Consider the following 70,333-nt stretch of genomic DNA (forward strand, 5'->3'; position numbering starts at 1 on the left):
CCTTCCACCCTTCCTCTCAGGAATCATCTGACCATTATAATAAAAATCCAGCGTTATGTAAATACCCTATCCTCCAAGTAATAAATGCCATTAGCTGAGCCTGTCTGAGCAACTGCAGGCTTTTAAACATCCATTTGAAGATCTTTGAAAGCTCTCTCGAGGCTCTTGCTCATAATTCACTAAGTGGGAGTTGGTAATAACTGTGTTAAATGGCCAGGCCCAGCAATTCGCAGGAGATGTGTCTGTTTGTGTCTTGTTATTGGTGGTGGTGGGGTGTGCACTGAGAGGAGGATGCCCTTCCTTCCATGCTGATCAGTTACTTAGTTTTAAGAGTTTCCCTGGGAGCTCACAGTCCTTTGATGAGCTACTAATGAAACAGCCAGATCTGACAATTAATTTCCACAGAGTTATTATTTATTGTTTTGGCAACAATTCTCTGAAAAAGCATTAATACTCACCTTGGCTTCCCAATGGTTGAAGGGAGCCATGAGTTGAGGGAAGAAATGGATTCTACTTGTTTATTCATTAGTTATGTATTGGGCACCTACTGTGTGCCAGGCACTGCATTAGATCAAGATACGTCCCCTACCTTCAAAGATTCCTCACTCTGGCGCCTGAGGAGGGGAGTGTGTGGAAGACAGGCAAGTATATAATAAGTCAGTACAGTACAGTGTGATGCATACTATGAAGGGGACAATGTAGGAGGCTATGGAAGTATGGGAGGCACATGACCCAGGAGTCAGGGAATGCTTCCAGGAGGAAGAATACTTAATGATCACCTATTAGCAAGATATAAGAAAACAGAGAAATAAATGCTCTAGGGGAAAAAAAAACCCTCAACATGTCCAAAGACTCCCAGAAGAGACTGTGTATCCAGAAGATTTTGGCAAGATGATGGAATACTAAGAATTCTCAGTCACTGCTGCTGGGAGTGTAAATTGGTACATTTTAAGAAACAGCTGGGCATTATCAAGCAAAGTGGGAGAGATGCAAGCCCTGTGGCCCAGCAATTCCATTTCTTCCTAGAGATACTGTGTATATAACACAAGGAGACATACAAAACAATGGCCAAAAAGTAGAAACAACTGAAATACCCATCAATTGTAGAAGGATTAATTGTGGTGTAATCATGCAACAGAATACTATACAGCAGTGAAAATGAATGAACTACAGCTACACATAGCAACATGGACAAATCTTTCTTATATTGACACCAATGCATACAACATGAGTCCATTTATCCTAAATTATGAGCAGGCAAAAGTACAACATTGTTTGGATATGCATACAAAGGTGCTAAAGCAATAAAAGAAAGCAAGGGAATGATTGACCACAGCATGTGGAATCATGATTTATTCTTGGGGGGGAGAAGGGCGTGATTCAAACGTCACATAGGGACTTTCAGGCAGTGTTCTATTTTTTAAGTTGAGTGGTAGTTACACAGGTGTTTACTTTAGAATTATTAAATAACTCTACATTTACATCATAATCTTTTTCTAGATGTATGGTATATTTCGTGATTTTTGTTAAAAAGGCAATTGCCCTGGTTATATCCATGGGAAGCCTGACATGCTGATGGGAGGGCTGGGGATGGCTCTTGGGGACTGGAGCCAGCATCCTGCTTTGTTGTGTGTGTGGCCCATAGACAGCTCTCACAATGGTGGTAGCAGGACATCATCAGACCTGAAGTCCCCAGGAGTCCCCTCAAACCATTTCCATGGACTATGGTGTGGCTCAGCCTCCAAAAAATCCCAGGTGGGCTTGGGTGTAAATTTCACAAGTTTGAAAGGAGCTGGGTGACATTCTGGAAAAGCCTGAAAAGTTAAAGGACATTTTTCTTTGTCTTTTCACCTGCTAAGTTCCCAGGTTGGGATAGGACCTGGAGGTACAGTGTGATCATGAAATCCAACTTCAGGGGCTTGCTTCCCTCCCACGTTGGATCTCAGGTGGGTGCGCTAGAAAGGACATTGCATGAGGATCTGGTATGGGTCTGGGGGGCTCTGAATCCTTGATATAAACTGATCTTAATGCCAGGCAGAGGAAGAAGGGTGTCCCAAGGTGGTCAGAGCTGGAAGGGATCTAAGCAATCCCAGGAGTCTGGCCCTTAATACTTTGTGGCCCTTGATGAAGTCTAAAGTCAACTTTATCATTATTAACTTATATAAATAAATATATTCTTTTGGAACAAATCATACACCGTGGTGGTAAATAGAGAAAATATTATAGTTTCCTCACCCCTTTATAATCTTATCTTGCAAGATCAACATTAATAATCTTATATCATGTCTTCTACATGTCATGGCAAGCTCACACACACATATAGGCTCAATCTAGGGCATTATTTTTTTTCTTTTCCAAAAATGGGATCATATTATATCATTACCCTGTAACTTGACATTTCACATTATAATATGTTATGAACATCATTCAAGATCAGCCCTTCCAGATCTAATACAATTTTTTATAACTGTGGAATATTCTTCAATTTGGATATAGTAGCATAATTTACTCAACCAGTCCCTTGTTGGTAGACTTTTAAGTAATTTTCTATTTTTGCAACTAACAGTAATATTCAATAAGTGTCCATGGCTTATATCCATATATCTTGATACATTTTCTTTGTAGAATAGATTCTCAAAGTCAAATTGCTGAGTGAAAAATGTACTTTTAGTTTTAATAAATTCTGACAGATTACTTTATCTAAATGTTGTAGTCGCTCACACTTTTACCAACAATATAGAGATTTAAAAAAAGATTTTTAGAGAGGGTGGAAAGGATGTAGAAAAAGAGGGAGAAAAACATCAATGTGTGAGAGAAGCAACCATCCAGGTTGCCTCTCGCAGGCACCCTGACCAGGAACCAAACACACAACCCAGGCATGTGCTCTGACCAGAAATCAAACTGGTAAACATTCACTTTGCAGGAGGACACCCAACAAACTGAGTCACACTGGTTGGTGTGGCAGACTCTGGCCAGCAGAGTCCGCCTGTTGTGACTGAAGACGAGAATAAATGCACAGGCTACAGCAATCCTGTGGAGAAAAAGGACGGCATGGCCACGCTCTCAAGAGGAGAGCGCCCCAACTTTTGCCTAGACAGACTTCTATCATTTTCCTCAGGTCTTACATCAAAGAAGGATTTATTATCTATTATACAGAATATTATTGTCTAAATTTTAGGTGCAATCAAGGGAATGAAAATAACATGCAGAAGGGAAAGGTGGTGAGCTGATTAGCTCCGGTTTTGGGAAAATTTACACAGGCTTTGGAAATGATCTTGAAGATAGACAATACACAGCTACTGTTTCAGACCAGGGTGAGGGAGTTTTAGCAAGAGCAAGCCATAACAGTCTGTATGCATTTTCTAGGCCTGATTCCCACGGGAACACTCGGTTTGAAGGTCTGGCTCCTGCCCACCACCTTGCTTCTGTAGGTTTTCCATACAGAGCTGAGTCACATTTGCCAGACCAAAACAAACCAGTCCCCTACAGGTCAGGGCAATATGGGGGAGTTTTTATTTGTCCACTCCTTTTGCAGTGATGGCTGTTATCAATTCACAGGGTTTCCTCCTCCCAATATGATAAGCAAATGAGCAAAAGAAGAAAAAATAGAAATCAAAACAAACAAACACTCCCAAAACACACATGATTACTTTTATTAGCATTTACCTGGCCGTTCTTAAAGTTGATTATCTTCTCAAATCTTTGTTCATCACTTGAATTTTTCCTCCAAGAAATATTTGTCCTTATCACTGATTCATCTTTGTATGAAGTGGTTGATCCTTTCATTATTGATTTGCAGAATCTCTTTGCATATTAAGAGTATTAATTCCATTGTCTATCACATGATTCTTCATTTAGAAAGATAGAGAAGTAACACGGGAGGAAGTGAGCTGCCCAAGGACAGTAGAATGCAAGTGTTCAAGCCGGACAGAACCACATGTCTAGATTCCCTGCACAAGGCTGCATTCCAGGCCCTCTCCATAGCTTAGACCCTTGTGGTAAAACTTCCTGACATTGCTAGAACAAATTTTCTCAGAGTATGATCTTCCTTCAAAATTATCTGGTGCTTCATTAAAATTCAAATATTGGGGCTATGCCAAACCCTATGGAATCAGAATCTCTAGAAGAATCAAGAAATCTTCTAAGAGTTTAAAAATTTTTTTCTTGTATTTACTAAAGTTAAAGAACCATCAACCCCAAAGCTCAAAGTTCTTACATGAGCACAAAGGGTGCCATCTGGAAAGGTGGGGTGGAGAAGTCAATGTGGAAATGGTATGTGGTAGCAACTCTCCCCCACCCGCCATCAGCAGCCAGAGAGAGAGAGCCCTTAGGGCTGAAGCATCAAAACAGAGCTACCACTGGGGAGCTGTTGGCCTCATGCTGCCCTTAAGCCAAAAGCAAGCTTCTGTGGCAATAGGGGTGAATCTAATATATCACTTTCTTGCTGGTATAAAGGTGTAACTGTCAATTTCTCTTCGTTTTTGAGAAGATTTGACAAAGCACTTAGAGCAGCACCCATTTTAATCAACAAAGCAGCCCAGAAAGATCACAGGCCAGCGAGTGTGCCACATTCTATCTGAGCTGTGGGTGGATTTGAAAATCGCACTTTTAATTAAAATTGGCATTTCTGAAGCTTGGGTTGGAGCTGGCCATTTTGCTGGGGAATTGCAGGCAGTGAGGCAAATCATCTGAGAGGGAGATTTAAATGAGCAAAGAGGAAGGCTTGTGTGTGAACAAGATGTGCTTGTTTAAATAATGAAGCGAAGAAAAGATAATGTAAAAATGCCTTTGTGTTTAGTTAGGTTTCCTCAGAGATGCTCACAGAATTATAGCTGAGCTGTCCGAGGTGCTGACAGCTGAGCGAGAGGCTTTCTTGCCAGAGGTAAACGCCCGGTTCGTACTTCTCAGTCCACCAAGTTTGGCCTCTTTCACCAGTTTCTTCCCAGTCAATGATAAACACACCGCCAGATGTTATACCACAATATCGTTCATTCAACCTGCTATGTATAGTGGGTGGTTCTCTGAAGAATGGGAAAAAATGTCAACCCAGAAGCATTGGATCTGGCTCTGTAAATAATTAAGTGAACCTCAAGTTGATATCATTTCAACATTTAAGATTTTTTTGTGATCCTGTAAAGTTTTAAAAAACCAAGAGCAATACCAAATAGTGAACACTAACTACCACTCACTCTGTCCATCTTTAAATATAACACACAAAATTTTATAACTCAAGAAATAAAAAGAACATAATATCAAAATAAAAACAGTTATTTAAAATGGCTTTATAAAAACTCACTTCATTGTTTTTATTTTTCACATTTGACTAAAAGCCTTGGGACATTTCATCATGCACTGGCATCGGTTTCAAAACTGGCGTTTGGGCATAGTTGAGCTGTCACCCAGGCCCTCAGGAAATAAACAGAACCTCTTTATAAATGTCCTGATGAGAGGCCATCTAACTTCCCAGGGCACACATGACCTCCATGGTCAGCCTGTTGGACAGTCTTGCTATAACGTTGTTCCTTTTTCATAGTTACGGCGTCTTGCATATGAATGGGGCAAGTGTCTATGGGAGTGGTGGGAGGAGATGGAACTTACACTTGTTGAGACCCCCCTATGTGTCAGAACTGTGACTGCGACAGGTGCCATACTTTATCTCACGTTATCTGGTTTTCGCACTCATTTCCTGTGGTGGGCACCGTTAGCATTCCAATTTGGAGATGTGAAATGAGTTACATATAAATATTTCATTTATAATAAAATAATGTTTAAAGACCAACTTAGAGGGGGACAACTCTTCAATAGATGCTACAAGGATAATTGGTTAGAAAAGAATTTATTTCGACCTTCACATCAGAGCAGCCATCATGCAAATTCTAAATGAATTAAATACTTAAATATAAATAACACAAACATATAAAGTATTTTTAAAATGGAAAACATGAAGTTGAAATATTATCAGCTCTCAGAAGAAAAATGTATTCTCGGCCCTGGCTGGCGTAGCTCAGTGGATTGAGCGCGGGCTGGGAACCAAAGTGTCCCAGGTTCGATTCCCAGCCAGGGTACACGCCTGGGTTACAGGCCATAACCCCCAGCAACCGCACATTGAAGTTTCTCTGCCTCTCTCTCTATCTCCCTCCCTTCCCTCTCTAAAAATAAATAAATAAAATCTTAAAAGAAAAAGAAAAAAAGAAAAATGTATTCTCAAAGCTTAGAAACAATTGAAAAAGAAAGGAAATGTGAACAATTTTAATATCCCAGATAGAAGAACTCTATCACACTTTTAAATCTCCTTTTGCAAAAGTTGGTAATTTGTAATAGTGTATCTTGAAGACTGGAAAGGGAAACTCATAATGACTAATTCAGCAGCAGAGGAGCTGACTAGGACTCTTAGAGGGAAAACATTCTCTATTTTGATCTGAGTAAAAATTGATCAAATTGAAAATATACCTGAGATTGTCATGCTTTAACTGTGTATTAGTTGTACCTTGATTTTTTTTAAAAAAGCAGAAGAAAGTGAAATCCAACCTAAATGCAATACCCCTGTTTTGGACTCGGGTTCCCAAGTTTCTATGGCAGTAAAGCCCCTTGAGACTTATGCTTTGTGTAAATTCAGGCCAGACAGCATTGACTTGATCCCAGCTCCTGTGAAAAACATTTGGAGGTTTTAGTTGACCACAAACTCAAGAATGCCAACCATGTAATTCAGCTAATATCAAGAGAATGCACAACCCTAATATCAAGAGAATGCACAATTTGGAGGTTTTAATGATAAAAACATAGCGCTCCCCCTTTCAAACAAGGGAAGTAAAAGGCACCTAGCTAAGGGACCATTACCCTGCCAGACTGGCTAATTCTTGAATAAATTAATGAAACTGACTTATTGTCTTACACGGCAAAATGTAAGAAGGAAGGAAATCCAGTCTGGGCTTTGGAGCTGCTGGAATCCATGTCCAAGGCAGTGAGCAAGGCAGGGGAGGGGGCTGTGCAGGACCGAGAAGAAGAAGAAATCGAGAAGCCAGCACAGCAGCGACAGCAGCTCATTGACTCCCTGTCCCCAAGGGCCAGCTGGGCCAGCTGGGGAGGCCTGCCATTAACTCTCTTTATTGTCTTCATTTTCTGCCTCACCGGCTCATATGAGAAGGCAGATGGAACTGGCTTTAAGTCACTCCTTGCATGGACATTGCTTCATTGGCTTTTGGAACTGGGTGAAGTGGGAATCACTGAAAACATTGACTGCCCAGGAGGCATTCAGATGTGTAAGCTGGGAAAGTGGGTATGCACATAACTTGGTGTTTGTACAGGGAACTTATCCTAAGTGGATCATGGTAGTTGCCACCCAACATACCTAATTCTGTGTCCAGAGTCTCCTACAACTGCTATTTGGAGGGTCAGCCTTATCCTTTCTGGCCAGACTCATACAGCTCACCCTTTGCATCAAAAGTATGTCTATATGGTATTCCTCCACAAGGGAAAGAGCACTGTGGAGTAGACTTTGTATGCAGACATTGATGTGCTGCTTACTAGCCATGAGACCTTAGACTCTCTGAGCCTCAGTCTCCCTGTCTGTAGAATGGGGATGATTACATCTGCCTTGAAGTTCTGGGTGGAGATAATAGCATCATTCTCCATATTTATCAGACCCTAGGTGCTTGAACACTAGTTATCTCAATCTAACCCTTTGAGAAATCCAACAAGTGATGTATTACTGTGATCCCCATTTTCAGGATAAGGAAGCTGAGACACAGAGAGGTTGAGCAACTTGTCCAAAGTAATGCCTCTCTGTCTCCCAGTCTCCCACAGGAAACTCATTCATTTCCGTGGCTTTCAATATCATCTAGAGACAATAGCTCTTATGTTTATATTTTAGCCCCATCCTTGCTTCTGAGGTCCAGCTTTGTACAGGCCATGGCCTCCTTGGGGATTAAAACAGTTCTCTTAAGCTTAACTGTCCTCAGACAGATGAAGACACTGAAGCGATTCGCCCAAGGTCAAACCACCAGGAAGTCATCAAGTCAGAATCTGAACCTGGGTATCTGCCTGCAAAGTGTGCACTCTTGGGCACACACTGTCTACCCATGAATTGATTCTCTTCAAAATATCCCCTTCCATTTTCTGGCTTATACCTTAAGTCAGTGTACCAGACCTTTCCCCTGGACCACTGCGACACCCACTAAGCCACCCTAGCTGCTCTCTCGCTTTCAAGCTGAAGAGGCCCTGGGCACCGGTCTCGTGGGGTACTAGGGACAGAGGGGAGCCCCAAAGAGGTCTTATCAGAGACAGTCATGGGGAGACAGAGCTGTAAAGGCATCTTGTCTCCTTTCATTAAAAGTTACACCCCCCTGCTCTGTGGCTTGAGAATTATGTCCCTGAGAATTCCAATGTATATAGGTTATTAGGGAAGATCTCTGGGTTTGCCCAAAGAGTTAGAGCATGTGGTAATGCTCACTTATCCAGACTACCCAAACCTCCTCCCACCGGTCATGCACCTACCCCCTTCTCACCCAGTGTTAAGCTCCCCCAAAGAAGATGCTCTGCCACCTCCTTCTCCAGTTTCATCCTCACAGTGTGGAACACAGGCTCAGGCTCAGATGGGGCCGTGCTACCATGCAGTGAAGCCCTTCTTGACTTCCCAAAGAAAACTGGGTGGAGAAAACTCACACTTGTTCAATAATGTATGCCATGTTTGAAACTGTGGGGCCTCTGTGATTTTCCTCTGGGCCACAGAGAGAAGAGGCATTTTTTGCAGGATCACCAAAGGTCGACAGCAAAGCCACAGATTTACCTTGTGTTTACATCGCTTTCTGACTACTCCTTCCACGTGGGGTCAGCCAAAGGCACACGGGGCTTTCCTGAGATAACTTTATACTTGAAAATATCAAAGACACATTGACATGCATTTGAGTCTCATCCCTCCTTGGGAATCGGCCACAGTGTGACCAGGGCCAGCAAGTCAGACCTGGGGGCCTTCCCTGAGAAGCTCCCTCTCCCCCTCAGAACATGTGGAAGCAGAGCATGCACCCATTGGCTGATTCCAGCCCAGGAAAATCTACAAGAGCTTTTTAAGCTAAAAGATGGAGCCCAGGATTCTCTTTTTGCAAACACAGGGATACACAAGCCAGTTAGTTAACGGGAGGCTGGTTCTGTATTAACAGTTCAGAGAGGTACTGGGAACTCAAAGTGGATGGAGGAGGGTCAGGATGGGCAGAATGGAGAGGAAGCTCAGCAGGACCAGTTCCTCCCCAGTCACAGGTGGTGCCATCTGCTGAGTGTGACTTCGGCTGGTTATTAAGTCTCCATTATGTTGTGTCTCCTCATGTGTAATACAGAGGATACAATAGCGTCTACATCACAAGGTTGGTGGGTGGATCATGCGATTGTTGCCTATAAAGAACTTAATACAGAGCATGTCACAGTAAACTAAGTTTGTCGTTGTCACTTCCTTCAAGTTCCTCCTTTGGCCGCTATTGGTGTGAAATATCTAATTGCCCCAAGTCCTGTCTGTCCAAGGTTTTAGCCCCAGTCACCCTGCCTTGGCCCAATAGTCAGTCTCTTCTTGACCACTGGGCAAGCGGGAAACTACAAACCCAGAAACAACACAATACGGTTTGGCCTGCGAAAGAATTCTCCTTTTCCTCCCTTGACCAATCTCTCCCCTCCCTCCCTCCCTCCCTCCCTCCCTCCCGGAAAGCCACACAATGCACTGTCCTAGGTGCTGACTCAGTTTTCTCCCTTGTTTAGCTGGGGGTGAAAACTACATGCAAATGAAGTCGTGTTCTGCCACACCACCAGCCAGTGTTGAAGCCTGGAACATTCCCCAAGCTACATTTTGTGCCTTTGAGGTGGCCAGGGCTGCCACAGTGTCCTCAGGAATATACCCTGAGATGCCGACCTGGACCAGAGCTGCCAGCCTGGATGCTGCCCCTTCCCACAACCATTGACTTCAGAGCTCAGGGCACAGGCAGCTAACACCTTACCCGGGTGCCCCGGGGACTGCTATTGGCACAGTGATGGCTCCACTGGGACCCTGAACGTGGAGCGGAGCAGGATGCCCAGGCCGGAGATAAGGCCAAGAACAGATTCCCTTTGGCGCTCAGGTGCTGTTCATCAGAAATCAACAGCCCCAAAGCCCCTGCCTGTGACAGGCACTGGGTGATAACAATGCCACAGGATCAGCAGCCTTGGACGACCGGCTGTCACTGGCTTCCAGAGATAAGGGAACAATGAGTAACTCCTCCGCTGAGGGAGGGGCCTGCCCAGAGCCTCCAGGGCAAAGCAGCAGGGGCTGAAGCTTGTCTCCGACCCCTATACCTCACCAGGACCCCTCCTCCCACCAGGCTCCTGACTTCCCCCGTTACCCAGGGAATCCTGGCCTCCATTATGCTCTTACTCTTCTGGCCCCTGTTCTCTGGAGTTAATCACGTTATCTCTAGAGCAGGTGTTAACGATTGATAACCTAGAAGAGGTTCCCTTTCCACCTGCCCGTCCCACAGAGGCTGCTGAGGGAGGGGCGTAGGGAGGGGGGAACAGAGCCTCCTCCAGAAGGTTAATCCAAGGCCATGGACAGGTGCTCTCCACCACCAGACCCCCCAAGTCAGCCTCAGAGGCCAACCCGAGGCCAACGGAGGACTCTTGAGCAAGCAGGAGAGTGGGTGTGAAGGGGCTGCAAGCAACATTTTTAATTATTCTCCCGTCACCATACTATGGAACAAGATTGCTACCCCCATACTCAGGCCTGAGTTTTTGGACAGGTTCTGCTGCCCCTGGCTCAGCTCCAACCTCCCCCCAGGCTGCACAGTGCTTTCCCAGCACCCTTCTCCCGTGGCTGCCAGGATATCCGGGTTCTAGTCCTTTCCATTGCCCAACTTTGATGAGTGATCATAGGGAGCAAAGGCGAGTCAGTCACTTCACCGCCTGGCCTCAATTTCCTCCCCTGTAAATTGGGTTGCTACTGGGTGGCTATTGGCTCTTCCAGGCGGTGTGAAGTTCTGGTTTGGTAAATACATGCATGTATGGAAATCTGAAATTTACCTCTCACAAAACAGGCTCCCAGAGCAGAGGATCCACTGCTGAGGGGACTCACTCACCTGGAGAGCAAACTGGTTCTGGCTGTTGGTGAAAGACCCCAATTCCTTCCCATGTGGGCCCCTCCCCAGGGCTGCCCCAGTGTCCCTGAAACATGGCAGCCGGCCTCCCCCAGAGCCGTGGCCCAGGAGAGAGCTAGGTGGAAACTGCAGGTCTTTTCTGACTTAGCCTTGGGAGTCACCGACCGCCACTTACACAATATCCCATCGGCGATACAGGTCAAGGGGGACCCCATGGTGCTTGATAGTAAGCTGGGAGTTTCTCGGTCATTCTGCCTATGTTTGGGGGGACACTTGTTAGTCCCGTTCATTTCCCTTTGCTTTCCAGCTCCATGAAGCTGACCAGCAAAGCCTCTTTCTCTTTTGCTCCAAGTGCAGGGTGTAAGTTATCACCACGTCAGGGTAATGATAACAGCCAGGCCTCATGTAGCAGGTATTATGTGCCAGGCCTGTCCTACCCATTCTACATATATGAACTTGTATATGAACTCATAACCATTACAAAACCCAAAAGTTATCATTGCCCCCCCATTTTATAGATGAGAAAAGTAAGGCACACAAAAACAAAATGACTTCCCCAAAGCCATGCAGCTGGTAAGTGCCGAAGCAAGAGTTTGAACCAAGGCAATCGAGGGAGTGGTGCTCTTAACCGCTGCACTTGACGGCTGACAGAAGGGCTCGGAAATGCATGGGTGTGGGAGTTCTCAAGTTCTTCTGGGAGCATTTAGAGAGAGTCAGCGACTGGGGGTGGGGCAGCACCAATGCCTGAGGGCAACAGCCCAGGAAGAGTTGGGAAGGAGCTGGGAAGAGGCAAGGTGAGGGGCCAGCAAAGATGTGGGAGGACAGAACTGGGCCGAGAGCTGCAAAGGCCACCAAGGGGTCAAGGAGCATTAGGATGACTTTAGAGGCTCTGGGTAAAGCCATGTGGGAGATGTTGAGTGGGTCCCCTGTTACAGCAGGTTGAGAGGCGACGGGAGACGAGGTGGCAGGTGTAGACCACTCTTAGGAGAGGCTGGTTGTCACCGGAGGGGGAGGCAGCATGGTGAGTGTGGGGAGAGAGGGAGAAGGGCCATCCCAGCACAGCGCAAGAGGTCCAGGACAGATCCCAGCCTGGCCCCTACCTCCTGCCCAGGCCAAGACAAGCAAAATCTGCCTGGCAAAGGCATATTCTCGATCCCAGAAGGAAACCTCTTCCCAGGGAATGCCAAGTGAGGCCCGAAGACACAAATATTTGCTCGGCTTCTGCCCTTCTTGTTCAAATAAGGCATCCGCAGTGGGGCCGGCTGCTGTGGCAAGGAAGTGGGAAGTCAGGGAGGGTGGGGTGTGAAGGGGAAGCGATTGCTCTGGGGCCACTAATGAATCCCGCAGGTCCCGAGCTACTGGAATCCAACAGCTCGTCAAAGCAGCTAAATAACACCCCAGCTCCTTTCGCAAACATCTGTTCAAACAAAGCCAACCTTTTCCCTCACATCAGTCTCTGTCGCGCCCCTATGCCTGCCCTGCTCCGTCGGACTGTGGCTGAATCGGTCCAGTTGGATTGCGTGCTAGGGGTACAAAGAGGCTGAAAGATGGTGTGTTATTTCAGCAGGGTGTGTGGTTATGTCGTGGCCGTGGGCTTCTCTGGGGCCATGCCCTGAGTGGGTTTCTTTTTGCCAGTAGATAAGACTCCATGTGTGCTGCTGTGGGCTGAGTGTGCGTGTGTGTGTGTGTGCCTGTCTGGGCAACCGTATTGTATGGTGTGTAGCTATGCCACCATGAGACTCTAAAGCGTCTTTTTTCCATGCTGTGGCCATTTGTGTGCCCCTGTGTTACTGTGAGATGGTGTGTTGCTGTGTGTGATTTGGAGGTCCACGGCAAGACATCTCCTCTGTGTGTGTATGTGTGCGCAGGCACTGTAACACTGTCGCAGAGTTTGCACATAGCTGGAGTATGCCATCTGCTCACATACAGAGGTCCCTGGATAATGCTATGACTGTGTGTAACTCTGTGCATTGGGTATTATGCTACATACAGGGAAGCAGCTGGACAAGAGATGGAGGCTGGGGAAGCGCGAGGTGGTCAGACAGCAGCAACCAAGCCCAAGGAGGCAGGTGGTCAGGTGGGGGCGAGGGCAGGGACCTGGAGATTCCAGAACAGACTGGCAAATCCCTGCTACCACCAGGGCGTAGTGGATTAGACTAGCGGCTTCCACATGCATCAGAATCATTTGGGATATGTGTTTAAATGCAGCTTCCTAGGCCCATAAGCAAAGGTTCTGCCTTAATAGGGTTAAGGCAGGCCCCTGGTGTCTACATTTTTAAGAAGAATCCTGGGGTAGTCAGGGGACTGCACTTTAAGAAACACCGGGTTCTACCCTGGCTGGCACACCTCAGTGGATTGAGCTCGGGCTGTGAACCAAAGCATCACAGGTTCGATTCCCAGTCAGGGCACATGCCTGGGTTGCAGGCCACGGCCCCCAGCAACCGCATATTGATATTTCTCTCTCTCTCTCTCTCTCCCTCCCTCCTTTCCCTCTCTAAAAATAAATAAATAAAATCTTTTTAAAAAAGTAAAAGCCCCAAATCCCTCTTGGGAAGAAAGAAAGAAAGAAAGGAAGGAAGGAAGGAAGGAAGGAAGGAAGGAAGGAAGGAAGGAAGGAACGAGGGAGGGAGGGAGGAAGGAAAGAAAGAAAGAAAGAAAGAAAGAAAGAAAGAAAGAAAGAAAGAAAGAAAGAAAGAAAGAAAGACCAGGTTCTAGGCAACCTAGGAGAAGATGCTGAGAAGGTGAGGCACAGTGAAAACCTAGAGGTGAGAGGCAGAAAGCAAAGGAGGAAGGAAAGAGAGAGGGAGGGAGGATGGGGAGGGTGATGTGGCAGGTGTGGTCAGTGCCCTGCCTGTACCTCCCGAGCTCCGATCCACCCACTCCCAGCCCCATACAGTCGAGGATCACTCCCCAGCCTCCCCAGCAATCCTCAGTACCCTCAGCTCCGCGCCAGCCTTTTCCCCAGGGCTGTACGGTGAGGGCTCTGGGGCTGACCCACGGTGCTCTGACACCCTCCATCCCAGGCTGCACCGAGTCCTATGGGCTCCTCCCCTGAACCTGTGCAGGGGCAGCCTGAACTGCTGGGCGTTAATCCCCTGCACAGAGCAGGGGGTGGAGAATAAGTGAACCACCCACCCCCTCATCCCTCAGGTGGTAGAATCAGGGGTGAGTACTGCACTGCCTCTCAGGGGCCCCCAGTGGGACTGAACCCCAGTTGCCCTCAGCAGAACCGCTTATTAACCCCCCTTCTATTTGTTGTTGCCTCCCTTCCCTTCCCGGCTCACTTGCCCTCCTGCTAGGGCTTCCTGGAACCACCTGTCGTCTGAACTACCAGTCCCCACGCCCTTGTCTCACTCAGGACTGGCTTCTCAGGGGTCCCTGCTTAAGACGGGTGAGAAGAAGGAAGCCCAAAGCTCTTCAGGGTGAAGAATCGGGGGTGCTGGACAGAGTTGGGAAAACAACTCGGGGAGGGGAGTCAGCCCCAGGCTCCCCTTCCCATTGGCTGCTGGCTTTGGGTGGGGCGGGGCTCCAGCTGCCAGCTCCAGCCCTTCGAGGAACAGGTGGTGAAGGCTCGCTCAGCGAACCCGCTGCCTCTCTGGACTTCGAGGCGACTCATCAATCTGATTGATCCTTAATAGTCTCCACTTCCAAAATGCTGTTTTTGAGACCACAGTTTGTGGTCCCCAGGTCTGGCAGCCAGCAGTGCCCCTAAAAGGCACCTTCCAGAGCCCGCCGGCAGCCCCCAGCCTGGGGAGGCAGCACCAGGCCTGGCGGGGTCTGCTGAAACCCCCAGCTCCATCTGGATGGGATTCCTGCGCTCAGGCTGTTCCTAAGCGGAGTCGGCGCTGTCAGATGCTGCTGCCGCTCTTCGGTGAGTCCAGCCTATCTCCCCGGAAAGCCCTGCCATCTGCCTCGGCAAGCGCCTGCAGGAATGCGCTCTGTGAAGAAGACTCCTCTGCGATGGGACCCAGCTGCCCAAAGGTCAGCGTCTGGGAGTAGACAGTGTGGGCTTTGTGCTGGGGTCATTTCCATGACAGTTTGAGGAGTGTCCAGCCGTTCTCGGGGTGCACAGCGCCATTCTAGCTTCTGGCCAAATGCTAAAAAGGGGGCATTTCTGAGTCGATCTATGGGTCCGTGGGTCTTCACTGGAATAGCAAACATGCCGCCCTGACGAGCTGGTGGCTGCCCAGGGCACCACGGCGAGACAAATTTTGAAGCCGTGTACGCACTCAGAGCGGGGCTGCAGAGCGGCGCGGTGAGGGCTGGGAGTCTGGAGTGGGGAATGGGCACAGGCTGTTGCTGTCCCACCCCCGACTCCCTCGGCCGCCTGCATGCTCATCTCCAGACTCAGCGACCACAGCTTTCCTCTCAAGTGCCTGCTTCACTCTCCTCACTCTGAAAGCTTTTTCTGGTACCATGTGCCCTGGAAGTGCCAGGGGCAGAGGTCCAGGGAGCAACCCTCAACCTACGTAAGACCAGGAGTCTGTGGGTCAGTACTCCAGGCTCCTCTTCCCTTAGCTGGACAATTCTGAGGCCCATTCTACACAATTTCTCAGGGGGAAAGAGCCCCAGGTGCCCACAGCTGGCAACCTGCTCATTAGCACACTCTCCCCCTCTGGCTTTCCCCCTGCCCTCTTCCTGACCTACTTCCTGGGATCATCCCACAAATCAACCACTTACACCTAAGTCCTTGGTTTGTGGGGAACCTTAACCAAGACACAAACAATGATCAATGTGTCCACCCTCAATCTGTAATGGGGCTACGACCCCAGCCCTGGCCCACCCCTATGGGGGGTCATGGCATTGCCCCTCCTTACAGACTCCTGCTGTCATCCTCTCCCCAGGGTGGATTCCTAGGGTACCCAAGTCATTCCTTCAGGCTCCTCTGAGCTGAGGTGTCTGGATGTACCCCAGGCCAGCTCCCCAACCCCTGCCCCTCCTCTTCAGAAGCCCTGGTGGCCTGCCCTTCCCCGACGTACCGAAGACCCTGCTGCCCTCTCCAGGTCAGCCCCGTGCTCCAGCCACTGCAACACGTGCAGTTTCCCAGACGTCCCAGGCTTTCCCCCTCTCTGGACCTTGTTATGCATCCTTCCCCACCCCTCTTCGCCTGGGCCACTCCTTCCACCCCCTCAAGACTCAACCCGGGTGTCACGGTTTTGAGGAACCCTTCTGAGAGTGCTCTCAAGCTGGAACAGCTCTTTCCCCCATTCTTCTGGCCATGAGACCCTTTCTTTGGGGGACAGCGTCTCCTGCCCTTTACTCTACACCTCAGCTGCCCAGATCTGTGACCGTGCCCCAGACCAGTCGATGCCTCCCTGATGCCTGATGTCTGGAATGTAGTGTGGCCTCATCACGTCCATGGCTGGACTTGCTGTCTCTATTCCCCAGCTCCCTCCACACTTGACAGTCCCTGTTTCTGAACCTTGCCCTGAAATTTTCCAGGTCAGTGAGCAAGAAGTGGCCCAACATACCCCCTGTGCCACCTCAGCATGTGCCCTGTACAGAGAGGGGCGGGCTGGATGACCAGACACTGGGGGATGAGGACCAAGACGCATGCATAGGAGTGAGGTGAGGTTTGAGCTGCCAACGTTTGGTGCAGGAAGGACTCCCATAAGCTCTGGCTTTGCCGGGGTAAACTCACCCCAGAATCCTGTGGGCCCAAGTGATAGCCAAGATAATGACCATGATGGTGATGATGCTGGTGATGGTGATGATCTTACTCAAAGATCTACCATGTGGCTTGAGGCTTGCGAGGTATTATCAACGACATCATATCCATAGCTCATGCCTACCTACTACCTTCAGTAGTAGATATGCAATTGTATTATTCAGTTATCTTTAGGTTGTAACAGATGAATTGTTTTTCTCCAACATGTTGGAGAGAAGGCCTCCCAGAGAACACAGCTGTTGAAGCCTGGGTCACATCTCTGTCTCTGGGGCCTGCAGGGTTACCTGCCCCCTGTACATATTAAGGAGGATTATTACGAAGTGGGGAGGAAAGCAGGTGACTGTCCAAGAGGAAGGGTTCTGGAGTCCACAAGGGCATCATCGCCTCTCCTCTGCCTCATTTTCCGGAGGAGCAAAGTGCTTGCTCAGTGACGGCAGACGCCTTGCCCAGCCACACAGCCAGCGGGTGGAACGGCCAGGAAAACACCTCAGGTCCTAACAGTCTGAGCCCAGGATGCTTCTGCCCTTCACTAGAGCAGCTTCTCAAAGGCTGGAGCAAAGAATCACGTATTACCTTCGAGGGAGCCCCCAGGGCAGAGGTAACACTGACCAGGAGCAAAAGGTCTTTTAATGAAAGCAGGCAGATGTCCCTCCCCAGCTGGCCTGGGTGTGGGTTCCGAGGCGGCAGCGGAGGCAGGATGAGCAGAGACACTCCCCTGGCAGCAGCCAGCCAGCCAGCCAGCCCCGGCCCAGGCCCAGGCGGGAGCTGTCTGGCATCCCCCACCCACCCCCATCCAGGCAACAGCAGGAGTCCAAATAGACAATTAATTACTGCCTGGGGGGCTGTTGGCTCCCCTTCCCCTCTGCTCAGCCAAGTGTGTAATGGAAATGGGACCAAAACAGACTCCTCTGTCCAGAGGGACCCTGGCCCACTCTGTGGAGGACGAGCTCCAGGAGAGCCAGCAGAGGGGGCGCAGACACAGAGGCGAGTTTATTAAAACAATGAGCTTCTCCTCATCCCTCACTGGGCCGCAGGCAGGCACAGCCTTCTCCGAACCCTGCTCAGAGGTGGTCCTTCCTAGCAGCCCGAGTGTAGAAGTATGGCTGGTATTAACCATAGATGTTAGTGGCAGTGTACCGGGCAGTGTCCTACATGCTTTACAAGCCTTGTCCTTGAAATCCTCCAGCCAGCCCCTTGATGTACTTGTAACCCCTGCTTTGCAGATGAGAAGGGTTGAGGCCCTGAGGGGTGATGTGGGCTCTCAGGGGCTGGTGCATTGTAGTGGCTGGAACGCAGGTTCTGAAATCAGACAGGTCCGCTTATGTCCCCTACTATTCATTTGCCGCAGGCACACTGCTCAACTTGTCTGTGCCTCAGTCCCCTCACCTACAAAGTGGTGATGATGGTCACTCTCACCTCATCAGACTGCTGGGACAACGTGTGATGTGCAGTGTCAACAAGTGGTGGGCGCTGTTCTACCCTGTTCTGCAATGACTTTGAATAGTAAACACACTATTTTAAAGTGGGTCATAATATGTACACACTATTTGCACCCCCATGCATATGTAATGAGGAACGAGTCATTCACAAAATTTCAGGCACATGCTGAATCTTCTCATTCGGCCTCTCTGCCCCTCACCAGTCAACACCTCCGTTGGACATCATTTTCTGGTTTTTGTTTTGTTTTTTTAATCCTCACCTGAGAATATGTTTTATTGACTTTCAGAGAGAAAAGAAAAGGGGAGGGGAGAGAGAGAAACATCTATCAGTTGCTTGACATATGTGCCCTGGCTGGGACTCGAACCCAGAATCTATTGGTGTATGGGATGGTGTTCCAACCAACTGAGCCACCCGGCCAAGGCCATTTTCTGTTTTTCTTTTCTTAATTAATTGTTTTTTTAAACTTCCCATAATGGGAACTTTTGCTTGTTCCTGGAGGAGCCATATAAATTCTGATGATGAATTGTTTGCTTTTATAAAACTCAGACACCCTTGCTAGAGATTCACAGATATTCCCCAACTTTGTTGAAAAAGTCTTTGCCCTGCCATGGGGAAATTGACTCCCCCAGACATCCCGGTGGGCAAACGGGTGACTTTTGTGCACTAAAGGGAAGAGAAGAGAAAAACCCAGTTCAGATCAGAGAGACAAGTCACATACAGTGAAAGTGAGCCAGGGAGTGAGTGCCCTCTCCACCTCTCATGGTTTTCTGGGCGCCCTGTTTCCCTGCACCCTGAGCCCAAGCACAGTGGAAGAGGGCTGGGCGAATTCGTTTTTTGCAGCCCCCACACTCGGCGTGGGGTCCAGCACAGAGCCCAGATTGGTAAAGGCTAAAGAAGGGATGGATGGATGGCATGTCTAAGCTGTAGACATAAAGAAGGAGGAAGAAATAAATAACTAGAGAGTACTGTCTATTCTCGGTGCCTTTAGAATGCTGAATAATCTCTATATTCTTCATGAAAGATCTCCAAAAATATATCAAGTGGAAAGAAATAATGGTGTACAACAAGGTGTGGAATGGTCTATCTTCTGTGTAAAGAAAGAAAAAGGAGAGACAGTGTGAATGAATATACATTTGTATTTGTTTATACGTTTGTACTTGTCGCATAGGCAAACAGAAGGCGACTTAAGAAACCAGTAAGGGCGCTCGGGGAGAATCAGAAGATGCGTGAACGGGAAACAGGAGTTAGAGAAAGACTGTTACATATTTAAAAAATATGTACATATTTTTTACATATTTTAAAAAAAATTTCGGAACCAGGTAAAATAAAAAAAAATCAAGGAAAAAGCCAAAAATACATAGGAAATTTCTGTCCAAGAAAATGCTAAATAAGAAGTCACTCCCTCACTCAACACCAGTGAAAGGGACAAAGTGCTTAGTTAATACCTACTTACAGCTCCTCTTCTCAAGGACTTAAGGGCTTGGCGATCTCCTCACCTATTGATCTCAGACCAGGAAGCATTAGGTAAATTCCCCAAAGCCTGGAGCCCTAAACCCCATGGTCTTTTGTCAGTAGCCCCTGCAACCTTCCATAACGGGGGAGAGGTACAGTTGGTAGTGGCTGTGGGGCTAGACCTGACAGGAAAGAAATCTGCCTGCATTTAAGTGTTTGTTCCAAGCCAAGCCGCAGGAATGAGAGTTGTGGTAATGGGCTGGGAAGCAGCTCCCTCCTTGTGGCAGGAACGGAGACCCAGTTAAACTCCTGGAGAGGAGGCTGCTGAGGCTGGCTGGGGCCAGGACAGGGGCTTGCACGTTGTGAGCTGGGAGTGGGGCAGTTTGGACTTCATCATCAGGGTAGCTGGACGGTTGAGAAGGCCAGGCTGGGCTTCAGAACTCAGCCAAGTAAGCGTTCTACCCGGAGATGCAGCCTTCAGTGGTGGGGGGATACCAGCACATAGACGTGGAGAGCCCCTACCAACCTGCGTGACAAGGTCTCTTCCCGAGCCCTGCCTGCCTCCTGCAGCCCCCCTTGGGGCCCAGTGCTGCAGAGAAGGAGCAGAGGGACTGGGTTTCCAGTGGGCTTGCTCAGACCCTCTCCATCTTGAGTGAGGAGCAAGCTGGGGCTTCTCAGCCAATCACCAAGCCCACCCTAATGAGCCGTAATGACTCCTGATTGCTCCTTTGTGTCACTGGGCTGGCACTCAGCACCACTTCCATTTGAGGCTGTAGGGTGGGGGGGGGGGGCGGATATGAGGACCAATGTGGCTAATGAGCACTACTGGTTTTCTATTTTAGGATAAACACATATGGAACAGGGGGAGGGGAGTCCCCCCCCCCAGAGATCCAAGTGCCAGGCATAGATGACAGGGGTAGGGGCACAAGTGAACAGAACCAGTCCCCACTGTGGGCAGGACTTTGCAGTTTGCAAGGTGCATCTCTGACGATGGGGCAGAATCATCTCCCTGTTTGACTGAGCAACTGAGGCCCAGAGAAGGGATGGTGTACAGTCACGGATTGTAGATAATGGAACCAAGTAGGGTTTCATTCAATAATGCAGTCAACAAACATTTATTGAACACCTACTATGTGTCAAGCACTGTGCTAGGTATTACACATAAACCCTGAGCTTGTCCAACTGAGACATCAATAAACATAACTAGCTTTTATTGAGCACTTACTCTGTGCCAGGTGCTGCACTACCTACTCTGTCTGTGATGACTCACTAATCCTCCACCAACACCGTGAAGCAGAGTGAAGCAGGTGCTTGGGTGGGGCAGAATGTGTATCTCTCTGTCTCCATCCTGAAGGGGGGCATATGCCAAAGACAGTTCACAAAGAGGGGCATTTGGAGAGGACAGGGACCAAGGGGCTGAGGAGATGAGAGAGGGTCCCGAGAGGAGGGGTGACCTCAAGATAAATGACCTCATGGGCTACCCCGGGAGATCTGATCAAAGAACTCACATCCTATCCTGGGCAGGGCGGGGAGCCTGACGAGTTGATTAGAACACACACGCATGCCAATCACGCAGGCGCATGCGCACACGCACAAGACCGCACACAGATTGCGTTGTACTGAAAGATGCTACTTGAAAACAAAGTAAGAGCCTCCTCTGCATCTTCCTTTGGCCTCCACGTGCAGCTCTGCGCACTGACTGGGTTAAAGACGAAAGCCTCCGCCCTTTCTCCCACTGCCGGGACGTGGGTGCAGAACATCATTTTTATCCCCATTTCACACACGAGGAAACTGAAGCTGAGACCCCAAGTCACCTGCCCCGGTCTCTCCACCAGGAGTGGCGGAGTTGACTCCGGAGCTGAAATCTGAACCAACCGCAGGCTGTCCCCGGAGCCACTGGTCATGAGGCCAGCCTCGGTGCCCTCTGTAGGTGGAAGGCAGTGGGGGGACCGCCTGAGCCCCTCACTGTAAAACAGAAAGCCCCTCCCCCTCCTGCCTCCCCTCCTCCCGGCGGCCCAGCTCCGCTCAGAGCTATTAACCAGGTCACGCTGGCTTGTCCCAGTCCAATAGTTCCCTTAATTGCCTTTTTATACCACGTCGTACAACTGTTCATTACGCTGTCATATTTCCCCTCGAAGGCAGCAGTGGGGGAGCGGAACCGAGGACGGGGACCCGTCCAGGTGGCAGGGGCTGTGTGCGGGGCGCCAGTGTGTGAAGCTTATTTTCTACTTGGTCAGAATGAATTAAACGCGTGCGTCTCACACTTGAGTAATACACGAGCCATTTTTAAAGGGGGAGAAATAAATCACAGCCCCTTCCCAGCATTTGACAAATTATCTTTATTACAATTTTACTAAAATATGTACACACATAAAGCTGGGTATACACCCGTATCCTTTTAGCTCCATACAACTGTGAAAGTGAAGACAGTGTACCAGCGTGACACAAAGAGAGCCACAGTATCAGAGATTTCAGACGAACGTGATGAATTCGATGTGATGGATGATGTGTTGCTAAAATGCAATCGCCACTTGCCCAGTGGCCGTGGCTCTGCGGGCTTCGGCACTGAGCCCCCTCTTTTGTCCTGAGGCCCATGACAATTAAACCAGTCTTTGGTCACCCACACACTGCTTTAGAATCTGCTGGTAGATTTTTTAGATACAAAACAATATAAAATTAGAGCAATCCTGGGTGAGAGCTCACACAGCCCAGGTTAAGAAGCCATCCATGTTCCAGGAAGCTCTATGTGCCGGGCAGGGAGGGCCAAGCCCTCCTGTGGGAAGAGCCCCATGCTCTTGAGGCTGGGAAGCCCAGGACAGAGAGTCCGGTGCTCCGAGGCCCGACCTCACTGACTTCAGTGAGATCCACAAGCGCTTCGGAGCAGCTGCTATATACCTTCCCGGTGCCCCCCACTTCCCTGTCCCAGAGGAGTTGCCCAGGTGGTCAGCAGGAAGATAAGGGTCACCTGAGTGGACAGATACCGCGGGCGGTGCAGGGAGAATGCCCGAGAACAGAATGGAGGTCTGTGTCACCAGCGGGAGTCAGGTCTGGGTTGCAGCCTCTCTCAGAAGCCCAGGGTCCAAGCCCTTCTGGGCAGACTCACCTAGAAAGCAGAGGTTGTCAGGGCAGCTCTGACCCGGGGTTTGCATCCTGGATCCGCCACTGTGGGCACATTAATGAGCTTCGCTGTACTCCAGTGTCCTCATCTGTGAGCGGACAGGAAACTGACCCAAGCTCACAGGCTGCTGCAAGGCAATAATGAGAGAATGCATGTAAAGCACTTATCCTAGAGTCTGGCACAGAATGAGTATTTGTTAAATGTTAGTGTGCATATTCCACCTGAATCCGGCTCTCAGCAGAACTGGAAGAGAAAGAAATGTCTCTATTGGGTTCTTAAGCTGGAGGTCATGGAACCACCATGGGTGGGCTACAGAGGATTTGGAGCTCTGTGACACTTTGGGTGCGTTTCTGGAGAGAGGACCTTCAGCCTCACCAGATGTCCAAAGTGGGTGTGACCTGGGAGAATCTTCGGCCCCTGAGCCAGTGCTGGTCAGGTGCTGGCAGAGGCACTCAGTGTCCTAGTCAGCTCGAGTACTGTAACAAAGCACCCCTGGCTAGTTCCCTTACACAACAGGCATTTATTTTCTCACAGCTCTGCAGGCTGGGAGTCTGAGATCAAGGTCTGGCAGGGTCCGTTTCTGGTGAGGACTCTTCCTGGCCTGCAGGTGGCCCCCTCCTCACTGAGCCTTCCTGTGGCAGAGAGAGCAAAAGAGCGCTCTTCCCGAATCTCATCTAAGAAAGACACTAATCCTATCAAATTATCGCCTCACCCTTATGACCTCATTTAACTTGAACTAGTTCCTTAGAGGCCCTGCTTCCAAATACAGTCGCAGGGAGGGTTAAGTCTTCGTCACAATGAATGTGGGGAGGGGGCGCACAGTTTGGTCCGTAGCACCAGGGAGGTAGGCCGTTCTAGACGTGTGTGAGGGAAGGTGCTGACCGGCAAAGGCTAGCCCTTGATTCTTCTGAGCCAGGATCTCCTGCAGCTTCCCTGGCCCCAATCATCCAACAGCTCCACCCCCACCACTTTCCCTCCAACCGTCCCCTTGCCCGTGGCTGTGCCTGTCCAACACCACCTCCCCATGTCCAGTCCCGCAGTCCCTGCCCACAGCCTTCTAGGATGATAACAGACTACCTACCCTAAGGATGGTATGAATTCGAGAAGATAATCCTGAGTGCTTTCAATAGTGCTTGGTGCACAAAGTCAGCTCTGCACCAACGGGTTTGAGGGTCCAGGAGGTCAGACCCCAAAGCCCCTGTGTGTTCCTAGAATCCAGGGTCCTTGTCACAAGGCTCACAGAAGTCACAGCCTCCACAATGCTGCCACTACCAGTTGTTAAAACCAGTGACCCACAGATTCCTAGGGGTGCAGAGTGATCTGATGATGAGCCCTTGAATCTGGGTGTGCAGCCTCTGCCCACTCTGAACAGCACTCACATCTCACGTGGGTATGTGTGACTGGCCTTCAACTACATAGAAGGTGATGTGAGCTAAAGGGAAAAGCCATTTGGAAAAGCTACAGAACTCAGAATTCAGAGCTGGATTTTGGCCATTGGGTTTGAGTGTTTCTTCAGCCAATTATACTGAAAGTTCATGGGGGCAAATGATTTTGTGACATCAATTTAATTCAACCTCAAAAATGTTTATTGAGTGTTTACTATGTGCTGGAGACCCTGTGGGGAAGGAAGTCACCATGTCCGTGCTTCCCAGCGTAATAGGAGGCTGTGTTCTCAGAAAAAAGGGCAGAAATCTTGATTCAACCCACCGACACTGGTCCAAGGCTCCTCTTCCAGTTCCAGGTAGCTTTTCCTGGTGTCGAAGGCTTCTGAAGGCCAGCCTGGGCCCCCATGTCCCCTGCTCCCCCGACCTTGCCTAGAGCCATGTGCACAGAAGGCTTGACCCGGGTGGCATGAAATCCAGCTTCCCTCGCCCTGAGGCAGGACTCACTGAGACATGACCCCTCTGATAGGACATCCAGCCTCTACCTGCGTGCCCCCAGAGATGGGCTGCCCACTACCTCAGCAAGGTAAACTGCCAATATTTACAAAGCCATTACTGTATTTTACTAGGTTTCACCCCGAGACCGCAGAGGCAACACCTATGCCCTCCATGGTCCCACCTGATTTGTCCCACCAAAGGCAGAAGAATCAGGGTTTTTGTTCCAGGCCTGGGCTGCCCACTGGGAGCTCTCAGCCTTGCTGCCAATCCCTTCCCTTGTGCCTGTGGGCCCAGGATTAGGACACAGGGTTTTGGTTTGGGGCACGGTGGGCATGGCTCTCTCCAGCTGCCAGGAAACCCCAGCTTAAAGGGAGGGGGTGCCTTAGAGAGCCAGCGCCTGTCCCCTCGGCTGGAAAAGGCTCATGGCACAACTTGCTTTGCAAAGGGAAGAGGAGGGGGTCTGTCTGTGATCATTCAGCCCCGAAATGATGCTCATGATGTTGGCTTTCCGGGCCATTAATTCGAGGGCTCCATGCCCCACCCCCCACGCTGTTGCCTGCTCCAGGAGATAAGCCCAGTTCTATTTAACCCTATTTATTCCCCCAAAGTGGCCTCCATCTCCATTAGCCAGGCATTTAACCCCTTGGGTACTGAAAGCATCAAAATAGAGGGATTGTTCTCTTGTGGGGAGAGGAGGGGTGTGCATTTCTCCTGAGCCTAGGCTGCCGGACTGGTCCAGAATACAGTCTCTGCATCATGGGGGTTGGCAGGAGTCCCGGCAGCCCCTCACCCACTCCCTCTCAAGCAGCCCAGCTCCCATCCCACCCCAAGACAGCGGGACCTTGTGTGGCCCTCCGGGGGGTGCCCCTGCCCCTCCTCCGAGGTCGGCAGCAGGGACAGCTCTGGCTCCCTCGCCACACATCCACCCAGCCTCCATTTTCTTTGTCACACATCTGGGTTCCAGCATTGTCCAAGAGGAAGGCGGTGGCACCCCTGTCTCTTTTGCGCCCTGCTGGCTGGTGCCTCTGCCTGGCATGTCCTGCTCTGTCTCCCTGCTGCCCTCTTCTAGTGTGTTTCTTTCTCTCTTTTTAAAAATATTTTATTTATTTATGTTTAGAGGCCCAGGAAGAGAGGGAGAAAGAGAGGGAGAGAAACATCACAGTGATGTGCTACAGAAACATCCACCGGTTGCCTCTCCAGCGCCCCCAGCTGGGGACCTGGCCTGCACATGTTGAACCCGGTGACCTTTTTGACCTTTGGGTTTGCAGGTCCAGACACCCAATGCACTGAGCCACACCAGCCAGGGCAGCGTGTTCCTTCTATGTCTCCTGCACCCCTTCCCTCTCTTTGTTCTCTCCCCTTTTCCCATTCGGTAACCATGTCAGAGTTTGCCTGCATCTCGGGTGCCTGACTGTCAGTCTCAGTGTGGACTGTGCGAGTGCGTGTCCCTGTGTCTGGGTGTCTGCCACTGTGTGTATAACAGACACATGTCTATCTCCATGTCCATGCCTGTCCTGGTTCTGCCGCGTGTCTCAGCCTGTTACCCGTGATCCTGCCCATAGGGATGGACCTATGGGTGCCTCTCCTGGTGTCTTTGTGTGGCGGGCAGTCTCGGCACAAATCTCGCACATGTCCGTGTGCGTGCTGGCCTGTCCTTGACCCGCGTGTGCTGCTCCGTCGATCTGCATAGACCTGCCCTTGTGCTCGAAGCTGTGTGTTGGCCTCATTCCTTTGTGCACCTGTCAGTTGGCCTGTCATTCTCTGTGTGTGAGTGTATGTGTGTTGTGTTTCAACTCAGGGGGCCGAGCTGCTGCAAATTCTTCTCACGAGGGTGCCCTTAGAGCTATTAGGACAATTTGGAGGCTGATGGCTTCGCTAGAGCAGAGCCCAGCTCATTACCAGCTAGGTAGGTCATCCTATTTGTCTCCTGGGGCTGACAGCCAGGTCCCCTGCCCTCTGCCCTACTCCCGACTTCCATTTCTTTCCCTCCAGGTTGGCGTGGGACTGGAGGGGTGAGGACGGGGAGGTGGGGCGAAGACAGAGCAGTGTGCATTCCAACTCACTCCGACTAATCACAGGCTTTTCCTTGCACACTGATTTTCCCTCAGGCAGCAAGAAGTGGCCGCTGGGTATAACAATACCAACAACAACAACAACAACAACAATAAAAAATAATTGCTACCACGCACTGGGCGCTTAGCCTGTGCCAAGCGTTTTATATGCAACGTCTCATAGAATTCTCTCCACATGCAGTTGTTATTATTTTCACATTTAATTGATGAGAAAATGGAAGCTAAGAGAAGCTAGGTAAGTATTCCGACATCACACAGCCGGTCTTTGGTGGAGCAGGACAGTCCAGCGAGGGGTGGGCTGCTTGGGAACCTGCTGCCCAGGGAAGAAGGGAAAGGAGGCGTTCCTTCCGCAGCAGCCGGCATGCAATTACAGCCAGAAGAACTGGACTCTGACTTCAAGTGGCATCTTTTTTGACAGAGAAGTGGCCAGACACCAAGCAAGCAGGGAGGGCAGATGGAAGGACAAAATGAGGTCGTGGCAGGGAAGGCACAGGCAGGGTGCAGGGATTCCTGGGTCCTGGCCTGGCTCCACCCTGGATGCTGGGTGACCCTGAGCAGGACACCTCCCCGCCAGGCTGGGTGCGCTCATCCGTACACTGAGGATGAAGACACGGCTGTGCTGGGAGGTTTCAGGGGTGGTTTCATCATCGCAGACAGGATGACTGGACAGAATGCCCTCTCAAGAGCCCCCTACACCCAAGAACTGGGGAGGAGAGCACAGACAGGACCATGCTTGGGTGGTCTTGGTGATTCCCACAACGGCCAGAAGGGAGCCACGCGCATAGTAGGGCTGTGAGAAGGAGTGCCGAATAAAGGAATGAACAATGAATTTCTCACTACTGAAATAACTACACTGTCCACACAGGGTGCTGTGGCAGTGACCATCACAAGGGAAAAAGGAAAGAAAGGGTAAACGCTTTGGACGATCACAAAAGCCATGAATTGGCAACGACCAACGGATACATGGATGTCATTGATTCACTTGTCCTGGAAGTCTTCAACCGCCACCTTCAAGCCTGGGGGGTTGTGGGGGGAACTAGGGGACTCTAGTTTCTGTCCCGATTACCCGGTGGGGTCCTAGAGAATTTAGACAGGAACAGAAGTGGAGGGAACAGAAGGATTAGGAGGTGAAGACAGTCTATAGGAATCTGAGGAACAGGCTCTTTCTCCCCAGAATCCGGGGACTGGGGCTTGGGGGTGGGGTTCTGAGTACCAGGACAAATCTCTGGGATGAGAGATCAGTTCTGTCTCAAAGCCTCTTTGGAGGAGAGGACCTCCCTGTGGTGGGGGGTGGGGGGGAGGGTCTCTATCTTGTCTCTGACCTGAGTCCTATCAGCACTCTGAAGGTCTGTGTTTGCGGAAGGTCTCTATGGAGATCTTATCCTAGTTGGGGGTGGGCGGGTCTTCAGGTTAGAGCCAGGAGGGTTATTGTCTTAGTTTCTGCCAGGCAGGCTCTTGGGGGGATTTAAGGGGTATATCGGGAGGGATTAGGAACATCTCTGTTCCGTGTGGCGGAGGTTTCCTAACTGGAGAGGAGACCCCACCAGACTGTGGGGCAGTGGGGAGGAGGAGGAGGAGGAGGGAGGGGACTTCGGGCGGAGAGCCTGTCTTGTCCTGGCAGCTCCAGCGCGCTGGTCAGAGCCCTCAGGCCGCCCTACTTGTGCGCTGACTGTGAGCTAATCTAGAAACACTGCAAGGGAGGAGGACACTGGGGTTCTCCGAGAGTCAGGGCCTCCGAAGAGAGAGGCTGAGGGGTCCTTTCCCTTCCTTCAGATCGTCCCCACCCGACGCTGCCCCCCGTGACGGCGGCTAGACCTCCCTCGCCTGGGCTGGGGCAGCGGGGTGGGAAAAGGCACAGCTCACGGCTTAGCAGGGGCCGGGGCGGGAGCCCAGCTGGGAGCGGGCACCGCGACCCTTCCGGGGCAGCGGACCGCAGGAAGCCACGACTGCGAAAGGACTGACACGGGCAAAAACGCAGGGGATCCGTTCGGAAACATGCACACGAAATCCAGCACACAAGCGCTGCACACGCACTGGCTCAACCGCGAACAAATGATACACTTAGAGAATACACACAGTGACCAAATCTCGCCCTCGGAATCCACTCAGATCCAGCCGGTATCAATATCTGATACAGTATCGGTCTTTGTCTCTTACCCTTGCACGCGTAACACACCCGCACACCGCACGTAACAGAAACAGTCTAGGTTTCCACGGCCCCGCAGCCGCCGTGCCAACGGAGCCCGAGCGCCCCGAGCCCGCTGCAAGCGCGTCCTTCCTCCTCGGTGGACACCGAGGCTGGCGAGAGGTCCCCTCATTAGGTCCTGCCTCCTGCCAGACCCCCCAAAAGAAAAGAAAAAGCCAACCTTTCGTCTCCACTCTGCACACGTTTGGGGAGCGGTTGGGGACGAGCAGCCCGAAGATCGGCTTCCATCGCTGCATCCTGGACGGGCGGAGGCAGTCCCAGTGACCCAGGCCGGGCTAAGCATCCTTGAGAGCGGTCCGCGACAGACACTTCTGTTTCCAAGTGGGGCTCGAGGCCGGTTTTCAGTGCCAGTGATGGGTGCCGGGGAGGCTCCTCGCCCCCCAGACGGCCGCGCAGTCGGCGACAGGTAACCGTCCTGCGGCCTTTCAGGGTCTAGACCGGCCCGTGGCCGTGGAATCTGGGGCTGAAAGGCTCCGGGACTCCGGAAGGGGTTGTCTGGACCGCGGGGCCGCGGGACCGCGAGAATCAGCACGACCCGGCCCCCTCCCTCCCTGCGGAGGCGAAGTGGGAAGGGCCAGGACCCGAGCTTAGCACCTCCCCCAGAAATGCAGCACTCCGGCCCCCACCCGTCTTCTGCACCCCTCCTTCGCGTGCTCCTTCCTGCTGCCTTCTCGTGGGCGCCCTTTTGCCCCCCACTTCAAGTCTCCCGAGTTCTTGAATCCCCCCTTTTCTTCCCCTTGCCCCCTCCTCACCCCTCTGCCTCCGAGTGGTTCCCCCTCCTCATCACTGCCCCCCCCTCACACACCACAGCCTCCTGATTCCGAGGGGCGGGAGCGCATTGGGCTGCGCACGGGTGGGGGCGCCGCGCCAGCTTCGCGTAGCTGCTCTGACGCCGCCGCCCGCCGCCCGCCGCCGCCGCAGCCCGAGGAGCCCCGCGGCAGCTCCGCAGTGCGCTCGCCGCCGCTCCGCCAGACCCGCGGCCGGCCAGCACAGGGTCAGCCCGGAGGGAGCCTCAAACGCCAGCCGAGGGGGGTCATGAGCCAGAGCGCCCCGAGGCACTGCGGGGAAAGCAGGCGAAGATAGCGGCCTCGAGCGCCCCTGGCCCCCGCCGCTTTGCCGCGCGTTCCCCGCGTTCTCAGCCGCTTCTGTCCTTTCCCTGGACCCCGCCGCCGCCATGGCGACCCTGCTCCGCAGCAAGCTGTCTAACGTGGCCACGTCCGTGTCCAACAAGTCGCAGGCCAAGGTGAGCGGCATGTTCGCCAGGATGGGTTTCCAGGCGGCCACGGACGAGGAGGCGGTGGGGTTCGCGCACTGCGACGACCTGGACTTCGAGCACCGCCAGGGCCTGCAGATGGACATCCTGAAAAGCGAGGGCGAGCCCTGCGGGGACGAGGGCGCCGAGCCGCCCGTCGAGGGAGACATCCATTACCAGCGTGGTGGCGGCGCGCCCCTGCCGCCCTCGGGCTCCAAGGACCAGGCCATGGGGGCTGGTGGCGAGTTCGGGGGCCAGGACAAGCCCAAGATCACGGCGTGGGAGGCAGGCTGGAACGTGACCAACGCTATCCAGGTGAGCCGGGGATTCCCAGCTCTCCCCCCCCCCCCCCCAAGCTCCGTGTACCAGGCCCTACCTTCCGTCCACCACCGGGTCCCCAGGTGACCTGAGCAGGAAGACCCCGTCCTGTACCCGGGATCTCCCCCTTTCCCCATCCCTCCCAGCCCTGTGCGGGAATCTACGCCCCCAGGTGGTGTCTCCGGTCCTGAACCGCACAACACCCCGCGGACCCAGTTAGGCTGAGGTTCGGTCAGAGACACCTGCCCTGAGACCCGGCAAAAGGGAGGGAAACAGAAGCAGGGGATCTGGGAGGGGTGAGGGAGAAAGAAAATCAGGGTTGGAGGGAAGGGTTTTGTCTGGGACTCCGGAATGGATTCACAGCTTCATTTTCGGGAGGAAAGGAGAGGGAAAATTCGCTGAGCTGGGAGTCTCCTTCCTGACACACCTGCATATGCACGCACGCACTATTTAGGGAGGCGCACACGCCCACAGCCATCCTCCCCCAGGAACAAACGCCGGGTGCAGGTGCATGCAGCACGCATCTGTATCGGGACCACAGGATTATCCTCCAACTCACCTTCCTCGTCCCTGCACCTCCAGCACGCAGAAGCACATAGCCGTACACACAAGCACACGCACACAAACCCATTTGGACATAACACGCGCGCACAGAGGTACAAAGTGTGCGCACACAAGTGTGGTCACACAGGCACACATAGTCCGTGGAACCTCAGGTTCACCTGCGCACAGATTCACCCTTCTCTCCCGAAATCCCGGCTACACCGCAAAGAGGAGACCAGCTCCTCCGCATCTGACCTTGGCGAAGCCGCCCCTAAAGGTTCTGAACCTTTTCACCCCCACACTCAACACCCCTCCCCCCACTCCCCACCAGGCGGCGCCGGACTCCTCTGCCAGGAGAAGGGTTGAAGTCTGCACCTCCACCCCCGGAGCTGATCCGAGCCGGGAGGCCGCAGCTCTCGCTGTGGTAGAGGCCTCAGCCCCAGGCGCCCGCAGGCGCTGTGGCTTGCCTCCCCTTACTGCGTCCCCGAAGAGCACGGTCGTTGGGGTGCAGGACGTGGGTTTACCGGGAGCGCGAGGCCGCGGCGGGGTTGCTTCGGGACCCGGGCTCTGTGGGACTTCCTGGGGCCCTGCGCACTAAGTGGTCGGTCCCGAGGCGCTTCCTTCTCCAGGACCCGGGGACACAGCCAGGCGACACCAAGGACGTGGGGTGGGTGGCGCCCGCCACGGTTGCCTCTGCGCCTTCCCGGCGTCATCTTTGCAGGCCCCGTTCCGTAGTCCCGGGAGGAAGCCAGCGGGGGAGGCTGGAGGCCCGGAGGCCGCGGGAACCCTGGATTTCGTTAGCTTTTCTTCCCCCTGTGGACTCTAAACCCTCCTTCCACAGCTCTGCCCGCCTGATTCCACTGCGTCTAGTTACAGATCCCGACTCGGTTCAGCCTTTCACACCGCGCTCATCCTGCTGGCCTCTCCTGTTCCCCTTAATCCCCTTCTCAGGGATGGGCCTCTCCGACCCTACTCCCGCCTGCCCTCAAGACTTCCTATCTCCAGCCCTGCCTCCCCCGCCCCCCACCCTCACATCCTAGAGCCCTACGCAAAATCCCTCACGTTCCCTACGTTCTTGCCTCCTCGTGGCTGGCCTCACACTCCGACCTACCTCCTGTCCACCCTCTTCTTCCACCCACTGCCGCCTTGAATGTTTTCTTCTCCGGTTTGGCCTTCAGGCCCCCGCATTTCCCTCTTTAGATCTGCTGCACCCCCTTGCAGCCCCACCTTGAATCCCGTGCCCCCTCTTCCTAGGCGGCTCAGACTCAGCCCTCACCTGTCTCAGAGCCCTTTCTAACCACGCCCCCTCCAGCACCTTCTCGCCTTTTGCCAGAGTCCCCACTTCAGATTCTGTCCCCAGGAAGCACCCCCGCTGATCTCCACATTCCCGTCCTCTCCTTGTGATTTGACCTCACACGTAGCCCACACCGGTCTCCCCAGCCTTTAGCACACCTTTCCTTCTCTATTCCGTTTTTACACACCTCCCTCCCCACGTCTGACTCAACACCCGCACTCCCGTTTCAGCCTACCTTTAACTTCTGCGGGGCGCGTTCAGCCCAGGACTCACTCGTGTTAGCGCCCCCTACGGGCAATAGCCTTAAGCCACGCCCCCAGCTTTAAGCCACGCCCACAGGCTCCCTATTGCAAAGGCAGTGCCCGCTCAGCGCAGGGTCTGGTTGCCTCTTCGCTCCACAGGGCATGTTCGTGCTGGGTTTGCCCTACGCCATTCTGCACGGCGGCTACCTGGGGTTGTTCCTCATCATCTTCGCCGCCGTGGTGTGCTGCTACACCGGCAAGATCCTCATCGCATGCCTGTACGAGGAGAACGAGGACGGCGAGGTAGTGCGAGTGCGGGACTCGTATGTGGCCATCGCCAATGCGTGCTGCGCTCCGCGCTTCCCCACGCTGGGTGGCCGCGTGGTGAACGTGGCGCAGATCATCGAGCTAGTAATGACTTGTATCCTGTACGTGGTGGTGAGTGGCAACCTCATGTACAACAGCTTCCCGGGGCTGCCCGTGTCGCAGAAGTCCTGGTCCATCATCGCCACGGCGGTGCTGCTGCCCTGCGCCTTCCTTAAGAACCTCAAGGCTGTGTCCAAGTTCAGCCTGCTGTGCACTTTGGCCCACTTCGTCATCAACATCCTGGTCATCGCCTACTGCCTATCGAGGGCGCGCGACTGGGCCTGGGAGAAGGTCAAGTTCTACATCGACGTCAAGAAGTTTCCCATCTCCATCGGCATCATCGTGTTCAGCTACACGTCGCAGATCTTCCTGCCTTCGCTGGAGGGCAACATGCAACAGCCCAGCGAGTTCCACTGCATGATGAACTGGACGCACATCGCCGCCTGCGTGCTCAAGGGCCTCTTCGCGCTCGTCGCCTACCTCACCTGGGCCGACGAGACCAAGGAGGTCATCACGGATAACCTGCCTGGTTCCATCCGCGCTGTGGTCAACATCTTCCTGGTGGCCAAGGCGCTGTTGTCTTACCCGCTGCCCTTCTTCGCTGCCGTCGAGGTGCTGGAGAAGTCGCTCTTCCAGGAAGGCAGCCGCGCCTTCTTCCCCGCATGCTACGGCGGCGACGGCCGTCTCAAGTCCTGGGGGCTGACGTTGCGCTGCGCGCTGGTCGTCTTCACGCTGCTCATGGCCATCTATGTCCCGCACTTCGCGCTGCTCATGGGCCTCACGGGCAGCCTCACCGGCGCCGGCCTCTGCTTCCTGCTGCCCAGCCTCTTCCACCTGCGTCTTCTCTGGCGCAAGCTGCTGTGGCACCAAGTCTTCTTCGACGTTGCCATCTTCGTCATTGGCGGCATCTGCAGCGTGTCCGGCTTCGTGCACTCGCTCGAGGGCCTCATCGAGGCCTACCGAACCAACGCGGAGGACTAGGGAGCCAGGGCAATCAATCTCCCGCGCTCCTTCCCCTCCCTACCACCCCACCCCCACCAACCCAGTGCGCCCAGCCGCCGCGCTTGGGAAGCCAAGCTTTAAACATCTCTGGTTCCTAGTTTCTTATTATTGGGGATGGGAGTGGGGTGGGAGGGGATAGGGATCCACAATCCCCATAGCGTCTGCGTTTCTCTTGTCCTGTCTTTTCCACAACACCTTGGTTTCAGGGGAGGCGAGGGCGCATTTGTGGGCAGGGTTATCTCACCTTCCACGAGGGGCCCCGACACCTTGGCCCCGTCACCAAGAGTGGTGGGAAGGGAGGGAGAGGGGGCGCAGCTCGCAGGCGCAGAAACCCGACCTTACGACCTTACGGGGACATTTCACAGCTATCCAGTGCTCGGAATCTGCAGCCCAGCCATTTCCTGCAAGAGCGCTTCCCATTCCGTAGACATTTCAACCCTGCAGCGGGAAAGGCTGGCGGGAAATCCCTGTTGGGTGGGCGCTTTCCCCCCAGCGAAGCGGGAGGCAAGAAGCCGCGGCGGGGCCGGCTTGCCTGCGGGTTTTCAGGAATCCAAACTCATCTTGTGCAATTTATCAGGTTGTGGAACTGTTCTGTGCGTGTGGTGTGCTCGTGGTGAATAAGATGAAATGTATATCAGAAAAAAAAATCTATCTCTAATTTAGAGTGCGGTGCATAATTATATCCGCAAATAAAGAAGAAACAATGGTGCCCGCGGCCTCCTGTCAGTTCTGCGTTTTGCATCCGCGGGGATCCCAGCGCTCCTTGGGAGGCGGGGAAGCGGGCTCTGGCCGGCCTGGCCGGCCTGGCGAAGCAGGTGGGCGTGATGAAGCAGCGGTGTTTAAAGGGTCCTGGGAGAGCTCCAGGGAGGAAGACGGATGATTGGTCCGAACCAAGGGCGGCTCTACAGGCTCTTCGACCGCCAGGAAGAGCGTTTGTTTGGAATCTCTCCCCAGGGTTGGATCCATCCCAGAATGTGGTGGATGCTTTCAACCTCCAATTAAAAAAACAATTATGTGCAAAGCACTACACCTTTGTTCAATGAGTATTTATAGACAGCCCATCATAGCTGGGATCTTGCTAGGTTCCAGGAGGAACAAACTCAGTCCTGCCCTGCGGAGCTTCCAGCCTAGTAGAGAGGCAGGCAATCAACAAGGACGTGCAGAAATTCACAGCGTGACTGCCTGGTGTCTAAGGCATCTCTCACTCTAAAGAACACCCCACCCCACCCCTAAGCCCAAGCTGAGGCTTACACAGCCACAGTAAAGAGATCTGGCTGTTTTAGAACCAACAGCCCTGAACCTTTTTTTTTTTTTTTTTTTTGGCACAGCCTGTTTAAGCATGCATCTGCTTGAATTATCCAGTCTTTTTTCATGCAGATATTATCCCACGGAAGGAGCAGCACTCACACTGCCTCCAGGAGTGCCAGTCCTGGAATGGTTAGAGAGGGCTGTGGTTAGACTTTCTAGTTAGGATCAGGAGCCCAGGAAGGCTGGGAGGTTCTCGGGGTTCCTCTCTTGCCCATAGAGAAACCACATAGGAGGTTCTTGGTCTCTACCACCAGGGCAGAGCATCGTTTGGAATGATTTCTCCAGATGCAATTGGTATGGGGAAGAGCCCAGAGAATGCCTAAGCACGGTGTCCATTTCTCCCTGCGGGCTGCCACTGATGTGGGTGCGTGTGCCGGTATGAGAGAGAGCATGCCTATAGGAAGATATGCGTGTGGGGTGAGGGGAAAGCTGTATTTGTGTCTCGTGAGAGCTCTGGTGAATGCCTGTGTGTGCATGTGTGTGCAGAGCACCTCTGCGAGCCTGCCTGTGATAGTGATGGTTTTGAATTACCCTGGTTCTGCTTCCACCGAATGGGAATGGGAATGGGAGCGGGAAGAGGGATAAGACCCCGCCCCTCTGCTGCTCCCGGTTCTGATGATTTAAACGGACCATTGGAGATGTCTGCTTTTTACCTCCCTAACCCCTTTTTGTCACTATGGTCGAGCCTTCAGGATTCGGAGCTGGCAGGAGGACTCTCAGTTTCCAGGACCCCTACACCCTCTGATGTCTCCCAAGCCTGGGGGGTTGATTGTCCCCGCCCCCCCTTCCAAACCCCACCTCCCTTGCTCCTCAGGGGATCCGTGGTCCTTAGGGCGTGCTCTGAGTCCCAGCGCGGTGAGTAGGCTTCAGGGAGAGCCCGAACCCCTGCAGTGGAAGGGAAGGTGGGAATGTCAAGCTGCACCAGCTCCGTCCTTCCCGTCTTTAAAAGGACAAATGAGACACCTGCAGACTCTGAAAAGCTGTGACACCTCCGCGGACCCACCTGGCTCCGCTCCACCTTCTCCTGGCTCCTGGCTTTGTGCTCGACTTGGAGGAGCCCGTGCGTCCCCCGCGTGGGTGCCGAGGGTGGTAGGGGCTGGAGAGCTAGCCTCCTAGTGCTCCTAGGGAAGCACTGCACCGTCGTCTGTAGGACGTTCATCCCCACACTCGCTTTCAGGCAGCCGGGAGAAATAGGGGCGAGTAGATGGGACCCATCTTCACACCCCTCCCCCCAACACCAAAGTGCATGGGTAGAAGCTAAAAGGAAGAACTCCTACGCTGTCCTCGGTCTGCAGTGAGCTTGCCGTCTGAGTCTAAAGATAGACCAGGCAAGATTCATTAGTATAGTTCCCTCCCAAATACCTAGGCATTAAACATCAACAACAGTGCAATTCAGATGGAGCCCGCTGGTAGCCGCACTATCTATGTTAAACTGTATTGAGTCTGAGGCTAAAGGAAAATATTAGCAATACCAATTCTGTCTTTATTTCAAATTGTATTATTTTGTTCATCGTGTTATTTTGAAAACCATAGTTCATTTTGGTTTTTGATTTTTAAAAAAATAACTGCACAAAATGTTACCTTGCTTATTGAATTTTTTGCACCCACTTAAATTTTACTCTCTAAGCAGATGCCTTTCCTGCCTCCCACTGGCCCCAGTCCTGGGTGTGAAGTAGGGTTTGGGAGGTGGGCTCTACTCCCTATAGGTTAGGATTGCGTATTTTCAAGGGTCTGGCTACAATTCCACAGAGATGCTGTGGGTGCCACCCCTGCCAGCTGTGGGGTCCAAAAGGGTCAGGCCAGGAGGGGACTCTGGCCAGGAACACCCCAGCAGGTTGGCCCAGTGGTGCTGAGAGCCCAGCCAAGTCCGGTGAGGTGGGGGCTGGGGGCAGGGAGGAGATAGATCTACACTTCCAGGAGCTCCTGGCAACCCTCTGGGGCTGGCATAGAAACAGGGCAAAGAGATTGAGGACTCTTTGGAGGGGATTACAGGCTGGGCAAGGGAGAGCACAGCTAAAGGAACTATTAGCATCACCCAGTATCTGGTACGAGTTCTGGCAGGCACACAGGATATCTTCATCAAATACTTATGGAGCGCCCTCTCTAGGCCACGCATTGGGCTAAAAACTGTTTTGGGCCCCAGGGGGGCAGCAGTAAAGACAGGGCCTCTGTTGATCCCGACTAAACTCTGTTTTACCAAGACCCTAAACATCTAAGGGCTGGAGGTCAAGTGTGAGGGGAAGGAGCCTAAAATCTCAAAGCTGCCGAGTCCTTATGAAATTCTTGAAGGGTCTGCTGGTCTGCCAGAACTTGTTACCATTTCTCTGTTTTGGTCTTTGGTCATTTTAGCTGGGGTCTCAGCTGGAGCCAAGGCCTTATGCTGAGGGCTGCCCGGAGGACATGAAACTAACTTACCTACAGTATTCTCACCAGCCAAGGCTCTCGCTCACCTGCAGCAAAGGGAACTTGCTCCATGGCGAGCACCTTTTGGGACACTCTGCTCTGACCCCCAGCAAAGTAAAACCAAGGTGACACGAGCTGGTCCTGCAAAAATGAGTAAGATTTGAGAGGCAGATCCCAGGCTGTGTCAACAATGTCTGCAAAGGAACAGGCTACTAAAAGGCCACATGTCCAATAATACTATCAGTGAGTTAGCAGAATCTGGGAGGAAGCTGGAGACCCCGTGCTAAATTCCTAGCCTCCAGCCCAGATCTGCTGCTTGTCTCCTTGGCTACATGGCTATCTCTTCCTTTATTCGGGCAGTTGGCCCAGGGATCCCTGAGCTAGGCCCAGCACAAGGCCGTGATCAGCCATGATGAATCACAGCTCAAAGAGCCCACCCAGTTTGATACCTATTCCCATCATGTCGTCCTGGTCAAGCTTTGGCAGACTGGGTGGCACATGGAACAGTTTTCTTGGAACAGGTTTCTGATGGCTCCATAGTCTTGGGTCCTGCCATGCAGAACCCCTCAGGAGCCAAAGCATATGCATCACCTGATCACCTAAATGTGTGTTTGCTAGTCAGGACAGAGACCAACCTGAGGGCAGCTTAACCAAAAATAAGCTATATTTCCTTTTCACATAAAAATCAGGGCTGGTAAGAGGATCAGACCCATGCTTCTCAAACTTTAATACATGCATGAATCACCTGGAGATCTTGTTAAAATGCAGGTTCCTGATTCAGTAGGTCTCAGTGGGGCTGGAGATTCTGCATTTCTAACAAGTTCCCAGGTTGATGCTGAGACTGCTGGGCTGCAAGCCACACTTGGAGTTAAAGGCCCTGGAGCACTGATTCTCAAACTTTGCTTTGTACTGAAAAGCATCCTGTGCCCACACTTTACCCCATAAGGTAAAACCAGATTCCCTGGAGGGTGGGACCCAGACATCAGCACCTTGGAGGCTTCTCACACAGCAGTCCCTGGTGTGCAGCAATGATCAAAGTGTGCTGGGCACAATATCTCTAGGCATTGACATGCAATTGTAAAGTTCAAAACTTGAAGTCTCCGGGTTAGTTCAAGTAAAGTAAAATCTACTTCTCAGGCTTCAGCCCATTTGATGGGACCCATTCTGTCCATTTCACCACACAGACTCCATTGCATCAGCTCAGCTGCACTGATGTCATCTTTTCCTCACTCGTCCCTCAGTGGGTGTTCCCCAGCCTGGACAGACTTCTGTAAGCTCTTTAGCTTTAGTTGTGTGTGTGTGTGGGGCGGGGGGCGGGGGGGGGGGACATTTATCTGCTGATCATTCCCCACTGTGGGACACTTCAGTAATAATTTGGACCGGGTTTTATCGTAAGTGTTGTTAAAATCTGTAAGGTTTTATAATTGGACCAGCAATATCCATGCCCTGATCACTCTTCACAGTAAAGGGAATTCCAAGAGTGTGGACTCAGTCCTTTTGTCCGCAGTGATTCTGTCAGCCTTTGTCACAGGCATTCTTTTAGCCACTGTGAGAAGGCGTACCCAAATGCTAAAGTATACAAATAACAATGTGAATAAACTTGACCAGACTATTACAAAGGCCCCCAAGGGGGAGGATCACCTGCTTTCTTTTTCTTGGTTACAGCTCTCTGTCTCTCTTTCCAGGGAGAACTCCTTTGTCCATTGTTCTCAGTGGCTCTTGGCTTTGCCTTCTGAGAAGCCCTTTCCTATTCATTATCCTGAAGATCTTGGAGAGTATCTCCTTTCTGGGGTTGCACAACTTCCATGCCCAGCTTCCTTCTGATCACCTTTTGGATCTTATGGTTATATTAGGGGTCAAATACTTACAGAATTTTGGAGTTCGGGCTTGTGTTTTCTTGGCAATACAATTTCCTCAAAGCTCAGTGGTATTGTGAATTGGATTGTGCCTCTCTAAAAGATATGTTTGAAGTCCTAACTTCTGGTGTCTGTAAATGGGACCCTATTTGGAAATAAGGTTTTTGCAGATGTACAGGTATAATTAGTTAAGGTGAGGTCATACTGAAGTAGGGTGGGTCCCTAATCCAACAAGATTGTTGACCTTAAAAGAGGAGGAAAAGAGATACACAGAGAGACACACAATGAAAGCAGAGAGTGGAGTGATGTGTCTACAAGCCAAGGATTTCAAACAACACAAGAAGCCAAGAGAAAGGCATGGAACAAATTCTACCCTAGAGCATTTAGGCAGACCATGGCTCTGCTGATACCTTGATTTTTGGACTTCTAGCATCCAGAACTACAAGAGTATAAATTTCTGTTGTTTTCAGCTATTTCAGTTTGTGGTACTTAGTTTTAGCAGCCCTAGGAAACTAGGACATCAAGCTTATGATCTATTTAGTTCTAGTGATTTCCAAGGGCAAATAATCACAGCCATAGATTTTTGTCTAGTGCTACATTGTGCAAGAGTACCCACTAGCTACATATGGTTATTTACATTTAAATGTAAATAAGATAAAACGTTCAGTTCCTCAGTTGCATTACCCACATTTCAAGTGCTCAATGGCCACATGTGGTTAGTGGCTACTGCATGAGGCATGACAGATTATAGAACATTTCCATCAAGGCAGAAAGTACCAATTGGAGAGCATTGATCTAGTGTATTGTTCAGTTTTCTGCAATAATAATGCTGCATAGCAACCCCAGAATTTTAGTGGATCATAAGAATAAACATTTTTTTTGTTCATGGGTCCACGGGACAGCTCAGCTTTAGGTTGCAGGTCAGCTGGAGTTGGCTCCAGCTTGCATTTTGGGTTCGGGTCCTCTCCATACATCTCTGATCCTCTTTAGACTCTGGACATGCTCTTCTCATGAATAATAGCAGGAGTGCAAGAGGGCAGTCTAAACTGCACAAGCACATTTAAAGCCTCTACTTGAATTACACTAGGTTAACAACCCAATGGCTAAAAGCAAGTTACATGGTGAAGACCAATATCAGTGTCAATAGGGAGAGACCCTACAAAGTCACATGGCTGATGATATGGGTGCATGATCCTATTATAAGTGAGTGAAGAATTGGGAATAATAATAATGCAATCTACCTCACCCATACATAGTGCTTTTTTTCCTGAAAATGTTATACATTCACATGGTGAAAAACAAAAACAATGTATCAAAAAGCATGGAGTAAAACAGTGCCCCACACCTGACTCACCCATCTCATGCCCCCTTTAGAAGTAAATTCTTTTTATTAGTTTGTCTATCTGCATGAAAATATAAGCAAAAACATAAGTATTTGTCTCCCCCTCCTTTCTTAAAGGGAGTCCAGTATACACAGTACTGCCTTCACTTATTTCTTTAAAATATATATCTTGGTGATTTTCCTATATTGGTATACATAGATATAGTTCCTGAGCTTACATTCACTTATATTTACTGGCCTCTGTGTTCTGCTTGTCCCTGCTTTCTTAGCCTAATGATGGATACCTTCGGATAGATGTCTGAAACGATGGACTGTATTGGAAGGCAACACTCCTAATCTGATTTTTGTCACTAGGCTAGTTCCAAATCTGGCATAGAAGGGTTCATAGAGGCTCTTGAGAAAGTTTTGGGGTGTCATCTCATGCTAAGGATGTTTATTCACCGTCACTTTTTATAAAGAGATTGCTTTTATCTCTCAAACTTAAGTGTTCTAGTGCTGGGAGGGTAGAGTCAAGGTGCTACTCTAATTCTTGTTATTTTCCCTAGCTAGTGGAAAGAAGAAATGGGGGCGGGGGGGAGTGTGCCAATCTTTTTGGAACTACAACTTGGAGGCTGGGGTTCCATATCACCTCCACTCCCACCCCCATTTGGCTAGAACTCAGGATCACAACAAGCGAAATGACTATGAGGGGAAGCTATGCCACTAAAAGGATGAGAGTATACATGTCGAAAGAGCAGTACTTTCCTTAGGGTTTGAAGTCTCCAGTTACAGAGCACAGTCTTTGTAAATTCATAAATACATAACGCTATTTTAAAACTTTATACTGTATGATAAAATATAACACATGTGCATAAAAGTGCACAAATCATAAATGGATAACTTGATGAATTTTTATAAAGTGAACACGCCTGCCTAGCGAGCTCTCTAGCTGAGAAGTTGAACAACCAGCATCCCAGACTTTGGGTTTCCTTGACTAAGAGGCTAGAGGCAACGTAACCACGTGGAGGCGGAACCAAGGGCGGTTGAAGGTGAGTCACTCCAAAATAGGGTGTGGCTAAACTAAAAGGCGGGGCCCCGTGGAATTTAGGCTCCTTTTCTTGAAGCCCGTAAGCCGGGGCTTGATGACGCTCACATGGGGCGGGGCTTACTGGTCGAGAGTCCCGGCTAGAGCGAAGGGGCGGGGTCAGAGGAGATGTTTGGTCATGAACGGCAGGATTTAGTGACCAGGATGGATGGGCCTGGCGATCCCGAAGGTAGCCTGGGCCACGAGGGGCGAGACAGCTGAAGAGAGTCGAGGGACTCAGCAAAAAGACAAAATTTGGATGCTCTTTGGGACCGCAGCCACCAGGCATTTTTTTACGCAAGGGGGCGGGGCCTCGCCCCGTCTGGGCGGACGCTGCGAAGAAAGGCGGAGCCAGCGCGCTGCAAGATGGCGGCCGGTAGCGCTGGCCCGGTGGGGAACGTGTTCCCGTTCCGTGACGCCCGCGCCACTCCAGACCCAGTGCTGGAGGCCGGCCCGGTGTCACACGGGCCACTGCCAGTGCCTCTGGTGCTGGACAACGGATCGTTTCAGATCCGCGCTGGCTGGGCGTGTCCCGGACCCGACGCGGGCCCGGAACCGCGGCTGCAGTTCCGCGCAGTTTGCGCGCGCGGACGGGGCGGGGCTCGGGGTGGGGCGGGTCCGCAGGTGGGCAACGCGCTAGGTAGCTTGGAGCCGCTGCGCTGGCTGCTGCGCTCGCCCTTCGACCGCAACGTGCCAGTCAACCTGGAGCTGCAGGAGCTGCTGTTTGACTACAGCTTCCAGCACCTGGGTGTCTCCTCGCAGGTGAACGGTGGGGGGAGGGAGGTGGGTTGGGCTTGAGGGGGAAGGATGCGGTAGTGTCTGTGCACAGTCTGCCCTCGGAGAAATAATAGTCATTCCAGTGGCATTCATTGTTATCTAGTCATTCATTTAGTCACTCGATCAAGTGCTAAGCTCCTAACGTGTGTAAGCCCTGCGCTAGGCTCTTGGGGTACAGCAGTGAACAGAACAACGCCTGCTTTCTCTTGGAGCATACATTCGGACATGTTGCTCGTTTCTTAATACGTTTATTTATTAACTGATGTATATTGAGAATGGAACTCTGAGTCAACAAGCACTTTTCTGGGCCTTTGGAATACGTTCGTGAATGTAACCCAAAACTTGTGCTTATGGAGTTAGTATGGACAGGGATTCTAGTATGAAAAAACAGACAATGAACAGAATTAAGTAGTAGATTCTATGGCATGATAGAAGACAGGAGAGGGTTATATTTTCTCAGTAAGATGGTCAAAGTGCAACTCAGGAAAAAGGTGATGTTCCAGCAAGGGCTTGAAAGGAGGTGGTTGAGTGAGCAAGACATATGAGTATCTGAGGGAATGGTATTCCAGAGGAACCAGCCAAGGAAAAGGCCCTGGGGCAGAAGTGTACCCTAATCCGAACTGCAGGGTGGCCAGGGGAAGGCAGGAGAGCAGTAAGTGGGAGAGGAAGTCAGAGAGGTAAGAGGGGCCAAATTGCACACGTTCTAGGCTTTTAGCGAGTGAAATGAGGAGTCCTGGTGTGGAGAAGAGGAGAGACGTGACTTACGTTCCAAAGGGATCAGTGTAGCTGCTGTATGGAGAACGGACTGGCCTGGGTCATAGGGTGGAATTGGGGAGACCAGTGAGGAGGCTGTTGGAAAAACCCAGGTGAGAGATGATGGTGACTTACATGAGGGAGGTAGCCGGGAGAGGGGGTTGTGGTGTAAGAAGCTGTTGGATTCTGGAGGTGTTTTGAAGATAGAGTCAAGATGATTTACTGATGGTTTGGAAGAGGCTTGACTTAATAACCTTAAATTGATGCTATGTTCATATTTTCCAAAACAACTTCCAGTAAAGATGAGATGAGTACTTTACACTTACTTCTGATCGGGTTTTTGATTGGAAACCAAAAGCAAATTCAGCCCTTGCAATAAGGGTTTTGGCATTCTTAAGAAGAGTATTCTTGTATCAATCATCTTTTTGCTCTTTTCTTTCAAAGTAGGGCTGTGTGGATCATCCCATAGTTTTGACAGAAGCCGTGTGCAACCCACTGTATTCACGACAAATGATGTCTGAGCTGCTTTTTGAGTGCTATGGGATTCCCAAGGTGGCCTACGGAATAGACAGTCTGTTCAGCTTCTACCACAGTAAGCCAAAGAACTTGATTTCCAGTGGGCTCATCATTTCATCTGGATTCCAGTGTACACATATTTTACCCATCCTAGAGGGGAGGTAAGTTGCACTTACGGCATTTGAGTACTCTTTTGAGAAGCATTCAGGAAACATTTATTAGGTACCTGCTTTAAAGGTGGCCTCTGGGCTTAGCTCTGACCTGTCTCACTTTGTGACTGTGGGTGAGTCACTTCACCTTCCATCCTTTTTGACCTCCTGGAGGAAGCTGGTGTGGTGGCCTCTGAGGTCCAAATCCACAATTCTAGAATTTTATAGTTCTGATGTATGGTGGGATAACAGTCCCTGCAGGTAGTAGGGGCTCAATAAAAATGTTTGAATACATTATTTGAATAAACTTAATTTAGACTGTCTTTGTGTTCAGGGGTCACTTTCTTATTAAGACAGTATTATTTTTATTTAAAGCTCTTTAATCACCATAGTTTAGACCTTTTTCAGGTACAGTGCCTGGCACATGATAGGTACTTATTGAATATCTTTGAGTTACTTAAAAGGTGAGGGTGGTTTTTGTCATGTTTAAAATCTGTTCTCATTTTATAGTTGGGCTTTTGTTGCCTGATAAGAGACAAGGCCAGCATCACGCTCTCCTGAGAAGATTTCACATTGAGTCAAGAGGGTGTATAAGTGGGGAAGAAGCCCTGGCTTTGAGGGTGAACAAACACCTGGTTTGCAGCCCCACTAAGGATGGGGTCCCTAACCTCTTCACTTAGTTTACTATCGTGTAAAATTAGGACACACTGATGCTCAGGGTACCGTGAGGATGAAATGAGACCACGTAGATGATGGCACTTTGTGAACTGTAAAGCTGTCTGAACATTTAAATCGAAACAAATGCTGTGGAATATATTGAGCCCTATAGTGGGAATTTCTGTCAAAGGTTTTACAAAAATTTATGAAGAAAAAAGTAATTTGTAGACATTGACAAACACTCCTGTACAGAGTTGTCTGCATTATGTAAGACAATATGCAGAACTTAAAAATGTTATTTTTATGTATTAGAAAATTATTTACCTGAAGTCTAAGCAATGATCAGGTTGGAGCATATCCTGTTCTGTACTGGCATCTGCTGGTGAGGTGTGATACAGCAGCGACGTTGCAATGCACAGCAACTTCCTAGTGCTTTGCTGCTCTTTCTCATGTTAAGGCTCTTCCCTTTCAGTTCATGTGAAAGGGGCCTGGTGCTCTGAGGAGATTACAGTAAGCCAGCATACTTGTGGTTACTTCATGTGTTTGTGTCGGTGGAAGTCGAGTGTCTGGGGAAGGGGTTCCCAAAGCCTGGCCCACAGGAGAGTTGCCTGGCAAGCTTGTTCAAGTGTAGAGTCCCAGACCACCCCGGAGCAAATGAGCCCAGGGAACTGGCACGTTTAACATTTTCCCAGATAATTCTAGGATACTTGGTTCCAGGACCACAGTTTGAGAAATACATGGTGAGTCACATAAGGGTCTGACTTCAGGGTACATGTTCTTCCCATTGAAGTGGTGTCCTTCTGAAGCCTTCGCCAGAAGTGAGGTGGCCACGTGCCTGTCTGGGTGTGGACTAGGAATTCTGCATTGGTTAAGAGGTTGGACTAAGGGGACTTTAAAGTCCCTTCTAACTGTAAGGTTTTATGTTCTCCCAGCTGGTCTGTTTCTTTCCCTTCCATCTACATTAAATTATCCTTTCTCCTTAAAGGTGTTCCATATTCTCTTCCATGTTGCCAGAAAGCAAGCGCTGTTTTCCATTTCTCGGTTGTAGGTTAGATGCTAAAAATTGCAAACGCATCAATCTGGGAGGAAGCCAAGCAGCTGGCTACCTCCAGCGTCTCCTGCAGCTGAAGTATCCCGGGCACCTGGCAGCTATCACACTCAGCCGCATGGAGGAGATCCTGCATGAGCACAGCTACATCGCTGAGGACTACGTGGAAGGTAATGAAGAGGTCGTTTGCTTGCGGCTTTGGGTGGTGTCCGCTTTCGGGTGTGTTCCTTAAATTGTTCCCAGGATGGCTGTCTTCTCACTTTTTACCCGTTACTTTTTAGAATCCCCTTCCTCTTTGGGTATTTACTTTCATAAACTATTTAGTTAACTGATAACTTACACACGTAAGTTGTTTTCACAGTTGTCTGGGCTATTCTGGTTCCTTTGCCTTTCCATATAAATGTTAGGGTTAGCTTGTCCATCCATATCTACGAAAAAGTTTTGTTGGGATTTTGATTGAAAGTGCAGTAAATCTACAGATAAGATTAGATATTAAACAACAACATTCTAAATATAAATCCAGATAAGATAGTAAACCCACTGGGGAGAATCGACATTTTTCATTCTGTTGAATCTTCCAGCTGATGAACATAGTGTGTCTTTCCCTTGATTTAGGTCTTTATTGATTTCTTTCATCGGCATTTTGTAGTTTCCATCATATAGACCCTGTACACGTTTTATTAGATGTATGCTTAAGTGTTTATGTCTTTTGTTTTTTTTTCTTCCACTTTTCAGTTGCTCATTGCTAGTGGATAGAAATTCAGTTAACTTTTCTGTGTTGACCTTGTATCCTGTGACTTTGCCACACTTAGTTCTGGTTTTTTGTAGGTTCCTTGGGAATTTCTATGTGTAGACATGCCATCTGTAATTACTTTTATTTCTTCCTTTTCAATTTTTTTTGCCTTTTATTTCTTTTTCCTTGCCTTATTTCAGTAGTCAGGGCTTTCAGTACAATGTTGAGCAGGAGTGGTGAGAGCGGGCGTCCTTGCCCGCGGTTCCTTGGCCCCGGGGTGTAGGGGAAGCGTTCAGTCTTTCCCTGTTCAGTGCGTGATGTTAGCGCTGGGTGTTTTGCAGATGCCCTTCACCAAGTTAAGGAAGTTTCTTTCTGTTCCTAGTTTTGCTGAGCGTTTTTATTATGAATGGATTTTGAATTTTGTGAACAGATTTTTCTACATCAATTAGTATGATCCTCTATGGTGTTTCTGCTTTGGACTGTTTATTTTATAATGATTACTTTTCAAATATTGAAGTAGGTTTGATTTGGTGGGGAATAAACCCGCTTGTTCATGTACATATCTTTATATATATTGCTTGATTTGATTTGGAATTATTTTGTGGGATTTTTGTGTTCATGAGGGATATTGGTCTGTAGTTTTTACTGCCTTTGGATTTGGTATCAGGGTGATGCCGACCTTGTCAAATGAGCTGGAAAGTATTGCTTCTTCTACTTTCTGGAAGAGACTGTACAAATATAATTGATATTACTGTATTTTTTAAAAATGTTTGGTGGAATTCTTCAAGGGAACCATTTGAGCCTAGGAGTTTTTTTCTGAAGGTTTTTTCTACTATGAATTCAATTTCTTTAATAGACATAGGACGATTTAGATAATCTCATTAATGTCTTTTTATTATTTCCTTCCTTCTACTTGCTTTAGGCTTATTTTGCTCTTTTTCTTTAGCTTCTTAAGGTAGAAGCTTAGCATATCACGAGACCATTGTTCTTTTTTTTTTTTTTTTTTTTAGAGTTTTTAAATTTATTTATTTTTAGAGAGGGAAGGGAGGGAGAGAGAGAGAGAGAGAGAGAGAGAGAGAAACATCAATGTGCAGTTGCTGGGGGTTATGGCCTGCAACCCAGGAATGTACCCTGGCTGGGAATCGAACCTGGGACACTAGACCATTGTTCTTTTTAATGTGAGCAGTAAATTTCCCCCAGCACTGCTGTGTCTGCATCCCACAGATTTTGATATATTTTCATTTTTATTGAGTTCAGATATTTTATAATTTCCCTCAAGACTTTGTCTTTGAGCTGTTGATTCTTTAGAAATGTGTTGCTTTATAGTCAGATTTCTGGAGATTTTCCTGTTCTGTCTCTATCATTTATTTCTAATTTAATAAAATCAAAGAACTTTCTTTGTCTGCTGCCAGTTACACTTGTGAAGGTCAGCTTTGCTGAATGTTGCACACACGTGCGTAGAGATCAAGAGGCGATGTGTGTCCTCCCATTGGTGGTGGAGTGCTCTTTGATGCTGTTCAGCCTCTGCTGGCTGGTGGGGTTTGTCAGTTCTCTGTCCCTGCTCATTTCCCATCTACCAGCTCTGCTGATGATTCAGACAAGAGTATTAAAGTCTCTAGGTATAATTGGGGATTTTTCTGTTTCTTTCAGTTTTGTCAGTTTTTGCTTTCAAGTATTTAAAGCTCTTTAGTTAGGTACCTATTTAGGATTCTTATGTCTTAGCAAATGAACAATTTATCATCGTATTGATATAATGTCCCTTTTTATCCTTGGCAATTTGCTTTGCTTTGAAGTCTGCTTGGACCTTAATACAGCCACTCCAGCTTGCTTACGACCAGTGCTTCTGTGGGATGTCTTTCCATTCTTTTCCTTTTACTCCCCCCGCAATGTATTTTCTCAGTCTCTTTTCTGTTAGTTGGTATGTTAGGATGATTTTAAATGGATTTAATTTTTTGTATATTTGGATTTAGGTCCACTATTTTATTATTTGCTTTCCGTTGTTCTTTCTTTTCTGTTGCTGCCTTCTTTTGGTCTATTAGAACACTTAGAAAATTTTTTGTTATTGTATTTTATCTGTTGTGTTTTTTTACTATATCTTTCTATAGTTTTTTCAGTGGTCGCTCTAGAGAACCTACTTTACAGAGTCTACTTGGAATCGCTATTTTACCAGTTCAGGTGGAGTGTGGGAATGTGGGCAGGCTAGAGGCTCCTTTATCTTTCCTTTTTGCTGGAGTTGTTGGCGTAGTCATCTGCGTACATTGGGGACTCACCAGACAGTGTAATGGTTTTTCCTTTTAGTTGTCAAACATTTTAAACTCAAGAACAGGTGAGTCTGTTACATTTAACCAGATTTTCATCATTTCTGTTGTTCTTCCTTCATTCTGAATGTTTCTATTGTCCTTCTGGTACCATTTCTGTCTGAGGACCTTTATTTAGCAATTGCTTTGGAAGAGGTCTGTGGGCATCATGTCTAGGTTTTATAGTTGCATTTTGCTGATGAGGTGCTTCGGGGATTGGGTGATGTGTGCTTTTATTCGTCTTACCCAGACCCAGAGCCCTAGTGTTGACTTTCTCATTTCTCTGCTAATAGTGTTGCTATTTCATGACTTTCGAAGTTATTTCTTTGAAGAACTGCAGAAATGGCGGTGCCCGGACTACTACGAAAACAACGTCCACAAGATGCAGCTCCCATTTTCCAGCAAGCTCCTTGGCAGCACGCTGACCGCCGAGGAGAAGCAGGAGCGGCGCCAGCAGCAGCTGCGGCGGCTGCAGGAGCTCAACGCCCGGCGGCGGGAGGAGAAGCTGCAGCTCGATCAGGAGCGTCTGGACCGACTGCTGTACGTGCAGGTAAGGGCACATCCCGACGGGCCTGCGGCCTTGCTCAGCAACGTGGTCCCAGGGAATGTCCTCCTGTATGCTCTTCCTTACCCATGAAACACGTCGCCTCAGGGGCTGTTGGGGCCCAGGAGGAGTTTCAGGTCATCATTATAGAGGAGGGTGTAGCAGCAGGTGTTTTTAAAAGAGCTGTGGACTCTGGCTTTACTGATTTATGTCAGCCTTACAATCTCCTCTATTTTTTTAACTTTTTAACTGAAGTGCATCATGCACACTGCAGAGTGTACCATTCTGACACGTGCAGCACGTGCATTTTCACAATGTGAAACACACAGTGTGTCTGCTCTCCAGACCCCGAAAGAGAGCATTACCAGCAACCCAGCAGTCTCCCTTATGTCTGCTGCTGGTTCCCTTCCCACCTCTCCCCACCCAAACGATGATAGCATTTCTGATGCCTGTCACCATAGGTTAGTTTTGCCTGGTCATATGGTACTGAAACCAGGATACGGTGGCAGCCATGAGACATCGGGGGGTGTGGGCATGGCAGGGTAGCTGTGGGAACCTTTGGAGGAGGTGTGATTTTGTGGTCGGGCAGGCTGGGGGGCTCTGGGAGCCCTCTCCTGTTGTTATTCTCTGTTTGGCTCCTGAGCTACTGCTCTTTCCTTCCTGTTTGTGATTGCTGGTGACTCTGGGCATGCACCGTGACTGCTCTGGTTCCAGGAACTTCTAGAGGACGGCCAGATGGATCAGTTTCACAAAGCTCTGATAGAGCTGAACATGGACTCCCCCGAAGAGCTGCAGTCCTACATACACAAGCTCAGCTCGGCCGTGGAGCAAGCCAAGCAGAAAATCCTCCAGTCAGAAGTCACCCTCGAGGTGGATGTGGTGGACAACAAGCCTGAGGTGCCAGTGCCCGGGGGGGAGGGCCTGTGGGGTCATGCGGAGAGAGCAGCCCTTCCTGAGAGTGGGAGTTGTGTCTTGAGAAAGCTGACACAAAAGGCAGCGGCTGTGACCAGACTTGGGGCAAAGAGAGCCAGTGTAGCCAGTGATGTCCACAGGCACACCGACGGGGCAATGACAGCACTGACTTGTGTCCCCTGGTGTTCTGACCCGAGTGATTTCGCCCTGTAGGCCTCTGGCCCCGCAGGGAGCGGAGAGCGTGTGTGTAGAGTAGGAAGAACACGCACACGCCGATCGGGTGGTGCGGTCTGGAACCCGAACCTCTCCTGTGAGGGTTCTTTGGCAGGTAGTCGTACATTCCCCTTAACTTTCTTCGCTGCTATGGCCAACAGGGCAGGGGTCAGGGTGGAGATACGGGCCCTGAGTGGCGATGGGGCAGCCTGCAGGTCACACATCAGCCAGAAGTCACTGGTTGGCTCTCCGGTCTTTAGAGCTGGAAAAAAGTGTTCGTGAGTGCACTCACTGGTCCTGAATCTGGCATCTCCAGAGTTCTCAGGCAAAGGAACTTGTGTACTGCTTTGTGACACTTCTGGGTCAGGGTTGACCCGTCTAGCTTTATTGATTTTTTTGTTTTTCAATCAAACTACTTTAAAACCTATGCTTATAAAGAGAGTCCTGTAGAAAAATCCAGTTTGATGCTGGGTGCAGCGTGGTGCTGGCCCGTGACTTCAGAGCTCTCCGGCTCTGCATGAAGCTGGCGTTTCCAGTGACCGTCTCCTAGCTGGAGGCTCACTCTCAGCCCCTGCCCTCACCTGGCACTCTCCACCCCTCTCTCATGGGCTGTGGACGACATGAGGATAGCCCCCGGTCACGAGCATGCCTGTTTGACAGAGCAGATCCTGAGTCAGGTGTCCCAGCTGCAGCTCACTGGCTCACTGTGATCTTGGGTCAAGGGGACCTTTTCTGCATCTTACTCGCGCACAGCATCCAGGTCAGCTTTGGTAGAACCGATGTGCATCTTCTGGTTTGCTTCTCCTGGTCGTCAGATCTGTGTTTCCGTTTGAGCTCTTTCCTTACTGGGATCCAGAAACAAGGTTTTTTTTTGTTGTTGTTTATTCATCCACTTAGTTTTTATCAAGCTTATCATGTCACCGGGACATTAGAGTCCTTAAACCAAAGCTGTGCACCAGCCACCAGCAGGTGAGGGATTGCAGATTTAAGAAGGAGAAAGAAAAGAAAAACAACTTTGAAGATGTGATTCCTGAGCAGTTGGGGACTCATGTTTCCTTTCCTTTGTTCATTTTTCTGCATTTGTTACATGCCATGATTCAACCTCGCCTTCATTCATTTTTAAGTCCCTGTTTTGTTTTGTGCTTGGGGGGTTTGTATTCAAATCCCTCTGGGCTTAGGGAGATTTCGAAATGTCAGACTTTAAAAGATTTCTCTGTAAACAACAAATTTGATGAATTGATCTGTCACCAGAGCTTTAATAGTCAGTAACTATTAATTAAGGGTGATTGTTAGTGACCAGAGCCATTACAGTAATCTTCCTGGGATGAATTTGCCTGTGATTCTTGCTGGCCAGTTCTACCTTTCAGAAAGTATTTTCTAGTATTTTCTAACTATTCATTTAGAATGGAGAGACTAGATTTATGTGGACCAATCAATCATATTGAAATACCAAGCAGTAATGGCCGAAGTGGATTAATACAGCTGAATGTTTTAACTTAGTGTTTCCTAAAGTCCATGTTTTTCCTACAGACCCATCCATCCGTCCCTTGCTATTCCTCGGGTGTTCCCAGGAGGACGTTGTAAAGGAGTAGGCCCTGTTAGCATGCCTAACGAAGCATTTAAACCAGAAGACTCTACTCTCGTGGGTTTAAAGCGCCATCCATCACTTATTAAAAACACAGTGGGCCCAGGATAGAAAGTTCCCTTGCCTGACAGCCCAGCTCAGAGCCAGCCTCTGCCTGTTCTTGTGCTTCTCTAGGCAACGATGTTGCAGCTTTTCTTTTTTCTTTCTTCTTTTTATTTATTTATTTTCAGAGAGAGGAAAGTGAGGGAGAAAGAACGAGAGAAACATCAGTGTGAGAGAGAAACATCAATCAGTCGTCTCTTATACATTCCCCAACCAGGGACCAAACCCACAACCCAGGCATGTGCTCTGACTGGGAATCGAACCCATGACCTTTTGGTTTACGGGATTATGCTCCAACCAACTGAGCCACACTGGCCAAGGCTCAGTAAGCCTTTTGAAATCCAAATACTTTATAATCTTGTCTGTTCCAGGGAAATGGGAGGGTGTATCCCAGTGTCTCCCACTCAGAGCTAGGTGTGGTATTCCAGGGATGGGGGGCATAGAGGAGGTAAGGATACAGTTCCTATTCTCTTGGTGCCTGAAAAAAAAAAAAACAGGGCTGTAGAACCATACTTGGAAGGCTGTAATAAAGTCTGTCAGGTGTGTGGTAGGTCTGTGGGGAATACAGAGGGAGTTTTATGAAAAGATTGGGTATTTAAGCTGTGCCCTGAAAAATTATTTGATTTCTGTAAGTAGCCAGTGAGTAGAGAAGGACATTTTAGGTGGAAAGAACCACATGGGCAGGGAGCATGGCACGTTTGGCATGTAGATGGTGTGTGGGAGCTGAAGTCAGGAGGGGCAGCAGGGGCCAGACTATAAAGGTCTTTTTATTTATTTTTTAAATCCTTACCCAAGGACATGTTTTCATTGCTTTGGGAGAGGGGGGGGTGGTCATTGATTGGTTGCTTCCCATACGCACCCAGAGCTGGGACCGAACATGCAACCTAGGTATGTGCCCTGACTAGGAATCGAGCCGTGACCCTTCAGTTACTGGATGATGCTCGAGTCAACTGAGCCACACCTGCTGGGGATATAATGGTCTTTATCAGTCAGCCTGGATATTGTCCCTCAAAGCCTGCAAAGTATGTTGGGCACGGAAGTAATCGGATGAAATCTTAGTGCAGGGAAATGACTGGTGGCAGTTAGGGTGACGGGTTTAAGGAGAGGCAAGGCCGGAAGGGGGAAGAGAGGATAAAAGTGTATTGCGGTTGACCTGAAATTTGTCTTGTGGGTAGAGGTGGAGGAGGAGACACTTCAAATGTAGGGTCCTAAGATCTTGGTGCCAGTTAGGGACAGAGGTGACAGGAGTGGCAGTGGCTGATGATAAGAGAACACATGATAGGAGCCGAGCCCTTCCGCATCTTGAGCAAGTACTGCTGTCACTCCCATTTACAAACGACGCAGGCATTTGGGGGAGTGAAGAAACCCGCTGGGGTGCCTGGCTGCAGGCAGTGCAGCTGAGACTCGGGCAGGGCGTCCGACCCCAGGCGCACTCCGGTCACACCATGGCTGCGCTGAAAGGTGGTGGTCGGAAGGTGGTGCCTTCGGCCTGGCTTAGGAAGGTAACAAGCTGGGTTTTGAATATCTTATTTTTAACGTCTTTGTGGGACATCATGATTTACAGAATTTCAGCTTAAGGCAGAGCAAAGACTTTGGAGCCAAGAAGTTCTGTTTCGGGCCAAGGTTCCACCACTTACTAGTGTAGTGTGGTGGTAGGCGAGTTACCAAGCCTCCTGAGCCCCAGTTTCCTCGTCTGTGTGTGATTGTGCAGCCAGCAGGGTCCCTGCTCCTGAGTCAGATCCAGCATTGGCAGCAACGTTCTCACCTCCTTCACCAAGATCAAGGTCCTTACAGTCTCGCCTCCTAGTCCACCTTCTTTCCTCCTTAAATTACCTATTTCTAAACCAGTCCCACTCATCCTGTTCCTTGGTATCACATGAAGAAATATTCCCTGTCCTTTCCAGGGTTTACCCTCTCTGTAAGTAGGTAAAACCGTACATATTAGTCAGGATTGAGAACACATTGTCACCCATCTGTGAGCCACACACATATGCCATGTGACTTTTGTGGGGGGTGTTGGGCTGTGTTGGAGGGCATCGCCTCATTTAAGAGTGAGTTCGGACGCCAGGTTACATCTGTAGTATACGTGGGTAGGTTCTAGAGGGCGTGTCTGTGTGTCTGAATTATGTCGGTAAGGCTTCATAGGTTTTAAGAGTAGGAAGGGACTCGGAGAACGCAAGCTGAATGCAGGGACCTCAGGCGAGCTTGGCTGATGGTATTGCGTCCGTGGGAGCCCTCTTACGACCCATCTCATGAGATGGTCCTTTCTGCAACAGCTGTCTCTGTTACAGCGTTTTCCCACGGACCGCTGTCAAACAGTTCTTCCCGTGGCTTCTCCCTTTTGAGTCCCAAAGGTTAAACTCATCTGCCTTTCATGTGGCAGCACCGCAGATGGCTGAAGACTTCATCTAGAACCACCCCACTCCCACCTAACTGCTTTCGTCCAGGTCAAAGTGCACACGTGCTCTAAACCCTTCACTGGCAGTGTCCCCCGTGCCAGGCCCTGCCTGGGCCCGTCATCGTTGAGAGTCCACAGACGGGAAGCGTTCTGCCACCTCAGGAGCCTTCTGTCACAGCAGCAGCCCAGTGGACCTGCTGCCAAGGAGCTGATTGTTAAGCCCATTACTGTTGGCACACTCATTTGTTAACTATGACGAGATGTATTTAACTTCGCTGGTGGTGTGCGCACTTTGTGAGGCACCCAGGGGCCCGTTGGGAGGCTGCAGAGAAAGGGTGGGAGTGGAGGCTTGTGCAATAGGAAAGGCAGGGACCGGAGTGAAGCCATTCCTGGCTTTTCAGTCTTTTAATCTTTGCATTCATGCATGTTCTTTTTTTTTTTAATAGTTCAGAAAATTTTTCATAGTTTTTGTGAACTTTTAGGCCACTGGGGGAGTCCGGTTCTTTTTTGTGGTGGTGAACTACCAGGAGTGAGGCTCGTGGAAGTTACAGGATCCGTCCTGTTTCGTTGGTTCTGTCCTTAGACCCCCGACCTGGAGCCCCTGGAGCCGTCGCTGGAAGACGTGGAGAACATCAACGACTTCGAGCCCCTGTTTTCCGAGGAGACACCCGAAGTGGAGAAGCCAGTCCCCGCTGTCCAGGTTGGACCCCCGCAGCCTAGACCGTGCTCATGCTTTGAAGTCAAGACATAAGTGACCAGGCTAGTCTGGTCTGCTTCTTTAGGGATGTTACTTAAAAAAAAAAAATCTCAGCTGTAGTTTCTGGAATGGGCGGTGAGGCAGGGGGAGTACCAGGACTTAAAACATCCAAAGTCAGGGCTTTTTCACTCAGTGGCCGACTGGGGTTCCAGCACCACGATCAGGGAACCTGTGTGTAACAGCCTGTCCGATGGAAACATTTGAGCAAGTAATCAGAAGCGTTAGACCTGAAGACTAGCTTTAGTGGTTTAATTCAAATTTAAGCCAATGGCGTTATGCTTAGTTCTACTTCCCTGTCATCACAATGGCGACTGGAGAGACTGACCCGCGTCTGAGACGCACCTGGGAGTGCAGGCCAGCTGGGCTGTGCAGGGGCCAGGGACCAGGGCGCAGAGCAAGGCCCTGGGCGGGAGACCTGGCCTGCCAGCCTCTCTGCTGCCGCCCTTCACGAAGTCCCTTCCCTCTATTTGGGGACCATTTCATGACGCAGATTTGTAGGTGGAAAAGGGTAGAAAAATGAAACTATGAAATCGAGAGAGCTGGGGAGAGGTTACTCTGGCGTGGATAGAGCTGTGTTGGAATAAACAGTGCAGCGGGAGGAGACTGGCAGCTGGGATGGTTGTCATGTGGCCTAAAAATATCTTCTAAACCTCGGGTTTTCAAAGCCCGTGTTCAACTTGGCAGCGTATCATCAGCTGTTCGTTGGGACAGAAAGAATTCGCGCTCCGGAAATCGTCTTCCAGCCATCTCTCCTAGGCGAAGAGCAGGCTGGGATAGCAGAGACCCTTCAGTACGTTCTGGACAGGTGAGACTGGAGCGTCTTTTCCTTCTTTTTCCCCAAACTAGCTCCTTGGCTTTGAACGGTGGAGTTGATGGTCAGGCATCGGAAGTCTCTCTCACTCTCTCCTTCTCGTTGACTTGCTGTACTCAGGCGGTATTCCTTACCTCTCTCCAGGCTGGGCGCATGGCTGGGGCTCTGTGATTGTTTTCCGTCCATGTAAATGCTCAGGAAAGAATTTTCTTGATTTGAGGAGCTTTAAGAATGTCAAGTCTGAGCAACACGACAATGTATGCGCACTGGCTGTCACGTACACCTTCACATTATTGAAGACTAGCAATTGCAAATCAGCCTACCGGTTTGCAGAAATTGCAAATTTTTCCCTTCCCTGTAGACATGTCTTTAGGGGTTTGCATTTCTATAAGGGCACACTTCCCCCCCTACCGTTTACACAGGCATTTCCCTGTAGTGTGAGTTTGCATGATGCAAGTTGGACAAGTAAGGAATGTAGCTTTCAGTGCCGTGGCTGCTCGTGGTTGAGCAGGATGGATGCTTCTCCCAGCAAGGGAGAAAAGCTGCTGTGCAGCTACCTTTGGTGGCTGTCAGCTTTGTCTCATGGTGGGAAAGTGGTCAACTATGTGTACGATAAAACTTACTAAAAATAAATGGCCCCTCAAAAGGGAGGCAGGGCTCCTTGGGGTGATGGAGACGTTCTGCCCCGAGAGTGTGGTGACGAGGGTCACTGGGGCACGTGAATCTGTCAGGCTTCGTCAAAATGTTGTAAAGTGTACCTCAGGGAAGTCAGTTTCTAAAAACCATGTGTTAGAAAGGCACACTGATCTGGCGAAGGAAACAGATTGACCATTTAAAGCACGGTTTTGACTAGCTGGCATTCTGCAAAGACAAGAAAAAGTTGGAAGTTTTTTAAAAAACTTTTTGTGCAGAGGCTTTCTCTTCTGCACTGAGAGCGCACCTGCCCCCATGTGCGTTCTCCCCCGACATCCGAGTTGAGGGCCGTGCCGGAGGAACCGCTTCTCTCCTAGGTACCCGAAGGACGTCCAGGACGTGCTGGCCCAGAACGTGTTCCTCACGGGCGGGAACGTGATGTACCCCGGGATGAAAGCCAGAATCGAGAGGGAGCTGCTGGCGATGAGGCCCTTCCAGTCGTCCTTTCAGGTACTGACTGTCCTGCCGCCCGCCGCTCTGAGGGCGGCGTTTGTTCGTTACTTGTTCTCTGATGGAAGAAGTGAAGTGTAAACGAGGAAACTCACTTTATAATTTCGTCACCTAGGGATATCCGCTGTTAACATTTTTGCAGCTTTCCTTCTGGTCTTCATGTTCAGTTTTTAAAGCAGAATCAGAATCATGTTCTGTATATTTCTTTCTTTAATTGAAAAAGGAAGGCATGCACAGAATGAGGTGCAGGGGGTACGAAGCAGCGTACGCGGAGAATGTCGCCCCCCACCTCACTCCCGGGGCGAGCAGCGCCGACTGGGCACCGGCAGCATCGTCCTCTGCTCTCACTCCCCCTGAGGCTCACTGGCCACCGTGGCCGGAGCCGCTCCATATCAGCCTGTGCTCCCTCTGCTCCCTCTGCTCCCCTCTGCTCGCAGGGAGGGGATCGGGGCCAGGAAGGCCTTTCCTCTAGGTCAGATGCCACTCTGCTCCCTTCTCCATCTGACAGCTTGTGATGAGCATCACTGGAGCAGGAGGAGAGGCAACTGGTCCCTCTCTGACCCGGAGTGGCAGGTCTTGTGTTCGTAAGACAGCCGACAGCTGCTTATGCTGTGAGGTCGCGTCTTCTGCACAGTTGGGGCATTTCAGCTCAGCTCGTATGGAGGGTGCAGAGATAGTCTGGCACTGTCCTGGAATTTATTGGGGCCCGCCTCTGTATATTGTGGGGGCTAAAAGGTAGGGGGCTGTAGCTGGGCCTGCCGAACCCTCACCCCTCGAATCCTGATGGGAGATGGCCCTCTGGTGAATGTTCCCTTTGTGTTTCAGGTTCGGCTTGCCTCTAACCCCGTGCTGGACGCCTGGTATGGCGCTCGGGACTGGGCCTTGGACCACCTAGATGACGACAGCGTCTGGGTCACCAGGAAAGAATATGAAGAGAAGGGAGGAGAGTACCTCAAGGAGCACAGTGCGTCCAACATCTACGTCCCCATCCACCTGCCAAAGCAGGCTTCGCGCTCCGCAGAAGCCCAGGCGTCAGGCAAAGGCTCAGGGGCCAGTGGAGGGGGTGCTGGCGAGCAGGCATGACAGAGGGGCCCCTCTCGGACCTGGGCCACGTCGTCCAGTGTGACAGGACAGTGACTGTGCTAGCTGTGTCTGGCCCGAGTCTGCTGGTGACCTTGGGCTGCAAGATGGATTTCTCCTGGGGAGAACAGGGAAGGGACACTGGGAGTTACCCTGCAAACTCACCCTTCGTACGGGCCTCTGCAGGGAGGAAACGTGACCTTCCGGTGTCTTTGTTGAGCCAAGGCGAGCTGTGGCATCTGCCTCCTGCAGCAGTCAGTGGGGACAGAGTGGAGGACAGTGTGTCCTTATTTCTTACTGCATTTTAAAGCTCTTTTTGTTTTTTAAAAAAAGTGTTTAACATTTGTATTGTCAGTGTGGATCTTCTGCATGTACTCAGAAATTGTGTGAAGGCCCAGCAGGTGGAGGTGTTTCCCATACAGATAGAAAGGTGATGTTTGTGTGTAGCAAGAGCAGCGCCCCACAAAATCTCGGCGCTGCACGTATTTCCCTTTTCCTGCGAGTCCTCTTACCCGGAGGAGAAGGGGCCCAGGGAGGGTAACCAGGCCGTACGCCGTCAGTGTGTTCAGGGCCGCTTGGCGCCCGCGTCTGAGTGGGCAGAAACGGAGTCTTGGTCCAACTCGGATCAAATCCTCTTTGCTGGAAACTTGTCCACCACGTGAGGCCTTCCCACAGGATTTTACAATTTTTGTCCACGTGTTTGCTGGCTCCCTGTCATTTTCTGGCCTTGCCGAAGAAGGAAGTGGACGAGAGAAGGTCGCTCCAGCAGTCTTTCCAGTTCTGCCATAGCCTCACATTCCATGCGCTTCATCTCAGGTGGGCAAGTGACCCTTCTCTCTTACACAGACTGCTTGGTGGGGACTTTAACTCTCCAACGCCCGGTAATCGAGCCCAGCAGGCCCCTGAGATGCCGGTGTCCTATCACAGGCTCCGGACACGTCAGCCCATGGAGCCTCTGGCTCCAATGCCTCTGATGAGGCCACTTCAGAACCTGCTTGCTCAGGTAACTCGCCACGGCAGGCACCTGGCCTCCCGCTCTCAGGGGCCTAGAAACTGAAGACCCTGGGGGTGGCGGTGGTCGGGCGGAAGGTAGAAACGCATGCCAACCCAGTGCTCCCAGAGCATTGCCACTGGCCATCCCTGGTTGGGTCCAAGGACCCGAGAGACGGGGATGGGCATGAACTACACAGAAAGGGTTGATGAGAAGGCAGCAGCAGCAGCAGCCTCCATGTGAGAGGTTTCAGATCAACGTTTCCAGGACGAGGAGCCACAGTAACTGCTCTTAGGCCTGGGAGTCTTTTCCCACCGTCAGTAGTTTAATCAGCCTGAGCAGCAGGGGTTACAGCAGAGGCCAAGACATCCGTGGGGGTCAAGCCCTGATGGGGAAGGGCCCTGGGTGGGCGGGTGAGCTGGGACACACCATAGTCAAACGGGTGGTGTTCGCCCTGCCCAGGGGTTGTGTAGACTCAGGGAAAGGCGGAGATGGTTTGGGCTGTGGTGAGGCACGGGCCAAGGGGCTGAGCCTCGGTCTCCCTGGCTCCATCTCTGGCACACTGCCGTAAGCCTGCGTGACCTCTCATGTCACCTGAGCGCGTGCCCCCCTCCCTGCCAGTGCACGCGGCAGGTTCCTGGGGCCCTCACACAGACCACCCGCAGGGCACACCCCACGGTGTCAGGAGCTTCATCTCGCCCAAGAGTGGTCGCTTCTAAACTGTAGAGCCTTCCCCAAGGGCAGGATATGTGTTTCATCCAGCTGGGGGTATCCGCAGCGCAGTGCTGGACTGGGAGGCGGGGCTGCGGGCCCCCAGGATTCGTACAGGGTGACCCCCTGCCTGGGCAGGTAAAGCAATGACTACAGCTGGGAACAAAGGGAGTTTGAGAACAGTGCGATTGCTTCCTCTGTTGGGAGGAACTCGTGGGGTGTCCACACTGGGGACTCCTCTTCAGCCAGGGAGCCCTACTCCCTGAGGCACCTTTATGTCCCCACCCCATGCTGACCCCGCCACGATCCATTGTTGCCCGTGTGCGGGTGCAGGGTGTGACTGCAGCTGAGTGTGCTGGGGGAGCTGTGAAGCAGTGGACTCCCCTGGCCCGGCGTGAGGCCCCGGTGTGGAGTGCCGTGGCAGGGGGATACAGTACAGGGGAGGGAGGGGCGGTCCTGTGGGGCTTCAGGACCCCCTAGGTTAAGGTTGAGTCAGGGCAGCTCCGAGGGTTGGGGGGGCTGCCTAGGGTGCTCAGGGCCCTTCCAGCCAAGATGTGGGAGGGGTGTCCCCCCTGCTGCTCCACCTCCTGCTGGTACCTCTGGAAATCAAGATTTACCAAAGGAATAAGCAAGGTAAAAAGGTGTGAAAATAGAAGTTAAAAATGACATGTGTTAAAGTACAGGCAGAAAAGGCTAAACCAAGAAAGGGAGAAACGGATTCACAGAACTACAGCACACGGACTACTGTGTACCTGTCGGTGTAGGGGATGGAGTCCGCCATCGCAGAGCTTTGTGATGGGAGTGTTATGAGAAAGTCAGGAGATGACAGAGGGCCAGGAGACGTGCGCAGAGGGACTGGCTGTTACTGAATACGTCACCCTTCCTCCTGGCGGCACTACACTTCCCAGCTTCCCTTCCAGTTACACACGTGGCCATTTGCAGGCTGGTTAGAGATCACGGGCAGAAGAGGTGTGCCCTGCTTCCAGGGCTGGCTTCTGTAACCCTCCCACGAGAGCACCTTCCTCTCCCCCAACCACTGGCTGGATGGGGAGCAGTCCAAGGCCCACAGGACCCTGGAGCCACAAGGTGGAGCCAAGTCCTTAAGTGACTGCCTGGGGCAGAGCCCCTGCAGCTTCTTCACTGAGAGAAATAAAGTCTAACTGTGTTAAGTCACCAAGAGCTTTTTGGCCTTTAGGGTGGGCCCCGAATCCAATGACTGGCGTCCTTATGCAAGAAAGGAGGGATTAGGAGTGACTCGGCTTTTAGCCGTGGAACTCGGCAGGCACCAGCAGCTGGAGCAGGAGAGGAAGGATTCTCCCACATCTTGGCCAGAGAGAGGGGCCCTGAGCACCCTAGGTGGCCCCCCCACCCTCAGAGCTGCCCTGACTCAACCCTGACCTAGGTGGTCCTGAAGACCCACAAGCCCGCCCCTCCCTCCGCTGTGCCACAGCACTCCCCCGGGGAGGGCGGCCCTGACTGAGGACGCCTTGCTCTGGTCCCCAGAACGGGCAGAGGATCCACCTCTGTGGCTGTGGCACCACGTCAGTGGTCATTTGTTACTGCTGCCCTGGGAAACGAGCACGGGTGGCCAGGCTGGTCTGGGGACGAATGTGCGTGTGGGTGGGAAGTTGTTAAGTCATAAAGAAGCAAATGACTTGCCAATAAATTGGAGGAGGCCTAGCAATATCAGCAGCTGGAGAGCAACAAAGGTTTACCCAGAGGTGAGCTGGCTCTGGCAGCAGAGGAAGGGGCTTGGGAAGTGCACAGGACCAGAGCTGGCCGTCTAGGGGAGGCACCCTCCTGGGGGTGAGGGGGTGCCTGGGAAGCCAGAGGTGGTGTAGATGGAAGCACAGGGGGCTGGCAGTAGACTTACTAGAGCAACAGAATCAAGAGGAAGCCTGTCTGCAAAAAGGTGCCGAACATTAAAAAAATCTGTCTCTCGCTAGCAGGAGGGGGAGCCCGTGAGAAATGTGGAAAACCACCCACACCCTCCCATGCCCCGCTCCTTCTCTGCAGCCGCCTGTCATGGTCGCTGAGGTTGACCCGGCGTGGTCAGGCGTGCGCGTGAGCAAAACGGACTGCTGCATCTTCACGGGGACGCGGCAGGAAGAGCCCAAAACCAGGAAACTCAGCTTCAAACATTTTAGCAGATAAAACATTCCTTCAAAAAGAGAAAAGCCTAATATTATGGGTAGAAGAGAAATGTAAGGCGACATTCCAACATGAATTGAAAGCGATTGGACAAGCAGACACCGTGAGCCACCACAGAGCAAACGGAAAACTTTGAGATGGTCAAACAGCAAGTAGCAGTGAATGAGAGCGGAAAGGACTCATGAAAGTAGGTGAATTAAAAAGTGATTTCAGAAATTTAAATTTAAGATGCACAAGGGGGAAGATATTCAACTGAGAAGGAAAGGAAAAAGAGAAAGTGATAGATAAGAAAAGGAGGCAAAGGAAATCTAATTGAATGTAGTTGAAGAAAATTCAACTATATTGAATTTTCTATTGAAGAAGAATCAAAGAAGAAAGTGGAACAATTAGTATTTAGCATGATAATTCCATAAAACCTGCCTCCTCCCAAAAAGAAAACACCCTGAATATAAATACTGCAAAGACATGCTGTGTGCTTGGGAAAATTGACTCAGAAGTGTCAACTCGAAGAAGGTCCTCCTAAAATTATGTCAGCTCTTAGAAATGTCTGAGTAGAAGAAGAAACCCTCTGGGCCTCCAGGCAAAAAGACAAAGTGGCTTATAAAATAAAAAAAATAGATGTCATCAGACTTTTTCAGCAATATATAATATAGAAATAATTAGAAAAAGGTGGGAAGCATTGGAGGAGGTCACTGAGAGGACGTGACCACTGGCTGACCTTGGAGCTGGACCTCCTCTGTCTGTTCCCATGGCCGGAACTGTTTCAAGGATGCAGCCTTGAGCAAGTCAAGTGTTGTCGGGACCGTCTGCGCCGTGTACGTGACAGAGCCTTGCTACGTTAAATAAACTTCAGATTCTGGCAGGTGTCTTTGGAGATCTGCTCATCCTGTGGCTGCCCCAGGACCAGCCTCGTATATAGGTTCCCTTGCATGTTAAACCTGCCACCCGCCAATCTGGGCTGGCCTGCCCCTTCAGTCTCTCTTTGGCCTCCATGCACGGGGGCCAATCTCAGATTTTCGTCCCAGGGAACGGCCAAGGTTGCAAACCAACAGTAAATAAGCTCGTCATTAAACAACAACAACAAGAAAACAACAGAGCCCTGACCAGTGTGGCTCAGTTTGCTGGGTGTTGTCCTGCAAACTGAAAGTTTGCCAGTTCGATGCCCGGTTAGGGCACATGCCTGGGTTTTGGGTTTGATTTCCAGTTGGGGCTCATGTGAGAGGCAACCAACCAATGTTTCTCTCACATCGATGTTTCTCTCCCTCCCTTCCTCTCTCTCTAAAAAGAAAGTCTATTAAAAAACCCCAAAACAACAACAACAAAAAACAACACAACTTAAGAACTACTAGAAAAAAACTAACAAAAATTTAAAACTACTGGAGAGAGAAAGCACAAATATACAAAATAACGAAATAATCATCAAAACAAGAATAAAATTACTTTCACAACTCTGCAAATACATTTGAAAATCTAGATGAAATAGTCAACATTTTTTAGAAAATGTAATTTACCCAAACTATCCTTACTAGAGATATATAAAATCTAAAAAGGACCCATTTCCATAGGTGAACTTAAACATGTCATCATGCCTTCCCCTCTCAAAAAAAGCCCCAGGCCCAGTTCAGTTCACAGAATTCTATTAGTGTTTAAAGAGTAGATACGTCCAATGTTCTTAAACTTGTTCGAGCATAGAAAACAAAAGAAATCATCTAAATTATTTTTATGTAGCAAGTATAACATTGCTATGAAAATCTGATAGGTTGCATACACACAAAACCATGGACCAATCTCACTTAAAAATATTAATGAAGTAAACAAGTAAATTATTCACAAACAGAATCCACCAGCACATCAAAAAGTGATACACGGTGACTAAATGGATTTTATCCCAGGAATGCAAATGTATCCATCAAATACCACAAATCTCAGAGGCTTAACCCCAAGTTTATTTCTCCTGGGGCGTGCCCAGTGACTGCCGGCCTGCGTGAGGCGTGGGGGATGCACGCCCTGTCCCGCCCAGCCACTGCACCGCATCTCACGACCCTGCCACCTCCATGCAAGGAAAGGAAACGGAGCTGCAAGAGTTGGGTCCTGGCTCCGAAATGCCCCCACCCCACCCGGAAGTGGCACCTATCACACCTAACTCAGATTTCGCTGGCCAGAGCAAATCAGGCAGCCGCGTGTGATTTCTCAGTACTCCACTTCGCTCCCTCTCATTATGCCTCTCTGTGCTGGTGGTTGCCCCGCGGATTACGGTAGGCATCCTTAATTTACGCCAGTCTGCCTTGGATTAATTCTTCACTTCACATACCATGTAAGGATGTTACGATGTGTAACTCCATTTCCCACCTTGGGAATTTGTTATTGGTGTTAGTGTACAAACCCCATAAAACATTGTTAACATTTTGTACTTAGTTAACAGTCTGTAGAAATCTAAAAAGATAGTCTTTTATATTTACCTACATGTTCACCTTCTGGTCCCAGAAAGAAGGGGCGGGAGAACATTTCCTTGGCTCTAATCTCAGCTTGCACCTTCTCAGGAATGCTTAACGGGCTGGGGGCGGGGCTTCCCCTTCTGGTCCAGGGCTACCTAGACAGCTTTTTGGGAATGTCCCCGAGCAAATGAAATGGGGCTCTCCTGGTAGACATTCCTCAACTTGGACAACAAGAATTGAGAGATGAATTCAGCTGCTTGGCACTTTCCTGTGACACCTGACCAGCATAACATTTTGGTAAAATACCTGGCTGGGACTCGGCTTTACCTTATCCCTCCAGCCCTTCAGTAGCCTGGGCAACCATCTGGGGATAGGCTGGAAGTCAGGTTGATGGTGTCCACTGAGTGCAGGTGAATCCGGAGGCTTTGCCAACATGGAAAGTGAAAATGTTTTATTCAAGGGTCTTGGGGTTTGCAAATTGGAAACAGACTCTAGGAACAAGGTCAGCAAACTCATCCTTCTTCCATTCCTCCCTCCCTCCCTCCCTTCCCTCTGCCGCCGCCCCCCCTCCCCCAGCTCTCTGGGGAGCACCCAAGATGACGGGAGATGCAGATCTCACAGAGGTTCTGTACTGAATTCAGGGCTGATTTTGGAGAAGGACCCAATTCGAAAGATCTGGAGAAGCCTGGATGGGTGAAGAAATTAAGAGCAGAGGTGTGTCTTGGGAACATGAAGGACCTTGCCTTCGGTGCCTTGCAAGCTCTGGAAGCCGAATTTTAGAACTTCTCATTGCCCTTTTGTTGCAGTGTTCTGACTTGAGCTCCAAGGCCCGACCTTTTCACTCCCAGCGGATTGATGGGATTTCAGGGCGTGGCCTTGAGAATGGACCTCCTCCTGATTGACAGCTCCTAGTGAAGAGAATCTCAGAAGGAAAAGAGTTCCTTCTTCCCCTGCAAGTTTGGAAAAGCAAACAGCCTGCTGAGAGCAGCAGACACCTCATTCAAACAGCCTCTGCTGATCAAGTGTGGGGTTCTCATTTTGGTTGCAAATGTTATAGGTGACAAAGAACTCAGTTTTGATGCTTTTTAAAAAATCTTAGCCCTGGCTGGTGTGGCTCAGTGGATTGAGCCCTGGCCTGTGACCTAAAGGATTGCTGGTTCAATTCCCAGCTGGGGCACAGATGTTTCTCTCACACATCAATGTCTCTCCTTCTTCCTTCCTTCTCCTCTCTCTGAAAGTAAATGGATAAAATCTTTTTTTAAATCTTAAAATGATATTTTTAAAAATTTGGTAGCCTTGCTTAATTATATATTGTCCTAGTAATAGCATTTTATTTGACATCACTGATGTTAAAAATGAAGGCACAACTGTTTGTAAGTTGTCTGTATCAGCCAGAAGAACTTCGTAGTTTTCTTCTTCTTCTTTCTCCTGTGACTATGATTTAAAGTGAACACTACATGCTTTTTATATTTGGCTTTGGACTGGTGTGTATGTTATACACAATTACAAAACAAACAAATTTTAATCAATAGAAGGACAAAATCCTTAAAAATCAAAAGCAAAGTGAAACAAATAAACCTAATTAAATATATATATATATATATATATATATATATTATATATGTAGGCTATGACACAGGGAACTCTTATTTTAAGTCTTTAATTAGGTGACTTTTTAAAGTGGATATTTGATTATATGAAAGAATGATTGAAGAGTTTTTATTTTTAGATGTGATTGTGCTTATGGAGAGAGAGAGAGAGAAAGAATGAGAATGAATGAGAATGAGAATGAGTGAGTGAGAATGCTTATGCATATACACACTGAAGTATCTGGGATTCACTCCAAAATAATCCAGTGGGGTGGAGGGGGGTGGGGGGATAGAGGAAACAGCAGTGGCCCTGTGTTCACGGCCATGAACATGGGGGGATAGCTGCCTGGAGACCCCTTACCCTTCTCTTTCTACTTTGGTCTGTGTTTGGAGTTTGCCATTTAGAAAGCTGAGAAGTACCAGGAGTCCTGTGACCTAGCCTTGTTTGGCTTATCACATGGCAACCTGTGGTGGACATCATTCAATACCACTGCATAGGACGTCGCTTCTTTCTCATCTTTTAAAAGTGAGAGCGCACGTATCCCTGTCCCAGACACGGTAAACAACACCAGAGGGTGCGTTCAGCACACGCCTGCCACGTACTTTTTTGACACAAATAGTAGTGTGCTCTACACAGCACAGCCTTACGTCTTGGAGATCACACCACATTTATACCGGGGTAGCTTCCCCATCCTTCTTTCCTTTAATTTTTATGTTTCATGGAGAATGCATTCACGAGGTTCTGAAAAAAACATCCTCTAACCTTTGGCCCCTTTATACTAAGAAATGTGATAGGAATCGCAAATGGTTTCCTGTAATGGGTGTCTGTCATTTTGCAATGGGTGTTTGTCATGCTGAGGTGTTTTTCCATGCAGCATTTTTTATGGACTCAAATCAAGCAATCTTTAAGAGCGATTCTGGGTTGTATTTCCTATTTAGAAAAGCCTTACTCATTCAGAGATAATGAAAAAAAAAACCTATGTTTTCTTCCCACATATTTAGTTAATTTAAACCTTCTTATGTAAAACATAACATACATAATGGCATAAAATATAAAGCTGCAATCTAACCACTCGTGAAATGAGCACCCTTGTAATCACAATGGTCAAGAAACAGGACATTGCTCCCCCCCCCAGGAGCCCCCAGGATGGTCTTTCCTGATTGAAATTTGCTCCCTCCCCTAGTAGGAAACCAAGGTATGGACCTCCATAGTACTCCTCTCTGTGCTTGGTACGGTCCTGCTGCCTGGTTACGCACCCCTAAGCACTGTCCTCAGCATCCATCATGCTGCACACGGCATGGTTCCTCTGTGCCTAGGCACCCAGCATCTCACTGTACGCATGGATGGACCACGATCCGTCCGTCCAGTTGGAACTTATCTGGCCACAGGTTTGCGGTAGGGTCCCAGGTGAATTTCCCTTCAGGTGACTAGACAATTGTGCTAACAATATTGGCAGAGTTTTCCATCACTGTCTCCACTGATTTAAATGTCACCTTTATTATTTATTAAGTAACCTCATATATTTTGGTTTCCTACCAGACTCGTCTGCTCCATCCATCTCCCTGTCTGTTCCTGAATTCACAGTGGAATGTAAATCTCACTTTATAATACACTTTAAGACATGGCAGAGTTGGTCTACCCAGGTTTATTTTTATTTTTTTCCAGGACTTTTCTTGTAGTCAGTCTGTTCAGCTCCAAAGTAATTGGGTTGGAATATTTATTTGCATCCCATTGAAATGATAGATTAAAACATGACAGGTGGTTTCTTCTCTTTACTGAATCTTCCAGCCAAAAGTGGGAACGTGTCTTTTTCCTTTACTTAGGTCCTGTGTCACATGATCGACTTCAAAACTTTATTCATATATTTCCTGCACATTTTTGGGTGAAGTAACTCATTCATTTAAACTTTCGGCTAGTATTCCACTATGTTTCCTGCCATGATCTATTCAATCATCCCATCTTTGAATGGCATTTGGGTAAATCTATTTTCAAATTTATTCTACTACAAAAATTGACTGGACCACATGGATCCCGGCTTACATCTGTCACGAAAATGCACAGATTGCATTTTCTCAAGATGGCCTTAGGAGCATCTCCCATCCCACAAAGCTCTTCTGAGAATGGGACTATGATGGCCTGACTTGTTTCTGCCACCTGGTGGCCAATAGAAACGATGCAAGACCCACTGTTCTCTTTAAGAGCTTATTCTGGTTCATTCACTCATTCCACAATACCTGATGGTGGAGGGGTCAAGTAAGTTAAGCATTTGGTCATGAGATAGTGCTTATAAATCCACAGTTTATTTTTTAAAAAATATTATATTTATTTATTTTTAGAGAGGGAAAGGGAAGGAGAAAGAGGGACAGAAACATCAATGTGTGGTTGCCTCTTGAGTGCCCCCTACTGGAGACCTGGCCCCACAACCCACAGATGTGCCGTGAATGGGAATCGAACCCATGACCCTTTGGTTTGCAGGCTGGTGCTCAATCCACTGAGTTACACCAGCCAGGACTCCATGGTTTATTTTACTTTCTTCCAAAAATTAAAATTCTCTGAAAACGGAGAGATTTTTCATCAGTTTACAAAAGCTGCCTCAGTAGCAACACCTAATCTGAACTGACATAAGGCTATTTATATAATTGTTGTAATATATTTATTTCTATATAATATATATTTATTTCACAGTGGAAGTATTAATGTTGATGATAGGGTGCTGTTCTGGACCCCTCCAGGGAAGCTATGTAACAGAGAGCAGCCATTTTCAAAGTGTGGTTTTCAGGCCGGCAGCATCAGCGTCACCAGGGGACTTGTTAGACATGGAAGATCTCAGGCCCCATGCCACACCTAGTAAACCAAAAGCCTCGGGGATGAGGTCCAGCCATCTGTGCTTTAATGACCCCTCCTGGTGATCTGATTCATGCTCAAGGATGAGAATCACTACTGTAGAGTATATGCAGATTATGTTTGTAAAATCCTCAAGTCCTGAATTCCAAAGCATACCCCCCGCCCAGGTTTCAGAGAAAGGATTCCTTGCACGCCTCTGTTTTGAAATTACAAGTAACATTAGAAGAAGCCATAAGATTGTTTAAAAATTGTATTTATTTTTAGAAAGATGGGAAGGGAGGGAGAAAGAGAGGGAGAGAAGCATCAATGTGTGGATGCCTTTCACACGCCCCCACTGGGGACCTGGCCCACAACCCAGGCATGTGCCCTGACTGGAATTGAACTGGCGACCCTTTGTTTTATGGGACGAAACCCACTTCCAACCCACTGAGCCACACCAGTCAGGGCACCATGAGGTTTTTATGTTAAAACGGGGACAGAGTTCCTTATAGTAAAGGAGAAAGGGTATAATTAATAATACTACAATTCCATCACATTAAAATACCTCCTAGTTCATTAGTATCCATTTCCCTATTGGTAAGCATTTAGAGTGTTGCCACTCTTTCGCTATCGCAGGTAAAAGCCCCGATGAATAGCCTTTCCTCCGTGTGTTTCCCTGCACCAGGGGAAAGTTTTCTGCAAGGCAAGTATTCCGCACGGAGCAGTTGCTGAGTCACAGGACATGCATACCCAGCTTTCCCAGATAGTGCCAAACTTCTCTCCTAAGTGGCAGTAGCTGTTCAGGCATCCCGGCCCCGGGGTTCCTGCTTCAGCATCCTGGTCCGGCCCACCGGGTGCTGACAGACCTGTGCGGGTTTTCTCCCCCTCCCTGGGAGCTGTCGACGCTCACCTCCTGGGCTTATTTGCATTTCCCTGAACAGTCATGAGTTGAGCCTGTTGTCAACCAATCTGTTGTTTGGGAGTAAACATTTTTCCTTTTAACTTCAGGCTTTTTTTCTCTCTACCTTCCAAGCCTAGACTTCTAGAATCCTGCAAGAACTTTCCTTTCTTGTCTGAGGCGGCAACACATGACAGGCGCCTGGTCTCCCTGGCTGTTACTTGGACTGTGCAGGTTACAGGCTCTGTTTTGCACCTCAGGACTGAGAAAGCACTTCTGTTGGTTCCAGGTGGCATCTGTGTCCCCCCTAGGGGCAAGGGGTGACAATA

At 50.0% G+C, this 70,333-nt stretch overlaps 2 protein-coding genes across 3 annotated transcripts; both read left to right on the top strand.

The window, feature by feature from the left end:
* The first annotated feature begins 29,570 nt into the window (after positions 1 to 29,570).
* On the top strand, positions 29,571 to 34,667 carry SLC32A1 (solute carrier family 32 member 1). The gene is made up of 2 exons (XM_028525021.2): positions 29,571 to 30,508; positions 32,750 to 34,667. The coding sequence occupies exons 1-2, from the start codon at positions 30,116 to 30,118 to the stop codon at positions 33,935 to 33,937; spliced, it is 1,581 nt and encodes a 526-aa protein (XP_028380822.1). The 5' UTR covers positions 29,571 to 30,115; the 3' UTR covers positions 33,938 to 34,667.
* Positions 34,668 to 42,089: 7,422 nt separating this feature from the next.
* Positions 42,090 to 59,104, top strand: ACTR5 (actin related protein 5). Of its 2 annotated transcripts, none has more exons than XM_028524992.2 (9): positions 42,090 to 42,692; positions 43,908 to 44,137; positions 45,831 to 46,000; positions 49,193 to 49,410; positions 50,119 to 50,301; positions 55,198 to 55,314; positions 56,037 to 56,176; positions 57,193 to 57,325; positions 58,151 to 59,104. In XM_028524992.2, the coding sequence occupies exons 1-9, from the start codon at positions 42,297 to 42,299 to the stop codon at positions 58,406 to 58,408; spliced, it is 1,845 nt and encodes a 614-aa protein (XP_028380793.1). In that variant the 5' UTR covers positions 42,090 to 42,296; the 3' UTR covers positions 58,409 to 59,104. The 2 variants fall into 2 exon arrangements, with proteins under 2 accessions (XP_028380793.1, XP_035865724.1); XM_036009831.1 differs by having other exon boundaries at positions 42,564 to 42,692; positions 43,905 to 44,137.
* Positions 59,105 to 70,333: the final 11,229 nt, after the last annotated feature.

This window comes from Phyllostomus discolor, chromosome 9 (genome assembly GCF_004126475.2).
Source record: "Phyllostomus discolor isolate MPI-MPIP mPhyDis1 chromosome 9, mPhyDis1.pri.v3, whole genome shotgun sequence".
NCBI classification, from domain to species: domain Eukaryota; kingdom Metazoa; phylum Chordata; class Mammalia; order Chiroptera; family Phyllostomidae; genus Phyllostomus; species Phyllostomus discolor.

Excerpts from the sequence above, each read along its gene's own strand:
- SLC32A1 (XM_028525021.2), top strand. The coding sequence starts at position 30,116 with ATGGCGACCCTGCTCCGCAGCAAGCTGTCTAACGTGGCCACGTCCGTG. Across the intron at positions 30,509-32,749 it reads ACGTGACCAACGCTATCCAG|GGCATGTTCGTGCTGGGTTT; the intron begins GTGAGCCGGGGA and ends TTCGCTCCACAG.
- ACTR5 (XM_028524992.2), top strand. The coding sequence starts at position 42,297 with ATGGCGGCCGGTAGCGCTGGCCCGGTGGGGAACGTGTTCCCGTTCCGT. Across the intron at positions 55,315-56,036 it reads AGCCAGTCCCCGCTGTCCAG|CCCGTGTTCAACTTGGCAGC; the intron begins GTTGGACCCCCG and ends GGGTTTTCAAAG. Across the intron at positions 56,177-57,192 it reads CTTCAGTACGTTCTGGACAG|GTACCCGAAGGACGTCCAGG; the intron begins GTGAGACTGGAG and ends CTTCTCTCCTAG.